Here is a 72,089-nt window from a genome sequence, read left to right on the forward strand (position 1 = left end):
GGCCACACTAGTGGAAGCCCATGAACTGTGGACTGATGGCTGTGGAGCCCCCATGGGACTGGAATAAGCCCTCTGGATATGGAAGACGGTTGTTTGGCTCGAAATGTTTTGAGGGGCACCCAGGCAGGGGGATTGGGATCTGTCCCTGGTCTACGGGCAGGCTTCTGGAATCTGGTGCCTGTGGTGTGACGCATAGCACAGCCTTGGTGCACTGGGAAGGGGCTTGGACCTGCCTAGGCTCAGTGTGCTGGTATCTGCTGACTCCCCATTGGAGATCTCGATTTGGGCAATGTGGGGATGTAGGGTGGCTTGGGAAAGAGGGCTGGGGGTGGGAGGAGGGAAGAAGGGGAATCTGGTGATGGTATGTGGAGTGAGTAGAAAATTTCTTAATAAAGAAAAATGAAAAAGAAAAATAAAGAAAAATGAAAAGCGTGGCACATTTATACCATGGAATATTACTCAGCTGTAAAAAAAAAAACAATGACATGATGAAATTTGCAGGCAAAGGAATGGGACAATAAAAAAATCATTCTGAGTGAGATAATCCAGACGCAGAAAGATAAACATGGTATGTACTCACTCATGATATAGTTAGTGTAAAGTAAAGGATAACCAGGCTACAATCCACAGTCCCAGAGAGGCTAGGTAACAAGGAAGACCTAAAGAGGGATTCATGGATTTCCCTGGGAACAAGAAATGTAAGAGATGGCTGGGGCAGTGGTGGTGCACAACTTTAATTCTAGCATTTGGGAAACAGAGGCAGGTGGAACTCTGAGTTCGAGGACAGCCTGGGCTACAGAGTGAGTTCCAGGAAAGGTGCCAAAGCTACACAGAGAAACCCTGTCTTGAAAAACCAAAAAAAAAAGAAAAACCAAAATCAAAAATCAAAAAAAAAGATCTCCTGGGTAAACTGGGGATACACAAGGTGGAGGGGTGGGTATGGGAAGGATGTGTATGAGAAATTGAGATTGAGGTGGACAGATTAGGAGTGGGATGGAGGGGGGAAATAATAAAAGAGATGTCTTGATAGGGGAGGGACATTTCAGGTTTAGAGAAAAACCTAGGTCAGGGAAACTCTCAGGAATCCATAAGGATGACCTCAACCAAGACTCCTAGCAACAGTGGAGAGGGTACCTGAACTGGCTGTCTCCTGTAATCAGATTGGTGACTGCCCAATTTGTCATCAGAGATCCTTTATCTAGTAACTTATGGAAACGGTTGCAGAGATACAAAACCAAGTACTGGGTCAAGCTCCTGGAGTCTTGCTGAAGAGAGGAAAGAGGGATTGTATGAGCCAGCGGGTCAAGATCATGATGGGGGACCTACAGAGACAGCTGATTTCAGGTCATGTGCTGCAAGCTGCAGGAAAACATAGTGGAATTCAGCTATTATCACAAAAGCTACTACTTGGAAAAGTCAAGGACTTCTCAAAAGATCAAGCCATGGCTTAAGAAGTCTTGTGATATTTTAGCTTTTATATATATATTAGCTGGTTCCTAAAATGATTTTCTTGCATACTTCCAAGAACTCCTAACAGTGTATTTATCTAAAATGCCTATCAAGCATCCAAGGCCAAATGAAACAACACCTGTCTCCTAGGTCAGGTGGATAGCTTTATTTCTTGTGCAATGTAGGGTGAGACCCTCCTTTCTTCATTTCTCCGAATGTCGACTGAGCACACAGATCCCCTTTTTGATGTAATAACCAGACATTAACACTCAGTTGATGTCTTTTATCACTCCCATTTTGAATTGTAAAAGAAAGCCTGATGGTCACTGCCTGAGGACACTTCTTATGACCCCGTAGAATTCAAGCCTGGTGACCTTGCTCAGCCAGAGGATGGCTATTGCTTGGGTTTATAAGTGGATTCCAGGGAGATTTAGAGGAACATAGAGAACTGAGAGAATAAGGAGACAGAGAAGAGAAAAGAGAATGGAAGAACTAGATGGGTAACAACTTGAGAAGAACAAACTGAGATGGGGAAGAACTAGATTGAAGGGCTAGAAGAGAAGACTAGAGGAATGAGATGGAAGATGAGGAAGAGCCAGATGGGGAAGAACAAATGAGAGAGAAGGAGATGGAAGAGGAGCTGAGATGGGAAAGAACTAGGTGGATGAGAACCTAGAAGGGGCACAACTAAGATGGAGAAATTTAGATAGAACCTAGAGGGGACAGCAGATAAATGTAGAGAGAAATCGGGGAAGAAAGGAGCTAAAAATGAGAGCAGAACAGAAGCTGTGTAGAGAGAGAACTGACACAGAATAATAAAGTGTATGGACTAAGGAGTTTCGTGTACATAGATCCATGTCTTTTCATCAAAGATTAATTATCAGCTGCTTGTAGATTCTTCCCAGGAACCATCGAGAGGCTGGACCCACAGAGTCCTCAATACTCATGGCAGCTCAGGAACTCTCGACTGACAGTTAGGGAGCCAGCATGAGACCAAACTAGGCCCTCTGCATGTGTGTGACACTTGTATAGATTAATCTTTTTGTGGGGCTCCTACCAATGGAACTAGGACCTGTCCTTGGTGCATGAGCTGGCTTTGGGGAACCCATTCCCCATGCTGGGTTGCCTTGCCCAGCCTTGATGCAGGGTGAGAAGCTTGGTCCTGCCTCAGCATGATATGCCACACTTTGTTCACACCCATGGGAGGCCTGCCCCTTTCTGAATAGAGACTGAAGAGGAGTGGATAGGGGTGTAGAGTGGAGATGGGTGTGGGACAAGAGGGGAGAGAAAGGGGAAACTTTAGTCAGGATGGAAAATAAGTGGAAAATTAATAATTTTCAAAAAAAGAGTCTGCCATTTCATACAATTTCATCCTTCAATACTCACACAAAATTTCCCAAAGAAAAGGCATAAGGAAGCCCCCATAACACATCAGGAGAACCACTGAAAATGAACCTTGAAAGGTGCTGGAGAATTGTGATCACAAGGTCAGAGTGCTGCAGCTTTGCACAGCCTCGGTGACAGCCATGTGGACAAATGCCAAGACAAGGGAATGGATGTGCTGTTTGAATAAAAACAGTCAGCATGGGGGGCTGAAAAAATAGCTCAGCGGTTAAGGGCACTGACTGCTTTCCCAAATGACCCGGGTTCAAATCCCAGCACCCACATGGCAGCCAACAACTGTCTGTAACTCCAACCTCTGACACTGTCACACAGACTACATGCCGGCAAAAAAATTTAAAAATTTAAAAAAAAAGTCAGCATAGGCTCATCAGTTTGAAAGCTCAGTCACCAGGAAGTAGCATTGTTTGAAAAGATAAGGAGCTATGGCCTTGTGGGAGGAAGTATGGAGTAGGCTTTGAGGTTTCAAAAGCCCAGGCCAAGCCCAGAGTCTCCCTCTCTGCATACAGATGAGGATCTAGTGCTCAGCTGCTGCTCCCACGCCTCCCTGGGTAGCACCATGCTTCTGTGCCAGGAGGACAATGGACCAAAACCCTGAAACTGTAAGTAAGTCACCAATGAAAAGCGCCCCTTCAGAAGAGTTCCTTTGGTCATGTTGTGCCTTCACAGCGATAAAACAGTGACTAAACACAGATACCTCCAGACGATGGGATTTCACTCAGCTGCAACTCAGAAAAATGCAGTTTGCAAGTGTGCGGTAGAAGGCGGTAAACATTGTACTGAGTGAAGCAGGGCAGACCCGAAAAGACAAATGTTGCATGTTCTCCCTCACAGGTGGATCTCAGTGCTGAGTATTTAAATTTGTGTGTATTTATTTTGAAGAACCTGAAGAATCCAGAAAACAAAAAAGAAGCTATTGGTAGAGTGAAGAAGAAAAATCTTAAGGGAGACAGCATAGTAGAACACAGGTGATATTACAGATTTGGTAAGTCATAACATATCAGATATTTTAAAGGAAACTATTAAAAGAGAATTTTTTTCCACATTTAAAAAAAAAATGGGTTTTATGTGTACATTGGAAGATTGGGTTTTGTTTGAAATTTTAGGCAGTCTGACAATGGAACAACTATATGAGAAGATTAATGTTGATCGAATTATGCAGTTTATTACCATGCTTATCCTCATTTTACTATTTAAAAAGATAGTCAATTTAAGTGCCAGGATGACAGCTTTAGAACAACTTGTTAAACCTGTAAAAATTCAGACAGAAGAAATTAACAGCGAAGTTGTTTCAAGTTTGGATCATAAGGTTATAGAAAGAAAGCCTGTTTTCACACAGTCACCCTTAATTTATCCTGTAACCATACAGCAGATGCGTGATCAAATGGCTACACAAAATATTTGGGCTCCAATTGAAATGTTGGATTTAAAAAGGTTTAAGGAGGCAATAGTATCTTATGGCATGCATTCCCCATATGTAAAGCAAATGTTAAACTCTTGGTCAACATATAATAGGATTGTACCACAGGACTGGCGGGACCTTGCACAAGGTGTTCTGGAACCCAGCCAGAGACTTCAATTTCTGACTTGGTTTAAGGAGGAGGCTAAAAACATAGAAAAACAATGGAGGGATAAAGTTTGCCAGGATCAGCTTATTGGAGAAGGCCAATATGCTTCAGTACAAACACAATGTTTATATGATGTCCAAACCCTAATTTTATGTCGAACAGCAGCCTTGAATGCATGGGACAGAGTTGAGGAACCAGGAAAAAAATCTGAGTCATTTACAAAGGTGATGCAAGGCCCAAAAGAGTCTTTTACAGATTTTTTACAAAGACTGGCTTCAGCAGTAAAGAGAATGGTCTCGGATTCAGAAGCTAGTAAGGCAATAATTGAATCTTTGACCTTTGAGAATGCGAATGCAGCATGCAAAAGAATAATCAGGCTGTTAAGGGCAAGATCTGCACCTTTGGAAGATTGGATTAGAGACACAGTTAATGTTGAAGCTGATGAGCATGATGATATGTGGGTAGGAGAAGCAATTTCAAAAGGTTTGAGAAATGTTAGATGTTTTGGATGTGGAAAGCAAGGCCATTTGAAAAGGGACTGTAAACAGGTCATTCCTAGAAACAATGTTTCTTCAAGGAACAATGGCAACAGAATGCCCCTTCCTTCTGGAATATGCAGAAGGTGTGGTAAGGGAAAACACTGGACCAATGAATGTAGATCAACAAAGGACAGGCAGGGTAATCCTTTGCCTCAGTCTTCCGGAAACTCCCAGAGGGGCCTCACGCAGGCCCCCATTGCAAATCTAGTTCAAACCTTTCCTGCAGCCATAGAGGAAATCCCTGCTCTGAGCGATTAAATAACCAAATGCCTATTGGAATAAATCATGCTGGTCAGGATGATGAAACAGAGAGAATAGAAAATTCAGGAGAAAACATAAAGAAAATTTTTTGGCAAACTTTTATTAATGAACAAAGACCAAAATTAACAATAAAAATAAATGGTGTTTTGTTGTCTGGCCTGGTAGACACAGGTGCGGACATTACCATAATTTCACCAGAATTTTGGCATCCAACTTGGCCTCTTCAGGAGGTAAACGTTCAACTGTTAGGAATTGGGACATTGTCTCAGGTGAAACAGAGTGCAAGATGGCTTGAATGTATAGGTCCAGAAGGACAGAGAGGAAAATTAAAACCATATGTGGCTAACATAACTATGAACCTGTGGGGTCGAGACTTGTTGCAACAATGGAATACTCAGATTAACATCCCTCCAATCTCAGAAACAAATCATAAACTAGCACATGTTACTGAGAGAAATATTAGAAGATATTGTTCTAATGAGTGGTCACCAGCCATCCATATTATACAAGAACAGGGCATGATAACTGATGATCTTCCAAAGACACCAACAGCTCTACCTTTAAAATGGTTAACAGACAAGCCTGTATGGGTCCAGAAATGGCCTTTAACAACAGAGAAACTCCAGGCTTTAGAAGAGCTGGTAGAAGAACAGTTAAATGCTCAGCATATTGAAGAATCAACCAGCCCTTGGAATTCTCCTGTGTTTGTTATTAAAAAGAAATCTGGTAAATGGAGAATGGTAACAGACCTTAGGGCAATTAACAAAGTAATTCAGCCAATGGGTTCTCTACAATCTGGGATGCCTTTGCCTACTCTGTTACCAAAAGGATGGCCTCTCATAGTTATTGATTTAAAAGACTGTTTCTTTTCAATACCCTTACAAGAAAAAGACAGAGAAAGATTTGCTTTTACAGCAAATTATTACTTATAATAATTCTCAACAGGTTAAAAGATTTCAATGGAGGGTCCTCCCACAGGTAATGTTGAATAGCCCAACTCTGTGCCAATATTTTGTACAACAGCCATTGGAAGTGATATGTAAAAAATTTCCTAAATCTATAATTTATCATTATATGGATGATATTTTACTAGCTGACTCAAATGCAGATACTTTAGAAAGAATGTTTGAAGAAGTAAAGAAAATTTTGCCTTGCTGGGGATTACAAATTGCTCCTGAAAAAATACAAAGAGGAGATTCTATTAATTATTTAGGATATAAAATAGAGCTATAAAAAATTAGACCCCAAAAGGTGCAAATTAGGAAAGATAGACTACAGACTCTTAATGACTTTCAAATATTATTTGGAGATATTTCTCATCTACGAACTATTGTTGGAATAAAAAATGATGAACTGACTAATTTGTTCAAAACCTTAGAAGGTGACAGGGACTTAAATAGTCCAAGAGAATTATCACCTGAAGCTGAGAAAGAATTGGCCTTGGTAGAAAAGAAAGTGCATGAAGGACACGTGGATCGTATTGATCCAAAGCTGGATTGCATTTTGGTCATTTTACCTTCTAGGCGTTCTCCTACTGGAATATTAATGCAGAGGGAAGATATATTGAAATGGATATTTTTACCAAATAAACCAAATAAAAAATTAAAAACTTATGTGGAAAAAAATCTCTGACTTGATTTACAAAGGAAAATTGAGACTTCGTCAATTAGCAGGCATAGACCCAGCAGAAATTGTCGTACCATTAACTAAGGAGGACATTGAAAAATTATGGACAGAAAGTGAACCTTGGCAAAGAGCTTGCAGTAATTTTTTGGGAGAAATTAACAGCAAATATCCCAAAAGCAATAGAATTGATCTTATAAAGAGAGCTGATTGGATCTTGCCTCGAATTGTACGGCAAAAACCCATATCTGGAGTTTGTACATTTTATACAGATGCCAACAAAGAAGGAAAGGCAGGTTACAAATCACAAAATTTAAGTAAAGTGGTTCAAAGTCTGTATAATTCAGTTCAAAAATCAGAATTGTATGCTATTCTGTTGGTATTAATGGATTTTTCAGAACCTCTCAACATAGTAACTGACTCTCAGTATGCTGAAAGAGTGGTGTTACATATTGAGACTGCAGAATTTATCCCTGATGCTTCAGAATTAACTTCACTATTTATTCAATTACAAGATACAATCAGGAAAAGGAATCATCCTTTATATATAACTCACATTCGATCCCATATTGGTCTGCCAGGCCCTCTAGCACAAGGCAATCATGAGATTGATAAATTATTGATAGGAAATGTGCTGGAGGCCTCAGAATTTCATAAAAAATATCACGTCAATAGTAAAGGTTTAAAAAAGGATTTTTCCATAACCTGGCAACAAGCCAAAGAAATAGTAAAGAAATGTCCTACTTGTTCCTTCTACAATCAAACGCCATTACCAGCAGGATGTAACCCAAAGGGAACTCAGAGAAATGAAATCTGGCAGATGGACATGTTTCACTTTGCAGAATTTGGAAAACTGAAATATGTACACCACACCATCGATACTTATTCAGGATTTCAATGGGCAACTGCTTTGAGTTCTGAAAAAGCTGATTCTGTAATCACTCATTTGCTAGAAGTTATGGCCATCATGGGTATACCTGCACAAATCAAAACTGACAATGCTCCATCATATGTCTCTGTTAAAATGAAACAGTTTTTTGCTTATTACAAAATAAAGCATATTATAGGCATACCACATAATCCTACAGGTCAAGCAGTTATAGAAAGATCAAACAGAACTCTAAAGGATATGCTAAATAAACAGAAATGGGTAACAAAAACTCCCAGAAATAGACTGCATAATGCTCTTCTAACTTTGAATTTTCTGAATGCCAATGAGAAAGGAACAACAGCTGCAGAGAGACATTGGATAACAGAAAAAACTACAGAATTAAATCAGCCTATATACTTTAAGGATGTGCTGACCTCAGAATGGAAACCAGGGTATGTATTACATTGGGGACGAGGTTTTGCTTTTGTTTCTACAGGAGAAGATAAGCTGTGGGTACCATCAAAATTGATAAAGGTTCGATTTGAACAAGAGAGACCTCTTAATTGAGGAGGTGATAGTTCATGAACCAGCATGAACATCCAATTTAAACTAACTTGTACCAGTAACACATGCCTTTTCATTCAATCAGATAATAACTTGCCAAAAAGGAACATCCCCAAAATTAGTCTTGGGGAAAGGTTTTTGTTTTTGTCTTTTAGGAGAATGAAGGTTAAGGAATCTGAAGAACACTGGACAAATGAGACAACTGAAGAAAAGGGACAAATCATCTATCCCAAGAAACAGAGTGAAACGGCGTATGGGTATATATTATCTAAAAAATTTTATGTCTTCCTAAATGTTTGTTTCTGCTTTTCTCTAAAGATTTAACACTATTGGTTTTCTAATAGTCCCAGTTCAATTAAAATTTAAAGCTGACTTTGGAGTTGGAGAATGGCTCTCTCCTTCTTTAAACTCAAGCATGTTGTTAAAAGGAATATGCAAACTCCCTGTGTCATGCCAGAATAAGAGCCATCTTCTGCTATGGTACAGGACAAAAGCAAAATTAATTAAGGGACTATTCTATTACTAATCTCAACTCTTTGATTCTATTCTGATTCTTTAAACTTTTCTTAAAGTATGAATTTTATATCAAAATTTACAAGATTAACATATATAGATATATAGATATATATACATTTTAAACTTTGTTAAGATATGAATGGTCATATAGAGTACTAACCAATTCTAAAAAAAAAAAAAAAAGGCTTCAATTACCTGCATATATATGTCTTTGTGTTCGAGTCTCTTATCAGTTTTCTGCAGGAAATCACGGCCAGGCCTTACATCAACTGAAGTCTCCAGGAAGAAGATGGGGCCCCACAACAACAACAATTCCACGTGGACAATAATAATATCATTAAGCTGACAAACATCATCCACAGATCAGATTTGAACTACAAGGTGCTCAGAGCAATTTTGAGATGACTAGCTGAGATGATCCAGTCTCAAAGACTACTTGAATAAGGACTTAAGATAAACCCTGAACTTTGGCATTATACACAGACTGGATACTAAAGGATATAGTTACCTTTCCTAGAATTTGACAATTAACCTAAAATTTTTCTTTCAGGATAAAGAAAACTTTGCCCATACCCAGCAGGAAGCAATTTTAAGAATACAACGCCCACATTCCCAAAGAGGTGGTTTGGGGCAGGTGGTTTTTTGGTCTTTTTAATGGGTTTTGGGTCTGGGATAAATTTTCAGTGTTTAGGGGGGTTGGTTACAAGTTGTTGTCAAGGGTTAGGAAAAAGGCTAAGCAAAGGAGATTAGATTTACGGTTCTTGTTTAAAAAGAAGAGAAAAGAAAAGAAAAGAAAAGAAAAGAAAAGAAAAGAAAAGAAAAGAAAAGAAAAGAAAAGAAAAGAAAAGAAAAGAAAAGAAAGAAAGAAAGAAAAGAAAAAGACAATTACTAGTTTTAAATAATTTAATTTAATTCGATTGGATTGTTTCATATTGTATACAAATTTGAAACTGATATTGTTAGAAAATGCTATATGTATATTTCTAATTGTATTTATACCATTCATTTAACAATGTAATGCAATTTTCTGATCCTTGAATGTTATTATTACCAACTATTAGGATATAAAGAAATGAAAGTTAGTAGTTAGACATTACAATAGAACTTGTAGTCATATTAGATATGTTTTAAAAATTGAGCAGAGATGTTTTAGACAGGTCATCTTCAAACCCTTCAGAGATCTACAGAATATGGCATTTAAAATGTTTTAATAACTTAGAAAAATTTTCTTTTTTGAGACATGTCGGCTCCTGGCAGTACCAATCTACTTCAGAGAAAATATGGGCATTGAAGAAACTGTATACGGAGTCAACTTTCATTGTGGCAAAAGTTAGCCACTGGACAACAAAGTATCCTCAAATCAACAGGACAAAATGGACAGACAGAACACGGAACAAGGGACTACTGATTCTTGCCAAAACAAGTGTGGTTATGGCTTTATCAAAAGGCATCTTCTGAGGCCAGGACAATATGGCCCCATCCCTGAAGTGGCCTTCGCATTCCGGAAAAGGTACAGTGCCCTTTTCTTCGAAGGCAGCTTAACAGGCAAAGGGCCGATGGATTCTGTTGTACAATGGAACAGCAGCTGAAAGCTCACACCTCTCGATAGTAGACTGGCATTTAATAGAGGGATGTGGAGAAGAAGGGGATGTTGAGATGAAGTCATATATACACAGCCAAGAAGAATGGACAGCTGAATTAAAAAACTGTCAACAATTTCCAGAATTTAAAATCCTGAATCATGACAGGACACTAGTGGAATTCAGGTGTTTCTGGTATGTGGACTGCTCTCACCCAATGTGAGGTTGAACTATTGACCTTGTGTACATCCTACTTCACAAATGAGTCTGTCAGATACACTAAGCCTATAGGCTGAAGATGATGCCCCAACACTGCGGAGAAACCTCAGGTGACTGCCCAGGCAGCTGGCTGTTTCTGTCAACTCACAAAATTTTTGGAAGTTGCTTGCATGCACTTGCTGTTTTTATTTTTGTTAGCTAATATTATTCCCTTCTTGGGTCTCTGAGGGAGTTGAAGATTATTTAGTTATGGTTGAAGATTAGTTAGTTATAGTTGAAAATTAATTAGGATAGAAAGTGCATTAGATACATCTTGGATTTACCAAAATAGGATAGATAATGGAATTATTTTCTCTGATTTGTCAAATACCTGTTTAGGTATTTATTACTTGTATATATTGTATATAGTTATTGTACTTTTGTATATACTTTTTTTTTGTTAGTTATAACCGTTTGCTTTTTTTCTTTTTATTAAAATAGAAAAGGGGAAATGTGATGGTAATATAATTGTACTGAAATGTGATTTTGATTGTATGTTAATAAATAAAGTTGCCCGGGGGTCAGAGCTATTAGAGCCATAGCAAGAGTATAGTGGTGGTGTCACATGCCTTTAATCCCATAGATCTCTGTGTGTTCAGGGATACAGCCAGCATTGGAGACATATGCCTTTAAGACCTAGGGGGTTGTACATTAAGACAGTGACGAGGCAGTCACGTGTTTGGGTTTACAACCAATGAGAAGGCACAACAAAATACTATAAAAAGACGAACAGACAGGATATAGCTCTCTTTCGGGAAGCTGGGACACCACAGGAGGAAGGGTGAGATTTTAGCTCTGAGCTCTGACCTCTCGGCTTTCTCTTTTACATTGTTTCTGTGTTCCTTATTTAATAAGACTGTTGGTTACATCTACAGATGTCCTTAAAAGCCACATGGAAATCAGCTATTTATAAGCTTGCTAAATATTTTGTGTATATAGGCATGTGTATAGACATGTGTGCATGTATATGTACACATATCCATATAAAAATGTGTAAGTAGAATTATCCTACACATGGAATTATTCTAGTAGGAATTAAATGTGATCAAAATTGATTGTATGTAAATCTCAAAGATCTTAGGGGAGGGAGAAATAGGAGAGATGATGGAGGGTATGTCCTAAGATACCAGTGGAGGTAGGAAGAAAACTAGCTAGAGGAGCAAGGAGGTACAGGAAAGGCACCTGAAAAGGCATCAGTCTAAAGGCCAATGCCACAGATGTAATAGAATATCTCAATTAAACACATTTTCTGATCAAAAGATAAATCAAAAGAAAGAAGATAGGCACTGTGCTTGAGAAGGAAACACACACCGGAGCATGGATGTTGCTCACAGGGTCAGTGGTAGAGGAGCATTGTAAGAAAACAAGACAGAGTAGGGGACTCTATGCATGAGAGGGAGTAGAGATGCAGCACATGAAGTTGAGTTTGAGACTCTGACTAGGGAAAAAAGACATTACAAAAGAAAGACTCAAGTGAAATAATCAAAGCTGGGGTCAGGTGGATAGTTCATACTCTGTTGGAGGTGCACAAGCAGACTGGAAACTCACTGAGTTGCAGGTGTTATATATGGCAGGATGAGGGGATGGGTTAGCTTGTGCAATAGGGGTCTTAGAGAAGTCCAATGCTGCAGTCATCATGAATGTGGAAGCTGCAAATGATACTACCCTCACTATCAATATCTACACAAGGACCAGAGAAACGCTTTGGCATTCCCTTGTGTCTAGAATCATAGTCATCCATGGCATGACTTTGCTCAAGTCAAAAATTCAATTCAACTGCATTCCAAAGTACCATGTCCACAGGCTCACAGGGAAAATGAACAGGGTAGCAACCATATGCAGAGAAATAAGAAATGAGGGATGGGCACTACACAGAGATGTCCCACAGGAGACAGAAGAGAGAAATAGGAATCTACTACATGGGGACTATGCCTACAAAACCACAAAAAGAATTGGGAAATTCCAGTCACATCACAGATGTTGCACCACATCCCCAGGCACTGAATACTCAGCAGAGAGATCACAACTCCTTCTAGCCTCTTCATTGCCGGCATGTCCTGGCCAGTGGGATCTTCAGCAGAGACCCTAGAAGGGGGAATGGCGAATGAAAGGGACAAGAGACACAAAGAATTGACAGCAAGACAGTATTCTGATCAAGCTGCAAAATTTTATTTTGCTCAGGCAGGTTTTATAGTAAGCTGATCAGGGAGCTTTCTTTGGGAAAAGATCAGGGCACTGTTGAGTTGCCAAGCAACCCAAACAACAACCCAACCACAAAAACATTGTTACTAATGGTCACTGTAGCAGAAAGATAAGGAAGTGTAAAGTTATTTTCTAATAACTCAGGACTTGTCCAGGGATGTCAAAAGTTTCTGGTTAGTGGCTCAATTCTGGAGAACAGAAACTTAACTCAGGCAGGCAATATGGCATGGCTCTTGCAATGGTCCTAGGCATCTCCTCCCTTTATTTTATTTTATGGGGGAGTGTGCCCGCCTGAGGTGGTGGACCTTAACCAGCTGGGGGAGACATTGACCTGACTCCTCCTAGAGCTGCTGTGGGCTTGAGAAAAAGGGTACCTTTTGGGGAGGAGAGGGCTTAGGCATTTGGGTGCCTCTAGATACCAACCTCAATGCAAGTCAGGTTTGTCTCTCAGGGAATCCGAACCAAGGGCTATTCAATCAGCCTTCCCCTGCAGTGCTTGGCCTTGCACCCAGCGGTGTCCATATTGGCTGATAAGCATAGGTTCGGACTTTATGCTGCTCCTAAAGGAGAAGGGGACTGAGAAATATCACAGGGATCACATCCTCGATCCAGCATTTCAAGCCATTGGTAATGAACCTGTATAGGTTTTGATGCCAGGGAGTCTATTTGCTTTTGTTTTGTTTTGTTTTGTTTTGTTTTGTTTTGTTTTGTTTTGTTTTTTGTTTTTGTTTTGTTTTGATGAATTGGATTAGCCTGCCAATTATAAAGGGACCCAAAGTTACAAATAACAAAAGGCTGACTAATGGTCCTGTGAGATGCATTAAAAATGAGAACTTGTTGATTTCCACCAATCATCAGCTGCGGCAGAGAATTGCTGCTTATGTAGCTCTAGGCTGAGTTTATGTAACTTATTTATCTGGGTTTCTACCATTCCAGACTCATTAATAAAATAACAACATTCTTCCCTCAGAAAAAGGCATGTCCCACCCTTTTCTGCTGTCAGCAGGTCCAAGGCCCGTCGGTTTTGTAGGGCAACCTGTGCAAGGGAGGTTAACTGCCTCTGGAGAGAGGATGGGGTGGGGTGGGTGAAGGATGCAAGAGGGAAGGGAAACACTGGAAAAATCAAACTTGGAGCGGCCTGGGTCAAGTAACAAGGGTACTTAGGGATGGAGTGGAAGTCATGGGAATTATCAGTGGTGGTGCAATTAAGGGCTCGAAGCAGGGGTACTGCTATCAGGGGAGGATGTCCCAGGGCTACACTAGGAAGCATGATGAGAGATTCCCAATGCCAGTAACAGACCTTCTCAGAGGAGGGAAAGCCAAGAAAATAGACAGGAGGGGGTTGATAGTTGTGCCATTAAATTTTTTTCTTGTATAAGGATATTATGATGGACCATAGATTGTACTTGTACATAAGAGTTCCAAATGTAGAGTATGGAGCTAGGTCATATGGCTGTTCGGACCATATACATGGCTCCTTCTACTGGATTAGTCCATCGTGAGTCCCACGGGTCCCAAACCACTAGGGAATATCCTGTAGATGTCTTATAAAATTTAGAGCCATTCCATTCTCTCCCATTACCTGTCCCTTAGCATGAGGAATGGCATCATGAATTTTGCAATAAGAATAGGGGCATCCTACACTTTTCTCCTTCAAGTAAGGTTTCCAATTGTGGACAGTCTGATCATACAAAAAGCAGATAGCAGGAGCCACCTTGAAAGGGGAATTATGGAAATCAGTAAAGTTGAGTAAAATGGGATTCTGACATCCTTGCAAGGGGCAGTCAGAGGCAGCCAACAGGTGGCCAAAGGTCTGCTTTTTGGCATAATTAGTATAATTTTCGGTCAAATAAAAGTGCCATGCAAATGGGGATGTGTTGACTGGTTTCTGGTCCTGATAAGAAGGTACAGGCAGCTGCAAGATCCAGAATAGCCAGGGAAATTCTCCCAGTTTTTTCTTCATTAGCATCTGTAAAGGAGAGGGAAAGGGAAACAACCTCAGGTGCTATCCTTTTCCCTGGGTGATGGGTTAGAGTTGACTTGTTTAACTAATCTCTCGGAGAGCCAACCAGGGCCTCCCTCTGTTTGGTCATAGATGCATGCTGACCCTCGACCTTTTCAGGACCAAAGGTCTGAAAATCATTTAAACACTCACAAACCCACCTCCAGTGCTTTTTATCTATGGTCCCTTCTTGGGGTAACCAAGGACAGACATCTCCAATATAGTCAAGAAATTTTTTAAGTCTTTCTTTTTGACCCTAGTTCCTCGTGTCCTGAGAGACTGTTTCAGTCCTGAAATAAATGAACCCTGTTTACTAAATGCTTGTCCCGTGGTAAACTTACCTTGTGTCATTATGTTGCAATTCCTCCGCATCTGTCTCACGGCCGGGCATTTCTGTGGCGATCACTGACCGGACCTTCGCTCATGAAGCCGTTTTCCATGGTGCCCTGGTGTGTGACAACGTTCAGAGCTCCTCCAAATCCTTGAGCCTCACGCTGGGCGCCCGTTGTCCCGGCCAGCGAGATCTTCAGCAGAGACCCTAGAAGGGGGGATGGTGAATAAAAGGGACAAGAGACACAAAGAACTGACAGCAAGACAGTATTCTGATCAAGCAAAAATTTTTATTTTTCTTAGGCAGGTTTTATAGTAAGCAGACCAGGAAGCTTTCTTTGGGAAAAAATCAGGGGACTCTTGAGTTGCCAAGCAACCCAACCACAAAACCTTGTTACTAATGGTCAGTATAGCAGAAAGACAAGGAAATGTTATTTTCTAATAACTCAGGACTTGTCCAGGCATGTCAAAAGTTTCTGGCTAGTGGCTCAATGCTGGACAACAGAAACTTAACTCAGGCAGGCAATATGGCAAGGCTTACAATTGTCCCTGGCACCGGCATTAGATGAGATCTGGGAAGGGGTAGCTAGGCTCTCAGCTTAGGGCTCCTGAAGGCCCCATGGGCTCTCTTCTGCTCTTCCAAGCATGCAGCAATAGAGCGCCAAGGCCCAACAGGATGATGATAGCCATGATAAGCCGGATAAAATTCTCTAAACTGTTATGTAACTGTTCACGAGATTCTGTGGAGAAAAAAAGGCAAACTTTAAAGTGTTTATATCAACAAATATCAATTTTTGGCTGTTTTTTATAAGACCACGACATTTTGGTCTCAGAATCAAATACATCTCTACATGAATTATAGAAAGACCCCTTCTGACAAATACACAGAAATGTAAGGAAAGCGAAGGAGGCTTTTTGGTTGGATGAGCTATGGCCAAATAGATATCAAAATGCAGCTACTGCACTTTCTACAATGTCAGACTCATACAAAGATCATTTTTCTTTGAAACAAAGCACAAAAAGAGATGCATGCTGAAGCTGTACCTAAATCATTACAGACTATATAGATATATGTTTTGTCTCCTGTGTGGAATTAGTGTATACATATATGTGTGTCTGTCTGTCTTTGTATGTATGTGTCTGTGTGTGTCCGTGTCTGTGTGTGTCTGTGCTTGTGTTGTGTGTGTGTGTGTGTGTCTGTGCTTGTGTTGTGTGTGTGTGTGTGTGTATAATACACATATTCATCAGATAAAGAAGAAAGAGACTAGGTTAGAATTGAAGACTGGTGGGAGTGAGAACAGAGGCAAAAGAGTAACAGAGGTGAATATGGTCACAGTACAGGATGTACCTGAGGAACATGTCATTGTAAACTCATCACTTTGTGCAATGGATAGAAACTTACAAAAACGTTTGATGTGAATTTTCTGTGGGATGAACAGATATAAACTATCAGGTAGAAAGAAGAAAAATAATAAGAAGGCTGGGTGAAAGGTGATCTTGGGGTGACAGAGATGATGTAACAAAGAAGGAACAAGACTTGAAAAGTGTTTTCAGGACACAAATGAGAGTTTGATAATGAGCCATGTGAGAACTGAGGGCAAAAGAGGACCCTGAAGAACTCTGGTTCAAAGGGGACAGATGCACTCTCTGTTGATACAAGGAATTATGTGAGGAGAATGCAAGGATGCTTTCCAATGGGGCTTTGTTGAGATGTGTGATAAATGTGTGCAAAGATAAATTTCAAATATCCCATTGGATATATAGTTCTGAACATCATAGAGGATTTCTCAGGTGCAGCAGTAAAATTAAAATCCATCATCAAATGTTGCATAGAAGTGGATGTCTAAGTATGAGCAGACCCCACCAACACTCCTGTATGCCAACTGCTCACATAAAAGCTCATCATGGGCCATCCCATTTTCTACCCTAACGGGATTTCTTCCTCCTGCCTCCTCATGTCCATCTTCCCATCTTTAACCAATCGTACTTGATGTTTTCTATCCCAAGTTTTCTATCTCAACTATGTTCCCAACTGGAACTTCCACGGCCCTGTGCCCTTTGTTCCCCATAACTGAAACATGTCCCAACTTTTAACACCCCAAGATATCCCTAAGGACCAGAAGTTCTAAGATATAAAGAAATAAGTCCCCTCCACCAAGAAATCTGGCACTGCTGTTTCAGAGTTCTCTTCTGTTAATGTTTCCTGCATTCTCCACTGGACTGATGGCTGTTCAGAGGGGGCACTATGATGACAAAGGCTGGTGGGACAGACAAGAGTAGTACTCGTCCCTCACCAAGGAAACTTCATGACACAACAGATGAAGACCATTACATATCACATTACATCACATATGGCATTACGAAACAACAAACCAAAATGCAGACGTGTGAAAGTGGATGGGAGAAAGCCCACAAGGCCTCGACCCTACATAAATAACTACAGGGAACTAGGAATGCTGAGAGTGAGAGAAATGGTCTTCCCCAGGGAGGAGAATACCAGTTGGTTATCCAATGCCAAACGGTCAGCTCTGGAAACACACAACAACATTATACAGACTAAGGAGGGTATATTAGAAATATATACATGCATCTACATATACATAAATGCATGTAGCAACAATTCATGTAAAAGGAAGCTATGGATTTGAAAGAGAAAAAAAAGGGTACATGGGAGCATTTAGAGGAAGAAAAAGGAGGGATGAAATGACATATTATATCATAATCTAAATATCTTCATCCTATTAGAGTTACAAGGTGAGACCCTGTCTCAAAAAGTTTACAAAAAGACCCTTGTCTTAGTTAGGGCTTATGTTGCTGTGATGAGAGACCATTACCAAAAAGCAAGTTGGGGAGCAAATGTTTTATTTGGCTTCCCCTTCACCATTACTGTTCATCACCAAAGGAAGTCAGGACAGGAACTCAAACAGGGCAGGATCCTGGAGGTAGGAGCTGATACAGAAGCCATGGCGTGGTACTGCTTACTGACTTACTGGCTTCCCATGGCTTGCTTAGCCTGCATTCTCATAGAACCCAGGACCCAGGGTGCCTCCAGCCCAGGGATGGCACCACCCACCATGTGTGGTGATATTTTATTTGTACTGAAATGTTATTTTAATTTTATGTTAATAAATAAAGTTGCCCTGGGGTCAGAGCTATTAGAGCCATAGTAAGAGCGTGGTGGTTAGAAGAGCTAGGTAGATTTCTGTGTGTTCAGGCATACAGCCAGTATTGGAGACATACGCCTTTAAGACCTGGAGGGCGGTACTTACAGGCAGTGATGAGGCAGTCATGTGGTTGGGTTTACAACCAATGAGAAGGCAGAACAGAAAGATTATTTAAACAGGGACACAGGAAGTACCTCCCTCTCTCGGGGAAGCTAGGAGCACTGCAGGAGGTAAGATTTTATCTCTGAGCTCTGACCTCTCGGCTTTTCTCTTTTACCTTGGCTCTGTGTTTCTTATTTTAATAAGACGATTGGTTACATCTACAATCATGTACTAGGCCCTCCCCCATGTCCCCCAGACAGTGCAGCCCTGTTGTTTAAAACATGATGAAAGATAAGCCTACAACTCACAGAGTCTGACCAGAGAGAAGAAAAGATGAAGAGGAAAGGAGACTCATGCATTGCGATCTATACAGATCACAAAGTATGTTTGAATTATTCCATGAACAAAGACCATAGAGACCATCTATGTATGACAGGAGGCTGCTGTCAGTTTCAATGAACTCCAGCCCTTACGGGCTATAATCACCATTCTGGAGGGAGCCTAGAACAAGGTCAGCACAGAGGGAGGGTCATAAAGCAAAAACAGAGGGTCTGGGGATGAATCATAGATGGTGGAATTCTTCCCTAATATACACAGTTCCCTGTGCTCTATGCCCATCACCATATGAATGGTGTCATTGTTCAGGTCAACAGTGCTAGTACTAGGAGAGTAGAAGCAGAGGGAACATAAACTCAAGATTATGTTTGGATACACAGCAAGTTCAAGGCCGTACTGAAATGTTTGAGAACCTGTCACAAAAAAAAAATCAAGAAAAATGGAAATTGAAAAGGAAAGGATTAAATGAGAGAAGAGGAGGAGAGGAGGGGAGGGGAGAGAAGGGGAGGGGAGGGGAGCAGAGAGGAGAGGGAGAGAAAGAGAGGAAAGGAAGTGAGAGGAGAGGAGAAGAGAAGGCAGGGGAGGGGAGTAGAGGGGAGGGGAGGGGAGGAGAGGGAAGAGATGAATATATGGGAGCAGAGATACAGGGCAGGGCCTGTGATAGGGCAAACGTGGTTCAGTGAGGTAGGCATCAGAGACTGAGTCTGAAGGACAGTGTGCTTGGGCAGTTACTCACCTGTCACCACCAGCTCCAGTTTGTCATTATTTTGGGACCATTCACTTCCGTTGAAGTAGTCACAGTAGTAAAATCCAGCATTTCTGTGTGTCATATTCTTCAGACTGAATTCAAACACCTCCTGGGCTCCCTGTGGGGTGCAATCAAACCAATTTCCATCCGGTACATAATGGATTAGACATACTCTGATCACTCCTGGAGGAGCCCTGCAGAAGATGGTCACAGCACTGCCTGTGGAAATCACAGCTCCTGGAACTGCCCAGATGGAAGGCTGGGGTGGTGGCCCTGAAGAGACACAGGAAAAGAGAACTAGTCCTCTGATGTCAGGAGAGCCAGGTTCCCAAGGAGCTATAGAGTAGCTCCCACAACAATTACTAACCAAGAAAATGCCCCACAGACATGCCCACAGGCCAATATGGTGGGGACAATTCCTCAGCTGATGTTTCTTCTTCCCAGAGGACTCTAGCTTGTGCCAAGTTGAAAGAAAACTAACCAGCACACCTCCAGAGAGAAGTCTCACTGCTTTCACAATTGTTATTGTGCCACAGTTCCAATGGCCTAATCATCTTTACTGTCCCCCAACAATGTCAGAATAACTCACATACCTTAATGCTATCAGTGGCTTCATTCCTTGTTTCCTGCCAGCCCAGGAATGGAACCCTGTAGGTTGCCATTCTTATCACCAAATCTTTCCACTTCCTTGGGTCAATCAACATGAAATCCCATTAAATCATTGACCTATTTCTTAGTTTGTCTCTTATTTCCACGTAAAACCCAACCTCTTCACTCACTTCCAACACACACAGACTCGAAGCCTGTGAAAATAAATGAATCCCAACTGTGCTGCACCCACACAGACAGCATTTACTTGGACTCTGTCTCATGAATGATGTGTCTCCCCAAGGGCAGAACTCAGTAAGAAAGCCAGACACAGCCCAGGTGAGAAGAGATGGGAAGAAAAGGAAAACAAACTTGAAAGCAAATGTCTGTATCCTCAGGAGGAACCATGTGTGTGAATGTCACCCCCTCTGTGCCCTTGTTTCCAAATCCTTTGAGCCAGATCTCATGTGGGCATTACTGGAGCACAGTCAAGAATCCCCACCCCAAAGATGGACGAATCATTAAGTAAGTGTGTCAGGGGCTGCCAATGAAAATTCCATCTCAGAATCTGCTCAAGAGACTTCAAGCTCCTCCCATGTTATTCCCAGCCAAACTCAGTTTCCCATGGCTAAAACAGAAAACAGACTCACCATATTGTGCCCAAATCTTCTGTGCCATTAAAAACACTGAAAATAAAACAAAAAATCTGATAAGAGAAGTCTGTCCTGTTATACACTGATCCCAACCCCAGAGCTCAGATCAAAAGACCAAAGCCAGACAGACAGACTGAGGCCATGGAAAACTCCTCTGATGCCACCAGGCCAGGTCTTCAGAGAGGGAGAGTTCTATGAGAGGATCCTAGGTTAAAAATCTGGGATTCTGTATTCATTACCACTTTGACTAAAAATAATGACACCTGTCTCACTTACCAAGTCCAAGAAGAGCAGCGCCAAGGACCATGGCAGAGTCTCATGCCAGATCTCCACATAAACAGCAAACAGAACTGGTGATACAGTCTGCACAGCAGGACACACCCATGGGATAGACCACACTGCAACCCGGAACCCCTGTCAAGGATGAAGACATCCAGTACAAAACAGAAAGAGGATATGCTCTTGCTCAAGACTTGTCTCTGGCAACTCAATTCTATACCAAAGCTCTGGACAAGGCAATGCTTCCTCCATATACTTCCTGTAGTGGCTTTAAATTCTCAAAGATGTTGTGGGTAGGAGTGATGCTGTTTCCTGCTGAACCCAAATCCTATGTAAGAGACTTGTGGCTAGTGTTTCAGAGAAAACAGTGAGATGCACCCAGAAAACACTGAGCCCAGCAGAATCTCCTGGATCAGTTAGATTTTTTTGATGGACACAGGCTAACATCATACCTGACAACGTGGAAGATGGGAGAGGAGGACCAGGGAAGATGCTGGGAACCTGTAGTATGTGGATGGATGCTCTCAATAAATTCCCCTGACCATCTAACTACATAACCAAGTGCCTACAACTGACTGACAATACAAAAAAATGATTTAAAAGCAGGTTATACATAAGGTCTGTCCAGAATCTTCTGGCTTTCAGAGTCTATATTGAGAAGTTGGTTGTTATTCTGATGGATCTGCCTTTATAAGTTACTCAGCCATTTTCCCTTGAAGCGCATAATATTATTCTTTATTCTGTATGATTAGTGGTTTGATTATTATGTGTTGAGGAGATTTGGGGGGGGGTTCCAGTCTATTTGATGATCTGTAAGCTTCATGTATCTTCATAGGCATTTCCTTCTTTAGGTTGGGAAAGTTTTCTTCTATGGTTTTGTTTAATATATTTTCTGTGCCTTTTGAGCTGGTGTTCTACTCCTTCTATCCCTATTATTCTTAGGTTTGGTCTTTTCATGGTGTCCCATTACAGCCTATTTGAAGGCCAGCAGATTATTCCCTGGTATCCCCTTTTCTGATGGAGGAGACATGTGGCTGATGTTTAAGCAAAAACAGTGAAGTGCAGCCAGAAATCATGGAACATAAACTACTGGGACACTTAGACTGTTTTAAAAGGGACACAGCAGGCACCAAATCTGACAACACAGATGGGAGGGAGGACCACGGAAGATGCTGGGGAACCATGCTTCTGTAGTATGTGGGTGCTCTCAACAAATTCCCCCAACCAGACAACTACAAACCCAAATCCCTACCTCTGACTGACCAAGCAAAAACAAAAAAGTAAAAGCAGGCTGTGGAACTAAACACGGAGTCTCAGAAGAAGAAATACAAATGGCTATGGGATATTTTCAAAAGTGTGCACTATCTTGAGCCATCACAGAAATTCAAATTGAAACTACTTTGAAATTTCATTTTGAGCCAGGCAGTGGTGGCGAACACCTTTAATCCCAGCACTCAGGAGGCAGAGCCAGTCAGATCTCTGTAAATTCGAGCCCAGCCTGGGATACAGAGTGAGTTCCAGGAAAGGCACAAAACTACACAGAGAAATCCTGTCTCAAAAAAACAAAAAAAAATTCATTTTACTATAGTCAGAATGACTAATTAAGAAAACAAAAGTTGCCATCTAAGCCTCATGGAACATGTGCTAGGGACAGAGAAAGAACTGGAGATGATAGGTGAGAGACAAGGCTGAGGTCTACATACTGTCATTGTCAAGTAGGGTCAGCAAGATTGTATACAACACTCTGGAGCTTATGCACAGACTCAGCCCCCAAACCTGCAAGCCAGCCATGGGATCCCCCTGGCTCTGGGCAATGATGGAGGCCTGAAATGGGGAAAGGTTCACTTTCTGGATTGTACCTCCTTAAAGGTCCACCGTGGTCTGAGATGACTCAGGAGGCCATGTTGGTATTGGTTATCCATGCTTCTGCCCCAAGCTACAATAAAGCCTGAGATCTATGTGAGAACATTTGCAGTCTGTTCCATTGACTAGTGCCTTGGTCCTCCGGCTTTGCTGCCTCAGGGAGCCGTGCTGATGTGAGTGGTATGTGAAACCACCTTAGACCATGTTGAGGTTCGTGGTCTCTGCAGCCACTGAGAGTCATGACGGCTCAGTAATCCATGTTTATGGCTGTGGTCCATATTACCACCAAAGCTCAAACAGATGCCTCTGTTGAGGCTGGCCCCTGAAGCCACATTGATGCCTCTGGGTGAGGGAGAGCAGGTTCCAGCAGGACCCTTTTCAGTTGATGGCTTCTGGAGTAATGCAGGCAGAGACTTACCCTCCCTTGGGAAGTTTGCCATTAGAAATCTATGTTCCAGTGAATATATGGGCAACATAAAATGTATTTTCTTCCTTTTATTTGGGGGCAGAGATCACAGAGGAGGGGTCAAACGTGGGAAGACTGGGAGGTGAGCACAATCATGGCTTATTATATGAGATTCCCAAATTATCAATGAAAACATAATTTAAAAAAAAAAGAAAACAAAGGACATTCACTGGAAACACACCAGGCTAGCAGAACAAGAAAACAGCCCCCAACTCCAGCTGACAGCCCCAAGCTGACCCACAGGCCATGCTTGCCATAAAACTACATAGGCTACCCACAAAACTTCTCTCTCTGTTCCCCCAGATTGAATCCTCCAGTCTTATCCCCAGCTCTGGAGCAGAACACCCTTGGCAATGTTCCATTCCCAGCATGCTCCCATCTCCTGTGAATGCTACAAAGCTTCCCCTTCTAACCTCCCTCCACCAACTGATCATTCTAGACCAACCCACAACTCCAGCAGCCTCCCCCTGGTAACCTACAATCTATGCCTATCAAAAAAACCAGATAGGCTGTTTCCTCAGCTCCAATCCCCCAGGCTCATCCCCAACTCTGCAGCAGAACACCAGTGGCAGCTTTCCCTGCCAATCCCCCACCTGACTCCCATCTCCTGGGGATCCCACAGACTTCCTTTTCTATCATACCTCCCCCATTGCTTTTTACCAGACCCCAACACCAGCAGGCATTCCCTGCTAACTCACAGGCCACACATGACAGAAATTCAGGGAGGTTGCACTCAGAACTTATTCTCTCTCTCTCTCTCTCTCTCTCTCTCTCTCTCTCTCTCTCTCTCTCTCTTCTCTCTTCTCTCTTCTCTCTTCTCTCTTCTCTCTTCTCTCTTCTCTCTTCTCTCTTCTCTCTTCTCTCTTCTCTCTTCTCTCTTCTCTCTTCTCTTTCTCTCTCTCTCTCTCTCTCTCTCTCTCTCTCTCTCTCTCTCTCTTCCCCCAGTTCCAATCCCCCAGTCTCATCCCCAGCTCTACAGCAGAACACCCTTAGCAACCCAACCCATGCCTCCATCTCCCTTAGATCCCAAAGATCTCCCTCCTTATAATTACCCTCTTCCCACTCATTGCCTTGTCCAAGACCCAACCCAAATGGTGCCCCTGCTAATACAAGGGCATCTCTTCCCAGAGCAACAAGTAGACTGAAGGTAAACCCATACCTCTCCTACTTCTCCTGAGATCCCATTCCCCCAGTTTTATTTCAAGCCCAGTGGCAGGAAATCTACTACAGCCTCCCTTTCCTCTCTGACCTCATCCATAATGGATCACAAAGACCTTCTCCTCCAAACTACCTTCTCCTAACTAATCCCACTACCCAAGCCTTCTACATGAGCAGCAATTCCCTGTGAAGATACCAGCTGAGCAGGCCAGGAAAAGAAGCAAAGGAGCCATCACACTCTCCAAAATTCCAGACATGAGACAGAAACCAAGGAAGAAAACACTCACCAAAAAAAAGACAAATAGAAATTATCACCTAGAACTACCTCCCCAAATTCAAATGCCTAGATATGAATGTAAAAACACAATCAATAACAGCCAGGACAACATGTTACCACCAGAGCCTAGCTATACGACCACAGTAAGCCCTAAACATTCCAAGACAAACTATGAAGATGATAGAGCTCTTTAAAGAAGAAGTGAATCCATTCTGAAAAGCCAAGCAAAAAAACAAACAGTTGCAGGAAACAAATAAAACTGCTCAAGACCTGAAAATGGAAATAGAATCAAGAAAGAAAACTCAAATGGAGGGAATCCTAGAAATGAAAAACTTAGGAATATGAACAGGAACTAGAGAGGCAAACTTCACCATCAGAATGCAAAAGACGGAAGAGAAAAATTTGGGCATTGAAGATGCAAAAGAAGAAATGGATATATTGCTCAAATAAAATGTTATATCTAAAAAATTCCTGACATGAAACATCCTTGAAATCTGGGACACTATGAAAAGACCAAACCTAAAAAAAATAGGAATAGAAAGAAGGAGAAGAATCCAGCTCAAAGTCTCAGAAAATATTTTCAAAGAAATCACAGGAGAAAATTTCCATAACCTAAAGAAGATGCCTATGAAGGTACAAGAGACTTACAGAGGCCAAATAGATTGGACCAGGAAAGAAAGTCCCTTTTCTGTATAACAATCAAAACATTAAACATACAGAACAAAAAATATTAAAAAGGTACAGGGGGAATAAACCAAGTAACATATACAGGTAGGCCTATTGGAATTATACCCAACTTCACAAAGGAGAATCTAAAATCCAGAAGGGCTTGAACAGATGCTCTGCAGATACTAAGAGAAGATGGATACCAGCCCAGACTACCATATCCAGCAAAAATTTTAATCACTGTTGAGGGAAAAAACAAGATATTCCATGATAAAGTCAAATTTAAACAATATCTATATATAAAATCAGTCCTACAGAAGGTACTAGAAGGAAAACTCCAACTAAAAAAGGTTAACTACACCCAGTAAAACAGGAAATAACCTCACACCAGTGAAACAAGAGAAAGGAAACACGCACACGAACACACACCCATACATACACACGCAACACCATCAACAACAACAAAATAATAGGAATTAGCAATCATTGGTATTTGATATTGCTCAATATCAGTTTGACTCAGTTCACCAATAAAAACACATAGACTAACACAATGGATGCAAAAAACAGGATAAATACTTTGCTGCATGAAAGAAACACACCTCAACATCAAAGATAAAGATTATCTCAGAATAAAATAAGAAAAAGTATTTCCAAGCAAGTGAACCTAAGAAGCAAGCAGGTATAGCCATTCTAATATATAACAAAATAGACTTCAAACCAAAATTAATCTAGAGATAAAGAGACATTTCATACTTATCAAAGGAAAAATCCACCAAGATGGCATTTCAATTCTTAACATCTGTGCCTCAAATGCAAGAGTACACATTTGTAAAAGAAACAAAGTTTATTACACATTGATAGTGTAAGAGTTTATAATTACACTGTCCCCAACAGAAATGTCAACCAAGCAAAAGCTAAACAGAGAAGTACTGGAGCTAGCAGACTTATAAACCAAATGGACCTAACAGATATCTACAGAATATTTCACCCAAACAAAAAAAATAATATACCTTCTCAGAAACTCATGGAACCTTCTCCAAAACTGACCATATGCTCAGTCACAAAGCTAGTCTTAAGAGATATAAAAGAAAGCTGAAATAATACCCTGTATCCTATCAGACCACCATGGATTAAAGCTGGATTTCAACAACAACAGAAATACTGCAAACTCATGGAAACTGAACAACACTCTACTGAATCACCAATGGGTCAAGGAAGAAGTACAGAAAGAAATTAAAGACCTCCTAGAATTCAAGGAAAATGAATGCACAACATTCCCAAATTTATGGGACACAATGAAAGTGATGCTAAAAGGAAAAATCATAGCACGAAGTCCTGCATAAAGAAATTAGAGAATTCTCATACCCGTGACTTAACAACACACTTGAAAGCTCTAGAACAAAAAAAAAAAAAGCAGACATGCTAAAAAGTAGTAGAAGGCAGGAAATACTCAAATTCAGGGCTGAAATCAGTAAAATGGAGGAAACAAAGATAACAATACAAATAATCAATGAAACAGAGCTGGTTCTTTAAAAAATCAACAAGACAAACCCTTATCCAAAATACCTAAAAGGCAGAGAAAAAATACCCAAATTAAAAAGAAAATAGGAAATGAAAGGGAGAATATAACAACAGACACTGGGGAAATCCAGAGAATCATGAGGACATGCTCTAAAAACTTGTAATGCTCTTAATTGGAAAATCTAAAAGAAATGGATGATTTTCTCAATAAGTAACACTTAACAAGATAAATCAAGATAAGATAAATATTTTGATACATCTATAAGCCAAGGGACACATGGTTTCAGTGTAAAATTCTACCAGACTTTCAAATAAGAATGGACTAAACTTCTGAAACTGTAAGTAAGCTCCCAATGAAATACTTCACTTTGTCATGAGCTATTGTGGGCCGTAATGCAAATACAGCTTATAGCAAATGATAATTCAGATGTCAACCCAACAGATGAATGATTCTCTGATGGAGAATCCCATTCAGGAAGGCTAATGGAACCACTGACTCTGAACATTTTTGCTCCTGTCTGCAATGTGACATGTACAGAAACAGCTATGGTATCTCCTCTATATCTGCACTAATTTCATATAACATGTATATTAATCTCACAATTACATCTCAATTTAATGTGCACATACATTTGTGGATGATCAGGAAGGTGACTTCTCATCCAACTGTATAATTTTGATGAGCAGAAATATAATAAAATATGCTTCATAACTAGATCTGTTGTTCCATGTGGACTGTAAGACACTTAGTTAGCTTGCTGACAGGGCAACTTAGCCAGATGAAGAGACTCTGAGGATAGATCACAAGCAAGACTTTCACAGATTATACACAAGGACAAAATTATGAAGTGTCTGGCTTTGTTGAATTAAGGTCCTTCAGAGACTAAATTGCACTGAGCTTCCCCTGCCAGAAGCTGATAATGAGGCTCACAGAGTTCACCTGCTCTGACCCTTCACCAATTAACACTTTGTATGAACATTCTAACCTCAGTTCATGATACAAGCTTCAAGGCTCAGTTAACCAACTGTCTAGGTTGAAGTCTTGAAATTTATGTGACTAACAGGGGGAAAATGTTAACTAGCTAACCAAGTCCAGAGAGAAACAGTTTTTGTTCAGCTAACTGTGGATGCCACTGCCCAAGAAAGTGCCAAGCAGCATGTCCCCACCTGTGCCTTGCCGTGGTAAATGGCTTTGCTCCTTATCATCTCTCAAGGAAGGTGCTACTGACCTTGAGAGGGCTTTGTAACTTTCTGAGTATTGCAAAGAGGCTCCTATTAGAAGTGTGTATACAACCAGATAGAGAGGGGAGCTGAGAAGAATGAGAGCTGAGAAAAACTAGAGGGAAAAATTAGAACTTAGGTAAAATCAGAGCTAAAAACAAGCTGTAAAATTAGAGCTGAGAGCCGGGCGGTGGTGGTGCACGCCTTTAATCCCAGCACTCGGGAGGCAGAGGCAGGAGGATCTCTGTGAGTTGGAGTCCAGCCTGGTCTACAAAGAGAGTTCCAGGAAAGGTGCAAAGCTACACAGAGAAACCCTGTCTCGGAAAAAAAAATTAGAGCTGAGAAAAGAAGCTGCAGAATTAGAGCAGAAGAATAAATAAGAACAAGACCCAAACAGTTTGTATGTAAATTTATTTAGTTTCTGAAAATACCCTCAGATTAATAAAAAGGTTCTAAATTAGATTTCAATATGCTGTGCTTTATTCTATGAACCTTGTGTATAACCTTGGAGCTGGATTCCATGGCATACATTATTCCTTCATAAGAGTTCCACTGGTCATGGTATCTCTTCACAGCAATGGAACAGAGACTAAGACAGATGCCTATACACATGGGATTTTATTCAGCTGTAAAGAAAACTGCAAATTGCAGGTAATCAGTAGGAGTTGGAAAACTTTATACTGAGTGAGGTAATCAGACCCAGAAAGACAAAGGTTGCATGTCTCACTCATATATGGATCTCAGTGCTAAGTATTTAGGTGTGTGTGTGTGTGTGTGTGTGTGTGTGTGTGTGTGTGTGTGTGTGTGTGTTTAATTTGAAGCACCAGAAGAATCCAGAAAAGTAGAAAGGAACCATTGGTATAGTGAGGGAAGAAAGATCTTAAGGGAAGCAGAATAGTAGAACAGAGGTGATATTAAAGAGAAACATGGAATCATTGGGAGGAAGGTTGGATCACGGTGAAGGTGACATTGTAGGACAAAAGAAGAATAGTTATAGAGCATAGTTAAAAATAAAATGTGTGAAAGCTGCATAGAAACCTACTATTTGATAAAGCTTCCTAAATATTTCATATATGAATGAATGTACATGTGTATGCATATGTATGTACATGTATCCATACAAAAGAGTTTACTGGAGTTGCCCTACACAGGCGATTATGCTCTTCTGGCAGTAATTAAATGTGATCAAAATTCATTGTGTGTAATGCTCAAAGATGTTAGGGGAGGGAGTAACAGACAGGATGATATGTGCTAAGGTATCAGTGGGGGTAGGAGGAAATGAGCTGGAGGAGTGAGGAGGTATGGGAAAGGCTCTGGGAAAGGGATGAGTCTAAAGTCTCATGTCACCAATGTAGTAAAATATCTCAATTAAACACAGTTGCTGATCAAAAAATAAACCTAAAGAAAAAAGATATGAGCTCTGCTTGACAAGGAAACTCATGTTGAAGTACGGAAGTTGCTCACAGGGTCAGCGGTAGAGGAGCTTAGTGAGAGGACAAGACAGTGGGGGACTCCTTGCATGAGATGGGGTAGAGATGCAGCACATACAGCTGAGTTTGGAAATATGACTGGGGCAAAAAGACATTAAGAAAAAAGACTCAGGTGAAAGAAGCAAAGCTGGAATTAGATGGACAGTTCACACTCTGTTGGAGGTGCACAAGTGTAGCTAAAATTTTCCTGGCTTGCCCACAGTCAGGACAAATCTCTCTCACCTGCCAGTCCCACAGCCACTCATACCCAACCAAGTAAACACAGAGACTTATATTGCTTACAAACTGTATGGCTGTGGCAGGCTTCTTACTAACTGTTCTTATAGCTTAAATTAATCCATTTCCATTAAACTACACCTTGCCATGTGGCTCGTGGCTTACCAACATCTTCACATGCTGCTTGTCATGAAGGAAGCTGGCAGTGACTCCTTCTACCTTCCTGTTCTTTCTTTTCTCCTCTCTGTTAGTCCCGCCTATACTTCCTGCCTAGCCACTGGCAAATCAGTGTTTTATTTATTGACCAATCAGAGTAATTTGACATACAGACCATTCCACAGCATGCAAGCAAACTGGGAACTCACTGAGTTGCTGGTGGTATACATAGCAGGAATGAGGGGTTGGGTTAGCTCGTGTCATACAAGGTCTTGGAGAACAGTCTAAATGACAGGCTGCAGTCATTATGGCTGAGGATGCTGCAAATGATACGACACTCACTTTCAGTATCTACACAAGGACCAGGGAAGGCTTTGGCATTCCCTTGTTTCTAGAGTGTTGGCCTCCATGGCAGGGCTATACTCACATCAACAATGCAATTCAGTCACATTCCAAAATAGGATGTCCACAGGGCAGGAGGGAAAAACAAAGAAGAAAGAAATCATATGCAGAGAAATAAGAAATGAGGGATGGGTACCACACAGAGATGTCCCACAGGAGACAGAAGAGAGAAACAGGAATCTACTAAATGGGGATCTTGCCTACAAAACCACACAAAGAATTCTGAAATTCCAATCACATCAAATGTATTGTACCACAACTCCAGACACTGAGTACTCTGCAGAGAGATCACAACTCCTTTTAGACTCTTATTGCAAGCATTTTGATGAGGTATAGAAAGAGGTATCTAGGCTCTCAGTTTAAGATTCCATGAAGGCCCCATGGGCTCTCTTCTGCTCTTCCACGCATCCAGCAATAGAGCCCCAAGGCCTAACAGGAGGATGATTGCCAGGATAAGCCGAATGGAATTCTCTAATCTGTAATCTGATGTAAAAGACTCTGTGGAGGAAAAAAAAGCAACATTTAAAGTTTTTATGTCAATAAATATTAACTTTATTTTCAGCTATTTTTTCAATAACGACCACTGTATTTGGTCTTAGAATAAAATACATCTCTACATGGGTTATAGAAAGACCACTTCTGACAAACAGAACTGTATGAAAAGCTAAGGAAGCTTTTTGGTTTGATGAGCTAGGGACAAGTTATATTACAAAATGGGACTAATGCACTTTCTACAATGTGAGACTCATGCAAGGATCATATTTCTTTGGAACAAAGCATAAAAAGAGATGCATGTTCAAGCTGTACCAAAATCATTATAGACTAAATATATTTGAATTGCTATTAGGATAATGTTTTGGTGGCTTTTCTGGTTCTAGTATATTCACTAGAATCAGTGGTACAACCCAAACAATTAACTACTTAGGACCCAGTTTGTATTTACAAAGTGAAAGTTCACACTTCTGCAAATATGTCTCTTGGCTTCAATTTCACAATACACATAGCAATAATTTAGTCAGTTTGATCAATATTAGATGTCTCTCTGTACTTGATTCTTGGACAATGCATTCTGATTATTCTGGCTTTCTATACTTCCCTATCACATTCCAACCTCTACCCACACTCATCCTCTCCATAAGTCCCTTTTCTATAATCATATGTTTGATTTTCTTTAGTTTTGAGATCCAATGTGTTTGACCAGGGACATCTGTGTGACCACGAGTGTGCAAATCTCCATGAAAGACTAGTGGGCTCACAAATGGTTACACAGTCAATGGCAGTGATGCCTCAATTTCCAGAATCAATCAGTGGTGACTAGCTCATCAGGGGAGTGTCAGGAACTCTTGAGCCCTTCTCCCAATCAGAGTTGGCTGTTGACAAGCTCAGTCTGAGGCAGCCTCAGTGGCCAGTGCAATTTCACTGAGTTCATAATGGAATGAATGTATCGTGTCCAAAAGTGGCATTCTGCACCCCTTCTTACCATCCCCAGCTTACTTTCTCTTCCCACCTGTTTTATCACACACAGCATGAGCATATGAGCATGGGTTGAATACAAGTCAAACTTCAGGATATGCTTGAAGGAAAACATCACTTTGTACGATGAATACACACTCATATAAAGTTCTATGTGCTAGACAAAGAGCCATAGGCAACTAGGGAAAAGGAGAGCAAGATAGGTGGTATTTCAGAGGGAAGAGCATATCAACTGATTGTCCAGTGGCAGGGAGTCAACCTGAAAACATACATACAAATAACATTCTACAGACTTACGGGTTATACTTAGACATATATACAACCATAATAAAAAAAATGGTGAAGATAGAGACCATGAATTTGAAGGAGGGCAGATATAAGAGGGTTTGGAGGGAAGAATGAACTTGCTGGGTGATAAATGGACATGAGAGGCCAGAAGAAAGTGGAGAGACAAGTAGTGACCATGATAGCAGGAGAAAGGTGATGTTGGCATGATGGGCAAAGAAGGGAAGGAGTCTGAGGGAAGTTTTTAAAAAAGGATGGGATATGGTGAAGAACCATGTAGAAATGGCACAAAAGACACCCAATAAATAATACATGTAAGAAGGCAAATGACATCTCCTGCAATGGGAACATAAGGATGAGAGGGATGCTTGGATATTAGTCAACCAGGAGCTCTACTGAAATGTTACCAGGTGTCTGAGCTGAGAGCTGTTGAATACTCCTTTAGCTACACAACCCAGGCTCATGCAGGTGTCTTCACTACAGCAGCACAATTAATGGTCATCAGAACATAGTGCACTTGAGCAAGTGTCTAAATACGTTTATCACTATTCTGGTTTCCTTTCTGTTGCTGTAATGACATGCTATGACCAATCCCAACTTGGAGAGAACTGTTGATTTATCTTAGACTTCTGGGTCACACTCTGTCTTTGAGGGAGGTTGGTCAGGAACACAAGCAGGAATCGGAAGCTGAACCGTGTATGGATGCTTTAGCTGCCTCCCTAACTGGAGTCTTGCTTAGCTAGTGTTAATGGGGGTACTGGCAGTCATACAGGGGACTGCTAAACTCATTCCACGATACTGACCAAGAACTGAATGACATCTAGGCATAGCAGTGCCCACACCTCTCATCACAGCACTTGGGAAACAGAAGCAGGTAGATCTCTATGAGTTTGGGGCCAGACTGGTCTACTTACAGGGTTCCAGGACAGCCAGAGCTGCACAGTGAGGTCATGTCTCAAAAAAACAATGTTGAAAGACAGATCAAGCATCAGATAAAGAGAAACTGACAGCTTTACCCATTCTGGATAAGAGAAATCTAATGCTGGAAGTCCCTTAAATGGACACTGGCTTGGGTATTTTATAAAGCCTCTGGGTCATCTCTTTACCTTTCCATCCTGTTTGGATACCCACGTATGCCTTCCCACCTTCTCTCCTCCTAATGCCTTTGGAGAATAAGAAGCCACCATCTAAGGGAGCCTGCTCTCATTTCCTTTTCTACCATTGTCCTTCTAACATTCATTAACATTCTGCCACCTGCTAATTAATGGCACTGAGGACAGTAAGCTGGGCTCTCCCACATCGGCTAATGATCAAGAGACTACCCCACAAACATACCTACAGACCAATCTGATCTAGACAATTCCTCACTCAGGACTTTCCTCTCAGATGACTCTAGGCTATGTCAAGTTGACGATCAAGCTAACTGGTGCAATCACCAGAGACTCCCATCTGATGACTGATTACACACAAGCTCATCACACACCGTCCCCTTCCTAGCTCTACCCGGGACCTTCACATTCAGTGTTCTGCTGTTGTATTTAGCTGCCTGACTTAGTGGAAGCAGGGTTGTGCACTTGGGTAAAGGAAGCATGCTATTAGTTTGGTTTGGCTTATTTCTTAAATGTTTTTTCTTTGAAGTCTCATAGATATATTCAATGTGCTTTGATTCTTTTCATATCTCATTTCCCACGCTCATCCCATGCCCAGCAATACCAACTCCCTCTTTATCCAACAAGTCTCGCTGTATCTTTCATGTGACATTTCTTCTTTCTGCCTCCTCAGGTCTACCCTTCCATCCCTAACCCATGAGCATCCACAATGTCCCCTAGTTCTTAAAGAACACATTTGTGGCCCTAGTCTCCTTACCTAGAAGATATCACCTCCACTGGAACTCTGAAACATACAAATAACTGAATGAGCTAAGGATACAAAACTGAATCTTAACCATCATGGAGGCTGGATTTGCTCTCTCCCTACATAATCCTACAAGGTCCTGATTAAAATTCCCCTTGTTCTCTTCTGAAAATGTCTTTATGCTTTCTCCACTAGTGTGATGGTGATTCAGACACAGCACTGCGCTCACAAAATACGGTGTGAGGCAAAAATCCAAGTCTTCCTGAAGGAAGAAACTCGCATAGATCCTTTTAATCTCCATCACTATTAGCTAGCAAGGGGTATGTGTGTTTATGCATGTGCAAGCATGCACACACTACAGTAGGTTACATGGCCAGAAACTGTGTGGAACACCACATATCATGATGGGTAATGACATCTCTTCTCCAAAAGAACACACCTGCATATGCCCTCATTTCACACAATTAGCGGATAGTGTTCAGATTCCAGAATGCAAATGAATCGACTCAAGACAGCAGAGTGATGCAGTGTGGAACAGCCAGCACACAGCTGACACACAGTGGAATTGCTGCATCCCACCTGACACATTTTTGAGGCTTCTCTGAGCATGGACTTAAAGACATAGTGTAAGACAGGAACTCACCTGTGGGCTCCAGAGGATCACTAGGCAGTGACCACAAGTAGGAATTCTGTTTGTAAGAACCAAAACATACGTAGGTCCTCCTGTGCCCTGGGCTCACGGAGATGAGGAATGTGTTGTGGTCCTGATGGGAGCAGTTCTGGTTCAAGGAAGTATTTCCACCTCTGCAGAGGATGAAGATGTCAAACAAATGATGTGTGTGACACAGGAGAGTCACTTTTCTTTCTAAGAATCCCTTGGGTCTTGAATCAACAGTAAGGGATGGCTTGATTTTGTAAACACCTAGAAGAGAAAATACCCTGTTATTATCTGGTTGTGGTGGCACTCAGGATCAGAGGGAGATGGATCTCTGTCAGTTTAAAACCATCCTTATACATACCTAGATTTCCAGGCCACAGAGGTAAATGATCAGAGTCTGTCTCTTAAAATATCACAGAAAAATGTTATTTAATATATTATTAGTGTACAATTCAGAGTCTGACCACAGAGTAGAAAATATAAAGGAAAGTAGAAATTCATCCATTGCTAATTGACAGGGATCACAAAACATGTTTGTATTATTTTCCATGAACCAGGACAATAGAGATGTTCTATGTGTGTACAGAAGGCTGCTGTCAGTTCTCATGAACTCCATCCCCTAGGGGCTATAGTCACATTTCCAAAGAGAGCCTAGAACATGGTCAGCACAGAGGGAAGGTCACAAACCGAAACAGAGGGTCTGGGGATGAATCTTAGTTGGGCAAGTTCCTACCTACTATACACAATGCCCTATGTCCTATGCCCATCACCATATGAACAGTGCTACCTTTCATGTCTATAATGATATTATTAGGATAGTACAAGCAGAATGATCAGAAGTTCAAGATTATGTTTGGATACACAGTAAGTTCAAGGCCAGACAGAGATATTTGAGAATCTGTCTCAAAAACAGTCAAGAAAAAAATGGGAATTGAAAAAAGGATGAGATGAGAGAATAGGAAAATAGTAGAAGAAAGGAGAGGAAAGGAGAGGAAAGGAGAGGAGAGGAGAGGAGAGGAGAGGAGAGGAGAGGAGAGGAGAGGAGAGGAGAGGAGAGGAGAGGAGAGGAGAGGAGAGGGGAGAGATACATATATGGGAGCAGAGACACAGGGCAGGGCCTGTGATGGAGCAAATGTGGTTCAGTGAGGTAGGCATCAGAGACTGAGTCTGAAGGACAGTGTGCTTGGGCAGTTACTCACCTGTCACCATAAGCTCCAGTGTGTCATTATTTTGTAACCATTCACTTCTGTTTAAGTAGTCACAGTGGTAAACCCCAGCACTGCCTTGTGTCATATTCTGCAGACTGAATTCAAACACCTCCTGGGCTCCCTGTGGGATGCAATCAAACCACTTTCCATCCTGCACATAATGGGTTAGACGCACATAAGTCACTCCTGGAGGAGCCCTGCAGAAGATGGTCACAGCACTGCCTGTGGAAATCACAGCTCCTGGAACTGCCCAGATGGAAGGCTGGGGTGATGGCCCTGAAGAGACACAGGAAAAGAGAACTAGTCCTCTGATGTCAGGAGAGCCAGGTTCCCAAAGAGCTATAGAGTAGCTCCCACAACAATTACTAACCAAGAAAATGCCCCACAGATATGCCCACAGGCCAATATGGTGGGGACAATTCCTCAGCTGATGTTTCTTCTTCCCAGATGACTCTGCTTGTATCATGTTGAAAGAAAACTAACCAGCACACCTCCAGAGAGAAGTCTCACTGTTTTCAGATGGAGCCTATGGCATAGTTCCAATGGCCTACTCATCTTTACTGTTCCCAAACAATGTCAGAATAACTTTTAAACCTTAATGCTATCAGTGGCTTCTCTCCTTGTCTCCTACCAGCACATGAGTGGACCCTGTGGGTTGCTAATTCTCATCACTAAACCTCCCCACTTCTCTGGGCCAATCAACATGAAATCCCCGTTAAATCACTGACCTACAACTTACTTTGTCTCTTGCTTCCATATAAAACCCGACCTCTATGCCCCCCTCCAATATCACACAAAGACTCGGAGCCTCCAAAAATAAATGAATCTTGTCTGTGCCACACCCACATTAAACAGCATTTACTTCAATTCTGTCTCCTGGATGATGTGTCTTCCCAAGGGCAGAACACAGTAAGAAAACCAGACACAGCCCAGGTGAGACGAAATGGGAAGAAAAGGAAAACAAATTCAAAATCAAATGTCTGTATTCTCAGAAGGAAACATGTGTCCAGGTGCCCCCTCCTCTATAACATTCATTTCAGTGTTCTTCTAAGCCAGATACCATGTGGGCATTACTTGCTCTTGGTGGAGAATCCCCATCCCAAAGATGGCTGCAATAGTAAGGACGAATCATTAAGTAAGTGTGCTAGTGGCTGCCAATGAAAATCCCATCTCAGAATCTGCTCAAGATGCCTCAATCTCCTCCCCTGCTACTCCCAGCCAAATATAGTTTCCCATGGCTAAAACAGAGGACAGACTCACCATGCTGTGCCCAGATCCTCTGTTCCATTAAACACACTGAAATAGAAAAGAAAAATAGTTGGTGAGAGAAGTCTGCCCTCTTTTACACTGATCCCAACCCCAGAGCTCAGATCAAAACCCAGGGGCCAAATGGACAGCCTGAGACCAGAGAGCACTCCTCTGATACCACTAGGCCAGGTCTTCATAGAGGGAGAGTTCTGTGAGTGGAGCCCAGATTATAAATCTTGGATTCTGTATTCATTACCACTCTGTAATGATCACTATCTCACTTACCAAGTGCAAGAAGAGCAGCTCCAAGGACCATGGCAGTGCCTCATGCCAGACCATCGCATAAACAGCAAACAGAACTAGTGATACAGTCCACACAGTGGGACCCACCCATGGGATAGAGCAGGGTAGAGGCCAGGATGATGACATCCCATACAAAAGAGGAAGAAGATATGTTTTTGCACAAGACCTATCTCTGACTCCATTCTACCACACAGCTCTAGGCTTGGCAACAGTTCCTCTATGCACTTACTATTCTTGTTTTAAATTTTCACAGATGTCACGGGGTTGGGATGATGCTGTTCCCTGGAATCCCAATGGCTAACGTAAGAGATGTATGGACAATGTTTCACAGGAAACAGTAAGATGCAGCTAGAAATCATGAAGCACAAATTCATAATTGACTGGAACAGTTAGACTATTCTTGATGTGACACAGGCAAACAACAAATATGCCAACATAGATGGGAGCAGATAACCAGAGAAGATGCTGGTAACCAAGGCTTCTGTAGCATGTGGATGCTCTCAATAAATTCCCCTGACCATCTAACTACACAACCAACTCCCTAAAACTGACTGACAACACAAAAAAAATTGAATTAAAAGCAGGTTATGGAATAAACACAGAGTTCTCAGAAGAAGAAATACAAATGGTGAATACAGCAGTGGTGGCACACGCCTTTAATCCCAGTACTCAGGAGGTAGAGCCAGTTGGATCTCTAAGTTCAAGGCCAGCCTGGTCTATGGAGTGAGATCCAGGATAGGCACTAAAAACAACACAGAAAAACCCTGTCTCAAAAAAAGAAAAGGAAATACAAATGGTGAGTTTTATTGGTTGTTTACTTATTCATTTGTTCTTTGGGGTCCACTACCAGGTTCCAAATAAACCACACAGAGGTTTATTCTTTCTTACGAATGCCTGGCCTTAGCTTAGCTTGTTTGTATCCAGCTTTTCTTTTCACTTTATTTTATTTTATTTAAATAACATTGTTTTCATTGATTTTATATATCGACCACAGTTTCCCCTGATATTGAAGAAGATATCAGAAAATGGAAAGATCTCCCATGCTCATAGATAGGTAGAATCAACATAGTAAAAATGGCAACCAAAAGCAATATACAGATTCAGTGCAATCCCCATCCAAATCCCAACACAATTCTTCACAGACTTGGAAAGAACAATACTTAACTTTCTATGGAAAAACAGAAAACCTAGGATAGCTAAAAGAATCCTGTATAATAAAGCAACCTCTGGGGCCATCACGATCCCTGACCTCAAGCTCTACTATAGAGCTATAGTAATAAAAACAGCTTGGTACTGGCATAAAAACTGACACATGGACCAGTGGAATCAAATTGAAGACCCTGATATTAATCCACACACCTATGAACATATGATTTTAGACAAAGAAGCCAAAACTGTACCATGGAAAAAAGAAATAATCTTCAACAAATGGGGCTGGCATAACTGGATGTCAACATGCAGAAGATTGCAAACAGATCCATATCTGTCACCATGCACAAAACTCAAGTCCAAGTGGATCAAAGACCTCAACATAAGTCCAGTTACACTGAACTTGATAGAAGAGAAAGTAGGAAGTAGTCTGGAACACTTTGGCACAGGAGATTGCTTCCTAAATATAACTCCAGTAGCACAGACACTGAGAACAACAATTAATAAATGGGACCTCCTGAAACTGAGAAGTTTTTTTAAAGCAAAGTACATACTCAATAAGACAAAGCAACAGCCTACAGAATGGGAAAATATCTTCACCAACCCACATCTGACTGAGGGCTGATCTCCAAAATATATAAAGAACTCAAAAAGCTAGACTTAAAAATGCTGAACAACCCAATTAAAAAATGGGCTACAGAGCTTAACAGAGAATTCTCAACAGAAGAATCTCAAATGGCCAATTTAAGGAATTGCTCAGCATCCTTAGTCATCAGGGAAATGCAAATCAAAACAGCTCTGAGATACCATCTTACACCTGTCAGAATGGCTAAGATCAAAAACACTGAAGACAGCTTGTGTTGGAGAGGATGTGGAGCAAGGGGAACACTCCTACACTGTTGGTGGGAGTACAAACTTGTACAGCCACTTTGGAAATCAGTATGACAGTTTTTCAGAAAATTGGGAATCAATCTACCTCAACACCCATCTATACCCCTCTTGGGCATACACCCAAGGAATGTTCAATCTTACCACAAAGACACATGCTCAACTATGTTCAAATCAGCATTATTCATAATAGCAAGAACCTGGAAACAACCTAGATGCCCCTCAACTGAAGAATGGATAAAGAAAATGTGGCACATATACACAATGGAGTACTACTCAGCAGTAAAAAACAATGATATCATGAAATTTGCAGGCAAATGGATAGAACTAGAAAATATCATTTTGAGTAAGGTAACCCAGACTCAGAAGGACAAACATGGTATGTACTCACTCATAAGTGGATACTAGATGTGAGGGAAGGGATGGCCAGAATGCAACCCACAACTCCAGAGAGGCTAGCTAACAGGGAAAGACCCTAGGAGGGACACATGGATGACCCTGCGAAGGAGAAGTGGATGAGATCTACAGGAGTGGACTGGGTGTTGGGTGAGGAGTGGGGAATGAGAACATAGAGAAATGGGAGGGTCAAGCTGGAACAGGGACAGAGTGGGGGAGCAGGGAGGGCAATACCATGATAGATGAGGATATCATGGGAATAGAAAGAGGCAGGGTGCTGGGGAGGCTCTCAGGAATCGACAAGAATGACCCCACCTTGGTCTTCTGGCAGTAGTCCAGAGGGTGCCTGGACTGGTCTACTCTGGTGACTGGTCTAGTGAATACCTAACTGTCATCATAGAGCCTTTGTCCAGTGACTGATGGAGGCAGATGCAGAGATCCACGGCATGGCACCAGGCTGAGCTCTGGGAATCTAATTGATGAGAGAGAGGAGGGATTCTGCAGGTGAGGGATGTTGAGATCATGATGGGAGGATATGCAGAGATGTCGGGCCACACTAATGGAAGCCCATGAACTGTAGACTGGTAGCTGTGGAGCCACCATGGGACTGGACTAGGCCCTCTGGATATAGAAGATGGTTGTTTGGCTCAAAATGTTTGAGGGGCACCCAAGCAGGGGGATCAGGATATGTCCCTGGTGGATGGGCAGGTTTCTGGGAATCTGGTGCCTGTGGTGTGACACCTTGCACAGCCTTGGTGCAGTGGGAAGGGGCTTGGACCTGCCTAGGCTCAGTGTGCCAGGCTCTGCTGACTCACCATCGGAGACCTTGATTTGGGGGATGTGGGGATGTAGGGTGGCTTGGGAGAGAGGGGTGGGATGAGAGGAAGGAGGAGGGGGATCTGTGGGTGGTATGTGGAGTGAGTAGAAAATTTCTTAATAGAGAAAAATGAAAAAAATAAAATAGAATAAAAATGAATAAATAAAAAGCTCAAACAAAAGAAATCTGGAAAATGGAGAATGGTAACTGATTTAAGAGCTGTTAATAAAGTGAATCAGCAAATGGGCTCTCTACAGTTTGGAATTCCTTTGCCTCCTCTATTACATAAAGGATGGCCTCTTATAGTTATTGATTTAAAAGACTGTTTCTTCACTATACCTTTACAAGAAAAAGACAGAGAAAAATCTGCCTTCATGGTGCCTACTTATAATAATTCTCAGCCTGTTAAGAGTTATCAATGGAAGGTTCTCCCACAGGGAATGTTAAATAGCCCTATCCTGTGCCATATTTTGTATGTCAATCATTGGAAATGATACATAAGCAGTTCTTTTATCTATAGTTAACCATTACATGGATGACATCTTACTAGCTGATTCAAATGTAGATACTTTAGAGAAAATGTTTGAAGAAGTAAAGAAAATTTTGCCTTGTTGGGGATTACAAATTTCTCCTGAAAAACTACAAAGAGAAGATTCTATTAATTATTTAGGATATAAAATAGGTCTAAAAAATTAGATCCCAAAAGGTGCAAATTAGAACAAATCAGTTGTGAACTCTAAATGACTTTCAAATATTGCTAGGAGACATTTCCAATCTATGGCCCATTATTAGGGTAAAAAATGATGAACTGAGGAATTTGTTCAAAACTATAAATGGTAACAAGGACTTAAATAGTCCAAGAGAATTATCAGCTGTGGCTGAGAAAGAATTGGCTTTGGTGGAAAAGAAAGTACAGGATGAATATGTGGACTATTTGGATCCAGAGCTTGATTTCATTCTGGTTATTTTACCTTCTATGCATTCGTCTACAGGAATAGTAATGCAGAGGGAAGATATTAATTTAGAATGGATCTTTTGACCACATAAACAGGGTAAAAAATTAAATACTTATCTAGAAAAGGTCTCTGAGTTGATTCTAAAAGAAAAGTTGACAGTTCATCAATTAGCAGGAATACACCCAGCAGAAACTGTAGTACCTTTCACAAATGATGAAATTGACTCATTATGGGCAGAAAATAAACATTGGCAAAGAGCTTGCAGTGATTTTTTGGGAGAGATTAACAACAAAAATCCCAAAAGCAATATGATTAAATTTATAAATAGAACTAACTGGGTTCTTCTAAATATTGTATGGGAAACACCAATTTCTGGAGCCCCTACATTTTAAACTGATGCAGACAAATCAAGAAAGGCAGGTTATACATCAGGAAATTTAAGTAAAATGTCTCAAAGCCCTTATGATTCTGTCCAAAAGTCAGAATTATATGGTATTCTGATGGTATTAATGGATTTTATAGAACCTCTTAACATAGTTACTGACTCTCAGTATGCTGAAAAATTATTTTACACATTAAAACTGCTGAATTTATTCCTGATAAGTCAGAATAAACTTTGTTATTTAGTTACAAGAAATAATCAGGAATAGGAATCATCCCTTATCTATAACACATATCCAATCCCATATGGGTCTGCCAGGCCTCTAGTACAAGGTAGTGATGAAATTGATAAACTATTGATAGGAAATGTGCTGGAGGCCTCAGAGTTTCATTTTTAAAAAAGCATCATGTCAATAGCAAGGGTTTGAAAAAGGATTTTTTCACCAATTGGCAACAAGCCAAGGAAATTGAAAGGAAATGTCCTACTTGTTCTTTATACAACCAAACCCCACTATCTGTAGGAAGTAACCCAAAGAGTACTCAGAGGAATAAAAATCTAGCAGCTGGATGTGTTTCATTTTGTAGAATTTGGAAAATTAAAATATGTACACCACACCATTGATACCTATGCAGGATTTCAATGGGCAACTGCTTTGAGTTCTTAAAAGACTGATTTTGTAATCACTCATTTGCTAGAAGTTATGGCCATCATGGGTATACCTGCACAAATCAAGACTGACAGTGCTCCATCATATGTCTCTGGTAAAATGAAACAGTGTTTTGCTTATTACAATATAAAGCATATTATAGGTGTATCACACAATCCTACGGGGCAAGCAGCTATAGAAAGATCAAATCAAACTGTAGGCTAAATAAACAGAAAGGGGTAATCAAGACCCCCAAAGAGAGATTTCATAATCCTTTATTAACTTTGAATTTTCTAAATGCTGGGGAGAAAGGGACAACAGCTGCAGAAAGACATTGGATAATAGAAAAAACTACAGAATTAAATCAGCCTATATACTTTAAAGATGTGTTGACCTCAAAATAGAAACCAGGATATGTGTTACCTTGGGGAAGAGGTTTTGCTTTTGTTTCCACAGGAGAAGAAAGGCTATGGATACCATCAAAATTGATAAAGGTGCCATTTGAACAAGAGAGGGCTCTTAATTACAAGAGATGATAGTTCACCAAACAGCATGACCATTCAATCTAAACTAACCTATAAAACTAACAAATATTCTTAACTGATCAGATATAACTTGCCAAAAGGGAACCTCCCCAAAATTAGGGTTGGGGAAGGGTTCTGTTTTTGTCTTTTCAGGAGAATGAAAGCATCCAGATAAGGAATCTGAAGACCACTGGACAAATGAGACATGTGAAGAAAAAGGATAGATCATCCAGAAAAAATTAATTTACAATTAAACTTGTAGTCATGTTAGGTTTGTTTTCAAGGTCAAACATATATTTTAGGTAGATAGATGGTCTTCAAACACTTCAGAGATCTACAGAATATGGAATTTAAGATGTTTTAATAACATAGGTTCTTTTTTTATGACAATGAGACATGTCTGCTCCTAGCAGCACCAATCTACTTCAGAGAAGATCATGGGCATCCGTATGGAGTTCACTTTCTTTATAGCAAAAGTTAGCCACTGGGCAAGAAAATGCCCTTGCCTCAACTGCTGACAGTATGTTGTCCAAATGGGACAAGGAGGACACAAAAGAAAGGACTGCCAAACTTTGCCAAGACAAAGTAGGACAAAAAATCCTGCTTCACAGATAAGTCTGTCAGATATGCTAGGCCTGTGGGCCAAAGATGGATGCTCCGATGTTGCAAAGGAACACTGGGTACAGGCAGCCGGCTGTTTCTGTCATTTCTCACAACTTTCGGAAGTCGCTTGCTTGCACTTCCTCCACCCAGGTAATATTGTTTCCTTCCTGAGTCTCTGGTGGAGTTGAAGACTTTATAGTTATAGTTTTCCTTGTGGTGGCACACACCTTTAATCCCAGCACTTGGAGGAGGAAGCAGGAATATCAGTTCAAAGCCACCTTGGGCTACACGAAATTGATCTAGTCTAAAAGAAAAACAGCCAGGCAATGGAGGCTCACACCTTTAAACCCAGCACTTAGGATCTCATGCTTTTAATCCCAGTACTTGGGAGGCACAAACCTTTAATCCCAGAACTAGGGAGCTGGAGACAGGAAGTGATAAATCTGGAGGAAGAGAGGAATATATAAGGTAGGAGGAGGTAAGAGCTAAGGCCCTTTTTGGCTGAGGCGTTGTCAAGGTAAGAGGTGGCTGTGGCTTGCTTCTCTGTCTCTCTGATCTTTCAGCATTGACCCCGATATCTGACTCCAGGTTTTTATTGTTAAGACTAATTTGAAATCATGCTACACCCCCACCCACTCCTCCTCTGTCTCCATTCAGAAAGGGCAGGCCTCCTGTGGGCTTGAACAAAGCATGGCCCATCAAGTTGAGGCAGAACTGAGCTCCTCCCCTTGTGTCAAGACTGGGCAAGATAATCCATCATGGGGGCCAGGTTCCCAAAAGCCAGCCAAGCACCAGGTACAGGTCCTGGTCTCACTGCTAGGAGCCTTGCAAACAGACTAAGCTACACAACTGTCACACACACAAGCAGAAGGCCTAGGCTGGTCCCATGCAAGCTCCCTAACTGTTGGTCTTGAGTCCATTAGCTCCCATGAGCTCAGGTCAGCTGTCTCTGTGGGTTCCCTTGTCATGACCCCCTTGGCTCATACAATCCCTCCTCCCTTTCTTCAGCAAGATTCCTGGAGCTCAGACCAGTGCTTGTCTGTGGATCTCTGCATCTGCTTCCATTAGTTACTGGGTAGAATATCTCTAATGACAATTGTGGTAGTCACCAATCTGACTACAGTAGTTGGCCAATTCAGGAACCCTCTCCACTATTTAGCCAACTTTTCTTTTTTGTTTACTTACTTTTTTTATTATTAAGAAATTTTCTATTCATTTTACATACCAACCTCTCCTTCCTCTTCCCGCCACCCAGCCTTTCCGCCTAATCTATCCCCCATTCCCACCTCCTCCAAGGTCTCCCATGGGGAGTCAACAGAGCCTGGTACATTCAGTTGAGGCAAGTCCAAGCCCTCCCCCCCCACCCCCGCACCAAGGCTGCGCAAGGTGTTCCGCCATAGGCACTGGGCTCCAAAAAGCCTACTCATGCACCAGGGACAAATCCCTATCCCACTGCCTGGGGGCCCCTACACAGTTCAAGCTAAGCAAATGTCTCACCTATCCAGAGGGCCTAGTCTAGTACCATGGGGGTTCCTCATCTATTGGTCCACAGTTCATGCATTTCCACTAGTTTGGCTGGCTGTCTCTGAACATTTTCCCATCATGATCTTGATGTCCTTTGCTCATAGAATCCCTCCTCTCTCTCATCAACTGGACTCCTGGAGCTTGGCTTGGCACCCAGCCATGGATCTCTGCATCTGCTTCCATCAGTCACTGGATGAAGGTTCCATGATGACAGTTAGGGTATTCAGCCATCTGATCACCAGAGTAGGTCAGTTCATAGCCAACTTTTCTTAGCCTACATTATCCTGTCGGTCTTTCATCTCTGGGCTTTTACCTTTCTCTATTTCTGTCTGTATACGATATCTTTCCTTCTTATTCTGTGTGTGGCTGGTTGGCTGGCCCCTTCTTTTCTCACTCCTCAATCTTCCTTTCTCTTTTATTCTCCTTCTATTTATTCTCTCTAGCTGCCAGCCCCACCTATCCTTTCTCCTGCCTCAGCCATTCAGCTCTTTATTAGACCAACTAGGTGTTTTAGACAGGCAAAATAACTCAGCTTTACAGAGTTTAACAAATGCAACCTAAAAGAATGCAGCACATCTTTGCATCATAAAACAAATGTTCCATAGCATAAACAAATGTAACACATCTTAAAATAATATTCCACAACAAACTAAGAAACATTTTCAAAAGTGTTCTCCATTCTTAGTCATCACAGAAATTCAAATTAAAACTACTTTGAAATTTCATCTTACTGTGAGTTTGAGACCAGCCTGATCTACTTACAGAGTTCCAGGACAGCCAAGACTACACATTGAGGTTGTGTCTCAATAAAAAAGAAATGTTGAATGACAGAGAAAGACAGAAGATCAAGCCTCAGAGAAAGAGAAATTGACAGCTTTATCCATTCTGGATAAAAGAAATCTAATGCTGGAAGTCCCTTAGATGGACGATGGCTGGGATATTTTATAGAGCCTCTGGGTCGTCTCTTTGCTCTTCCATCCTGTTTGGATGCCCACCTATGCCTTCCCACCTTCTCTCCTCCCAATACACCATCTGGGGTAGCCTACCCTCATTTACTTTTCTACCACTGTCCCTCTAACTCTCCTTCATGAGCTTTCTTATACATCTCAGAACCACCTGCCAAATAATGGTACTGATGACAGAAGGCTGGGCTCTCCCACATCAGAGAGACTACCCCACAAACAGGCCTACAGGACAATCTGATCTAGACAATTCCTCACTCAGGGCTTTCCTCTCAGATGACTCTAAGCTATGTCAAGTTGGCAATTAAGCTAACTGGTGCAACCACCAGACACTCCCACCTGATGACTGATTACACACAAGCTCATCATACACCGTCCCGTTCTTAGCTCTACCTAGGATATTCACGTTCAGTGTTCTGTTGTCGCTGTATTTAGCTGCCTGACTTAGTGCAAGCCAGTTGTGCACTTGGGTAAAAGAAGCATTCTATTTGTTTTGGTTTGCTTTATTTCTTAATTGCTTTACACTTTGAAATTTCAGAGATGTATGAAATGTATCTTTTCATGTTCCATTTCCTACTCTCATCCCATGCCCAGCTACATCAAACTTCCTCTTTATCCAACAAGTCTCACTCCACCTTTCACAATGCTCTTACTTATAACATTGCTTCTTCCTACATTCTCAGGTCCACCCTTCCATCCTTAACCCATGAGCATTCACAATTTCCCATAGTTCTTAAAGAACACCTCTGCATCCCTAGTCTCCATACCGAGGAGATGTCACCTCCATGGAAACCCTGAAACATACCAACTAACTGGATGAGCTAAGGATACAGAACTGAATCTTAAACATCATGGAGGCCAGATCTGCTCCCTCCCTACAAGATCCTGACTGTTAGTCCTTCTTGAGTCCTCTTCAGCAAATGTCTATACTTTCTCCACAAGTGTGATGGCGATTCAGACACAGCACTGTGCTCACAGAATATGGTGTGAGACAAAGATTCAAGTCTTCCTAAAGGAAGAAAGTGACAAAGACCCTTTAACTTCTCCATCACTAATAGCTAGCAAGGATTGTCTGTGTGTGTTTCTGTGTGTGCAAATGTGCACACACTACAATTGGTTACACAGCCAATAAATAACTGGGTGGGATACCACATATCATGATGGGTAATGACATCTCTTCTCCAAAAGAGCACACCTGCATGTGCCCTAATTTCACACAATTAGCAGACAATGTTCCGATTCCAGAATGCAAATGAAGTGACTCAAGACAGGACAGTGGTGCAGTGTGCAACAGCCAGCACAGAGCTGACACACAGCTGTGTCCCCTCGACACATCTTGAGGTCTCTCTGAGTACAGAGATGAAGAGCTAGTGTAAGACGTGCACTCACATGTGGTTGACAGCACAAGGGGATCACTAGGCATGATCACAAGTAGGAATTGTGTTTGCAAGAGCCAAAGCACCTGTAGGCCTTCCTATGCCCTGGGCTCACATGGGAGATGAGGAATGTGTTGTGGTCCTGATGTGAGCAGTTCTGGGGAAAGGAAGCAATTCCATCTCTGCAGCTGATGAAGATAATTATGTGTGTGACAGAAGAGACATATAGTTCTTCCTATGGCCCCCTGGGGTCCTGAATGAACAGCCAGGAGTGGTTTGTCCCTGTAGAAACCTGGCAGTAAGTAGAGTATGCTGTTTAAACCATTAATGAAACAATCCCACAATTCACAGTCTGACCAGAGAGAAGAAAGGATGAAAACAAAAAGATGTCCACCCACTGCCAATCTTTGCAGATCACAAAACATGTTCGCAACAATTGCCATAAACCAGGACCATCAAGAGGCTCTATATAGGTACAGAAGGCTGGTGTCAGGTCCCATGGGCTGCATCCCCTTGTGAATTTCATTCACCATTGTCAAGGGAGCTGAGACCACTGTTAACACAGAGGGAGGGTCACAAAGCATCAAGACAGCCTGGGGATGTTGCTCAGTGGTAGAGTGTTTTTGCCTGGTATGTATATGAAGCCCTAAGTTTAAGTCTCAGCACAACATAGTGTGGTGGTTCATGCCCACAATGTCAGCAACTTGAGGGTACAGGCAGGAGGACCAGAAGTCCAAGGTCATACTCCATTACAAAGCAAGGTAAAGACCACCCTGAGCTGTATGAGAGTCCGTTTCAAAAAAGTAAACAAGGAAAGGGAGAGAAGACAAAAGAGTAAAGAAAGGAAAGGAAGAGATAAAAAGGGGAAGAGAAGGGAGGGGAGGAGAGGGAAAGAAAGAGACGAGAAAGAGGAGAGGGGAGGGGCCAATATATGGGTGCATAAGTATAATTCAGTGTTGTGAGATATTATTTTAACTAGGCAAGATGTGTTACATTTGCTTATGCTACAGAACGTGACTTTAACTGTGTAAAGGTGTGTTACTGTTGTTTATGCTGCACTCACTGAATTGCATAAAAATGTATTGCACTTGCCTCACCTTGCCTGCCTGAGGCACCTAAAGCTGAAGACCAATAGCTAGGCAGGACAAAGGACAGGCAGGGCTGGCAGGCCAAGGGAGAAGGAATCTAGAGGAACAAGAGGAGAAGAGAAGAGAGACTGAGGGAGAAGGAGAGGGGCATGCCCGGGGCAAGAAGCCAGGCAGCTGCCGGCCAGCAAGACACGAGAAAGAGTGAAAGTAAGATATTCAGAAAGAAAAAGTAAAAATCCCCACAGCAAGAGGTAGATGAGGAGAAACAAGTTAATTTAAGTTAAAAGAGCTAGCCAGAAATGAGCCTAAGCTAAGGCCGAGAATTCAAAACTAATAATGTCGCCATGATTTGGGAGCTGGTTGGTGGCCCAAAAGAAAAGGGCTGGTACAATGCAGGGCCTGTGATGAGGCGTATGTGGTGTAGTGAGGTAGAGAGCAGATGTTAAGGCTAAAGTTCATAGGCAGTTACTCACCTGTCACCCCCAGCTCCAAGTTGCCACTAAGTCATGACCATTGGTCTTCCTTGTAGTATCCACAGTAGTAAACCCCCGCATTGGTGTGTGTCGTATTCTGCAGACTGAACTTAAACACTTCCTGGGATCCTTGTGGGATTCACTCATACCACTTTGCACACATACTGGGTATATAATGGGTTAGGTGCACACTGGTCACTCCCAGAGGGGTCCTGCAGAAGATGGCCACATCACTGCTCATGGAAGTCACAGCTCCTGGAACTGTGCAGATGGAAGGCTGGGTAATGGTCCTGGAGATACAGAAAAAAAAAGAGCTTGAGTTAGCTGATGTCAGAAAAGCCAGGTTCCCAAGGAGCTATGGGGAGTTCATCACGTGGTGATTTAGACCACAGGATTTGCGCTATAACCCTATAGCAGTGGATCTGGGCTACACTTCATCAGGATTGGTGGCTTTGGGTAGCATAGGGATGTTAGTCCTTCACCCAGATATTTAGGTCATGTATTGTACCTCAATATACCAGCAATATGTGACACCACCCAGCCTGGACCACAATGACCTCTGTTTTTCCAGAGGTCACACTCAGTGTCGGCCCTGAAAATGCTGTCTTAGTTTCATTGGAGGTTCTCTGTCATCTTTAAACTACACTACACCTTGGAGAGTCTCTGAGCTCAAGCCTTTCCTCTATTTCTCTTTTCTACAAATACCTTATCTGGAGTCATCTCAATAAACTCAATACTACCATCTATCTGTCATTTACCTATCAATGTGCATAATCTACATAGTTGGCTGTGTGTATCTACATATAATTCATTGATCTGTCTATGTGAACACACACATGCATACACACATGCACACACACAATCTCAATCTCTCTCTCTCTCTCTCTCTCTCTCTCTCTCTCTCTCTCTCTCTCTCTCTCTCCTAACTGAATCTCAGGACAAGTTTATCCATACATAAATAAGTCACTTTGAATGTAAAGATCCAACTGATCACATTCTCAATTGAGCTCACAGTATATTCAAATGACCTGACTCACACTCTGTATTTCCTAACAATGTAATAATAACTTGCATTCTTCACACTGAGTGGCTGGAAGTCAACCCTGTGGGTCATCATTCTTAACACCTAAACTGTCCTCATTTATCTGGGCCAATCAGTCTTGTACCTAATTAAATCATCTACCAATGCCCTTCTTTATCTCCTTCTTTCATGTAAGTTCCAACCACTATGCCCACCTCCAATATCATATGACTCCTGAAGTCCTTTTAAAAGAAATGAATCACTTCTGTACTGTCCCCATAGCCTCCAGTTACTCTGCTCCCATTGCTATGATACATGAGCACTATACCTGGTCTACAAGGCTTAGTGAGGCTTAATTGTTACTCCTCTGACTGCATTCTCACCTACCACCATCACTGCACACACAATGAGCAAAGTCAAGACCATGTCAATCTCACTGGTATCTCTACCATGCAAGCAAATACCATGCTCCCACTGATGGCTCCAGCTTCCTCCTTCAGGATGTCTCACACAACTGGAGCATTCTCCTCTATCACAATTTTTACACCCTAAACTGTTTGCAGCACACATGCTTTGTACCCTTTCTCCTTTACATGCCTTAGAACTCACCACTTCCTAACACCCCACATGTTGAGACTGAGGCATCTGGTTAACATTGATGTCATTAGACATCATACTCTCTGCCTGTCTCCCACCAGCCTGGGAATAAATCCCATGGGTCACCATTATTATCACATAAACTGCCCCCTCTTCTCTAGGACAATCAGCATCATATCTAATCAACTCATTGGCTAACATTGGCTTTGTCTCCTTTTCATCTGTAGCACACACAACAATGTGGGTTTCATAGCCAGGCCCATAAAGATCGATTAAGAACAAATTAAGCTTTTTTTGGTTGGTGGCCATCAAGACAAACCAGCAGATAATCATAGTGTAAAAGATAAGTTAATGTAGAGTTCTCAGCCCTAAATAAGACATCTAATGTGCTCCCTTCCCACATGGCTCAAGGAACAATGTGATGGGGCAGGTGGAAAGATTTTAAGGGCAAAAAGTTAGGGAGGATGGCTGCAAGAAGGTGTCTTCTGGACATGTAGGTTCAATGGACTCACAGAAGCTGTGGTTGCCTGATAAGACCTGTACAAGCCCAAGCCAGTCAAAATTCCTGAGTAGTGAGGAGATAAACTCATGAAGTCCCATCTTTAGGTGAAGAACTTTGATAGTTGAAGGCTGAAGAAAAGGAGAGAGAAATTTCTTGTCAGGGAAGTGTCGTCTGTTGAGATAGATGCTCATGCTCTACTGGCTGTCCCTAAACCCACATAAGGACAGTACTGATTAGACTCAGTGGGCTATGGAAAGAGGAGATGAAGTTGAGAAGACGATATGATGGAAGGTTCTGGTAGGAGCTGGGGGAGGGAAGGGAGGGATTGATAGAACCAAAGTATAAAAAATGAAAAAAAATAATTCCGAGTGTTGTGTGATATTTTGATTGTGTTCTGACAAATAAAGCTTGCTTGGAGTCAGAGGGCAGAGCTAGCCACTAGCTGACCAAAATTAACCATAGAGGTTTGGAGGACTGTAGACAGATGGGAGACAGGAAGTAGTAAGGCAGGGCTGAGAGGGGATCTTGGCCCTTCTGAAGGAAGGAACAGAAGTGGAAGGAAGTCACTGGTGCCTGCTTCCCTGCTTCTCTGATCTTTCAAGTTCTTACCCCAATATCTGACTCCCGATTTCCCATTGATAAAGAATAATTAGTTAAGGCTTCATCCGAGCATTGTGGATCACATCTGTAAACACAGCACTCAGATATCTAAGACAAAATAATTGCAAGTTCAATGCCAGCCTAGACTATATAGCAGAACCCTATCTTGAAAATAAGGTTTTGGGGTGAAATCATAGATTAGATGATTCTACCTGTAAGCCAGTGAACAAGATAGTCAGAATTAGGGGGAAGTAGACTCTGTTCCAAAAGAAAAAAAGAGGAAGGGCTTCGATAACTCACAAAGTAAATGAAATATACAGGGCCAGGTTGGGGGGAGCAGGACAAAGATGCACAACACAGAGAGACCAAATACTGCCTCATCTGGGCAGCTCCCTAGTGGCAGGATAATCAGCAAACGCTGCTTCTAAATGGTAAAACAGGTGGAAGATAAGGAATCCTATTTTCCAGATAGACCCACAGCTGTCATAAACCTCCAACCCAGTTTCAGGATTTGGTGAGACTGTGACTCCTTCAGAAACCCAGAGTCCTGTCAGCTGCCTGACTGGGACCCTCTAGTTGCTCTGTTTAATCTTGAGATATGGGACCCACCCACACAACCAGGGACAAATTGTTCCAAGCTACTTGACCAAACTTCTGAGGGTACCAGACATCAGCAGAGAGAGAATATACCAGCAATATGTGACACCACCCAGCCTGGACCACAATGACCTCTGTTTTTCCAGAGGTCACACTCAGTATCGGCCCTGAAAATGCTGTCTTAGTTTCATTGGAGGTTCTCTGTCATCTTTAAACTACACTACACCTTGGAGAGTCTCTGAGCTCAAGCCTTTCCTCTATTTCTCTTTTCTACAAATACCTTCTCTGGAGTCATCTCAATAAACTCAATACTACCATCTATCTGTCATTTACCTATCGATGTGCATAATCTACGTAGTTGGCTGTGTGTATCTGGATAGAAATATTCTCAAATACCAGAAAAACAGAAGAAATCAAGATCACAACCTTGCTATGTATTGGCCCCATCCTGAACATATAAACACCTCTGAACCAAAAAGAGAGGGGGGAGGGAGGGGGAGGGAGAGAGGGGGGGAGGGAGGGAGGGAGGGAGGGAGGGAGGGAGGGAGGGAGGGAGGAAGAAAAAGACATTCACCAACGAATTAATTCCAGGTGTGTAAATCCCAATGAAGAAATATAAATAAGAAAAATCAAAATAATATTTCATCTCTAAAACATGCAAATCCCATAATAATGGCTCCTAGTGAAAAATGACCTGGAAGAACTCTCGAAGAATTCAAAGGAAGATTATAAATATGGCCAAACAACTCAAAGAATACAAAAAAAAAAAATAAAATAAAATAAGGAAGTCAATGCAAGAATGAAAATAGAGTTGAATTTCTGACAAAATCTAAACTATAGCAATACTGGGAAAGAAAAAAATCAATGAGCTGATTAAAAACCTCAATGGAGGGGCTGGAGAGATGACTCGATGGTTAATGTTATGGACTCTCCGACCCCTGGGAAAAGACCATAGACTCAGTCCAATTACAACTGAAGGATTTATTGATTAGCTGCTAGAAGAACAACAGCCTTAAAGCCAAATCTCAGGCATGTTGTGAAGGAGGGGTATGAGGAATAGTTCTTAAAGAAGAAAACCACAGGAAAACCTTCAATATCTAGGCAAGCAAGCAAAAACTTGTCTGTTCTGCCAAGTTAAGTGGTTAAGGAAACTCAAAACCATCTGTGGATATCTGTTTAAGCAAGTTACAGAAGCAAAAAGAAAAGCAGTCATATCATAACAACTGGACAGTCACAGCTGTACATTTATGGGATGGGGGTCACTGAGTCAGGGTTACTGAGAACTTATCTTCCAGGGACTGGAGTCAGAGACAAATGACTAGTGGGTACCAAGATGGATGCCTAGCATTAAATGGAGTTCCTTTAGCCATCGCAGTTAAGAGCATTGACTATTCTTCCAGAGGACCCAGGTTCAATTCCCAGCACCCACACGGTGGCTCACAACTATCTGTAACTCCAGTTCCAGGGTAACCAGTGCCTTTATTCTGGCCTCCATGGGTTCCAGCAGTGCAAGTGGTTCACAAACATACATGCAGGCAAGACATCCATACAAATAAAATGTATTAAGAAGAAAAGAAAAAAGTTCAATGTAAAACCTAACCAATAAAATGGATCAAGACAAAAAAAGAGGGTCAGAAGCTGAAGAAAAACAGAAATTAGATCATTCAGTACAGATTGATGAGAATTTTTTTTAGTTTTCTTAGATTTATTTATTTTATTTTCTGTATATGAATGCTTTGCCTGCATGTGTGGGTGTGCACCAGGTGAATGTCTGGTGCCCTCAGAAGACAGAAGAGGGTGTTAGATTCTCTGGAACTAGAATTTACAGATGGTTGTGAGCTACCATGTGGGTCCTGGGAATATAACCTGGGTCCTTTGCAATAGCAGCCAGTGCTCTAAATCACTGAGCCATCTCTCCAGCCCAATGAGACAATATTTAAAAATATAAACAGAACATGAGAGAGTTTGGGGACACCATGAAAAGACCTAACCTATGAGTTATGAGCATAGAAGAATACCATGGCAAACACACAGAGAATATTTTCAATAAAACATAAAGAAAATTTCCCAAACCTGGAGAAATAGATACCCATGAAGATACAAGAGGTCCACAAAACATCAAATACACAAGCCCAAAAAAGAAACTCCTCATGATATCCTACACTTAAAACATTAAAAACACGAGAAATAATTTAAAAAAATAAATATTATCAAAACCAACAAGGGAGAAAAGTTAAGTCACTTTTAAAGGCAGGTCCATTAGAATAACATCTGATTTTTTGACAGAAACATTTAAAACTCAAGAGGTCCATAAATGTGTATTCCAAGTTCTAAAAGACCACAACTGTCAACCCTAAAAAGCTATCCATTAAAACTAAAGGAGATTTAGGTGTAGTGGTGCACACCGTCATTCTCAGCTCTTGGGAGGCAAAAGCAGGCCCATCTCTATGAGTTTGAGGCCAGCCTGGTCTACATAGTGAGTTCCAGGTCAGCCAGGACCACATACTGAGACCATGTCTCACAAAAACAAAATTAGTAATAGTAATAGTAATAATAATAATAATAATAATGGAGAAATAAAATATTTCTAGGATACCAACATTAGGTATGATCACTAAGACAGTCTTTACAGATAAAACTGGGGAAAATACTTATGTCTGAAGAAATGAATAGATACCCTTAAGAGGGCACAAGCAATAAATAAACAATGCCAGACTAGTTAGTCAAAGGTGATCTAAGACACTTCAAAATCAACAAAATTACTGGAATTAATACCTTTCTTTTAAAAATAACTCTTAATATTAATGGTCTCAACTCCCCCAGTAGAGATACAGACTAAGGGCTGGAAAAATGGCTCAGCCGTTAAGATCACTTGGTCATGCAGAGGACCCAGGTTCCATCCCCAGCACCTACAATGTAGCTCCCAACCACCCATAACTCCAGTTCCAGGGGATCTGATGCTGTCTTCCAGCCTCTTTGGGCACCAAGTATGCATTTGGTGCACAGACACACATGCAAGCAAAACATTCATATGAAATAAAATATTAAAATCTTTTTAAAAAAACTAAGAACACACACTTCTCTTAGCAGCCCCTTGTGATTGGATGCAATGGGTGACTGGGAGCTTGCTCACAGGTGTGGGGAGGGCACCTTGCTAAAGTGAGCAGCTGGAGCAAAGGGTCCCAGATGAGGTGGGGAGGGTCAGAAGGAAGCCTATGGCTCTCTGATATGGGGTGCTCAGTTCCTCAGAAATGAGTGGAGTTGGGGGCCAGCATTGAAAAAGTGGAATGATCCACATAAAAAACTCTGTTTAGCTTCTCTGGGAAAGGAGTAAATGATGGTAAGTAGTCCTTCATGGCCTCAGTGACTGGGACAGAACAGCAGCCAACATCTTGAGATAGAGCGTGTGTCCATCCTCAAAGTTGGGAATGACTGGCCACACTCTACCTTCTGGGCTCTGCTCAGTCTACTGGTGTCACAAGAGTGAACTCACACAGGCCACAGGCCAGTGATCTACAGGAGGGAGGGTAGCCATCAGGGAAACGAAAATTCAAACTGCTTGGAGTTTCCACCTCAACCTGGTCAGAATGACTATCATCAAAAAAAATAAATAAATAAAAAGACAATGTTGGTAATGATGGCGGGCGGGGGGGATGACCTTTATTTACTTCCTATGGCAATGTAAACTTGTGCCAGCAATATATAAATCAGTGTGGAGATACCTTAAAGGTTAAAAATAGAATTACCACTAATATTATCAATCAATTATAAACTGTGTATGACAGTATCCACAGGAGCCAAGGACTTCTTTTTCCTTTACATGTGTTCTGACCCCACCGACCAACACCCTACTACTTCCCCATTCAAGGAGAAGGAACTGGGTTCAGAGGCAAAACATAGTTTACAGGATGAGGTAACATGAGCAAAAGCTTGGGACTGCATTTACCTCAGTTCTGTCTCATGGATGATGTACGGTCAAGGAGCCCAGTAAGACAGCCCAGGTGAAGACAGATGGGAAAAAAAGAAAGCCAATCCAAAACCTCGTCCATGTCCTCAGGAGGAAATGTGTGTGAGTGTCCCCATCCTCTGTGTTGATGGTTGCAGTGTCCTTCTGAGCCAGCTGTCTGTCCTGTTAGCATTAACACACTGGATAATCCCTAGCTTAATCATGGCTACAATAGCAAGGAGTAAATGGGAAGTGGGTGTGATCTCATTTCAGGATCACACTCCCCACCCCCATGCTAATCCCAGCCAAACTCGGACCTCCCAGGGCGAAAATGGAAGACACCAGTGTGCCCAGATCCTCTGCTTCTGAATAAAACACTGAAATAGAAAAGGACCTAGTGAGAAGTGTCCATCCTGTAACACAGTGACTCCAACCGCAGAACTCCAGGCCAGAGATTAGGTTCAGATAGAGAGGCAGGTGCCAGGAATGATACCTATGCAGCCACCTAACAAGACTTCACAATGAAAGAACATCCTGAGAGAAGCCCAGCTTATGAATCTAGGCTGTCCTATTCATTATTCATTACCCTTCTGTCTAATAATGATGGCCCCCTGTAGCACTTACCGAGTCCAAACACCAGATTAACCACAGGGGCCGTGGAGGTTCATCGTGCCAGATCTCCACACACACACAGCACCGAGAATGGGTGGCACAGTCTGCACAGGGGACACACCCATGGGATGGAGCAGACTGGGGTCCAGAACCCCCATAAAGATGGTGACGTCCACTGCAAAACAAGAAGGAGTTTCTCTTTGCATGAGACCTGGCTCTGCCCTCTCAATTCTCCAATACATTTCTAGGGGTGACCAGAAGTTCCTCTCTTACACTTCCTCTTCTGACTTTCAGCCACAAAGACATGCTCACATGTGATGCTGCCCCCGGGTGTCTGTATATTTGATGTAGGAAACTTACGGAAGATGCGATAATGAGATGCAGCTGGTCAGCATGGAAGGCAAATGTGGAGTCCACCACACAGACTATTCTGGGTAGAGCGCAGGAAGACACCAAATCTGAGAACGTGGAGGATGAGAAGAGAGAACCAGGGAAGGTGCAGAGGACCAACACTTCTGTAGTACACAGATGCAATGCAGAGACATTCCTGTGGCCATCTAACTACACAGCCAAGTCCAAAGAGCTGACAATACTATACTGTATATTTAAATTTCCCTCAGAGAGCTCTTAAGTGTTCTTTCTATTTTGTGTGTGTGTGTTGAGCAGAGACTAGAAGGTATCTGGAACAACAGGCAGTTATGAGTGCCTGGAACTGAATTCAGGTTTTCTGAATGAGCAGCAAAGTGCTCTTCACATGAGATGTATATCAACGCTTCCTCTTTCATGTAATTTATGGTGAGGTGAACATAACCCACAAGTTTTCAGTTCAGTGACATCAAATACAGTCACTCTATGAATGAGAACTCCTGGGAAGAAGCTAGACTGTGCCTTAGTTAAGGTTTCCATTGCTACAATGAAACATCATAACCAAAAGCAAGTTGGGAAGGAAATGGTTTGCTTGGCTTACACTTCCACATTGTAGTCCATCACTAAAGGGAACAAGGAATTATGCTTGCTGGCTTGTGAGCTCATGCTTATTCAGATTTATTATACATCCCAAGAGGTCCTGTCCAGGGAATGGTACCACCCATCGTGGGCTGAATCTTTCCACATCAATTAATCAAGACAATCTCTCACAGACATGCCTGTAGGCTGACCTGATCCGGGCAACCCTTCTATTAGAATTCGTTTCTTGGATAATGCTAAGCTGTGGTAAGCTGACAGATCTAAGACTGTCCCTATTATGGTCTGAATGTGATATGCCCTGCATAGGCTCGTACATTTGAATACTTGGTTCCCAACTGGTATGCTTGTGTGAGAGGTTGTAGAACTCTTAAGATGCAGGTCCTAGCTGGCAGACAGGCTACTAGAGTAGGGCCTGAAGGTTTTGTCTTGACTCATGAACATAGTAATCTCTTCCCACCATGAAGCACTGATATCCCTTTGTATGCACCCCACATTGTACTTCTTTCTCTGTCCCTATAGAAGCTGGGTCATCCCTTCATCACCAGGGACACTGAGGTACATAAGATGATAGATGGGCATGTCCGAGATCCTACAAAGAACATCTCACTCCTCACCTTTCTTCTTGTAATGTCAGGGGCTCTCTAGGGTCTGACCATAGGAAAGGGAAGGAGCTTAGGGGCTGCAGCATTTGTAGGTGTTCCTGAGGGCCTCCACTCAGAGCCCGTGGTAAGGTTGGTCTGAAAGAGCCTGAGTCCGTAGTAAGATTCCAGACATCAGGTAAAGTTTGTGTTGGCCTCTGGGGACAGGAAAACCATTTCACACCCGATCTCGGACTGACATTGCAAGATGGTCTTCTTATGGGTGTCACAGAGCAGGTGATCAGAGCTGGAAGCTGTGGCTTTTCGTACACTCCTGGAGAAGGAGAAAGCCAAGGTAAGTGAAAAGGATGCAACCTCTCACTACACTTAGCCCCTACACACTCTCTGGAAAGGAGTTCTCAATACGGCCACCCTAAGACTGCCATTCCTCTGCTGTGACATCTACAATCTACCACATGCACACTCTGCTCCACCCACACTGCAATCCTTGTTCTTTGCTGAATACAGCAAGCATGTCTACCCTCCAGACTTTTGCATGCTCTGTTCCCACATCATGGTGTACTTCCCCCCCACCAACACTCAGTGACTGCCTGTAGCGATATTTTGTTTGTTCTCTGACAAATAAAGCTTGCTGAAAGATCAGAGAGACAAAGGAGCAAGCCACAGCTACCTCTTACCTCACCATCTCCTCAGCCTGAAGGGGGTCTGAGCTCCTGTCTCCTCCTGCCTTATATTCCTCTCTCCACCCAACCATATCACTTCCTGTTTCCACCTCCCCCAGTGCTGGGATTAAAGACATGTGTGCCTCCCAAGTACCAGGATCAAAGGCATGAGATCCCAAGTGCTGGGATTAAAGGTATGTGCCACCACTGCCTGGCTTCTATGGTTAACTAGTGGCTAGCTCCACACTCTGATCTCCAGGCAAGCTTTATTTGTTAAAACACAAACAAAATAACACCACAACTACCCTCTTGGTAGAGGGCTTTCCTTCCCATTGCATCAATAACGTTCCACCATCCCTCTCTACTTCATAACCTCACCCTGTTTTTCTTCAGTAACACTGACCACCATGTGACAACATATCCTCTATCCTATTTTTGGTTCAATTTGTTCTCTCCTTCCTCAGTAGAATAAGCATTCATTAAAATCTCTATATTGAGAATGAGAAGATGGCTCAGTTCATATGCATATACATATATATAATATGCATATATGTGCAAACATATATATATACATACAATGAGAATTAATCACTCAGTCAAGACAAATCTTGCCAATATGATATGACATGAAAAGAGTAAGACACAGAGGACAATGACCCCCAAGATGACCAGCTTATGAAGTCAAGGGCACTCAAAACTCTGTGTTGAGAGCCAGGCCAATTCAAGGCTTCTCAGAAGCCCTGATGAAAGGACAGAAGAAATCTAGTTATGTGTCGTTGTCTAGGGATGGGCTTGAAAAGGCCAGTCTGGGTTGGGGATAGGCTTCAAAGGAATTAAGATTTTGGTTCCTGGGAACTTGGCTTTTCCCCCTGAAGAGACGTTATCAGGCATGGAGTTATCGGTCACAAGGCCACTATGTGCTCAGGCTATAATGTTCTTGAGATATCCTGTGTTCCTTTTGTAAAACATTGCTTGGTTAGCCTACTGCTGACTTCGTCCCATTGTATAATAGTTTCTGCTGACTCCGTCCAACTTCTCCCCTGAAATATAAGATGCTGTACTTCTTAATAAGCTTGCTTGGCATAAGATATAGCCTGCACAAGACCTTCTGATCCCAAACTTTCTTGTCTTCTCTACCTTCTATCCTCGTTATCTTCTGATCTCCTGGTCCTCACACTCAGGACCCTGTCACTGAAGAATGACCCACTGGTCTGAGTCAACTATGTGTAATAGAGTCCCTGCAGATGTTATGAAGTGACCTAAAGGGGAAAGCATGTGAGTGCTGAATATGGGTCAGTCACACTAAGGGTTTCCCCTTGAGCTCCAAAGAGAAGCAAGTTCCTACACTGTTATGCTCATGGATTCTCATCCCAGTAATAAAGATGTGTGCAAGAAAAGCTCATTGTGAATGATGCTTTTCAAAGTCCTATTTGATTACTATTAAAAATATCAAACAAGACAGTGAGGACCAGCCCATTACCCTGTGCCTTTTACAATCCTGGTAGTGTCCTAGGACTTCACCGTGAGCAGTTAAACACTACCTCCCCCGCCCTCATGACAACCAACACGTCCCTAGATACGGGCATCTGACCCCTGTGCAGCAAATCATGCCCACCCCCACCCCAGCCCCAGGGCTGAAAAACTGCTAACACACTCTACCTAAGAGGAAGCGCCCAGCTGCAGACATGACTGCCCGCCCAACGGCGGACTCCTGACAACTTCCCAGTGCTGTTATCTTCCACCGCACGAGCCACCCTCCTGCCCGATGGCAGGCGAAATTGATGACCAGCGACTTCCTGACCCACATAAACCCACTCCACAAAGCCCTCCCACTTCCCGTTTCCTCCCGAAGCCCAGCAGTGTGGTTGCTCAGGTTCTGTTAATACTCAGTCTTCTCTTGGCTTGCTGTTTCTGTAGTGTGGACCTGAAGATCCCCCATTTGTCCCCCTGGCCACAAACTTCTACCCATCCTTCAAAACCCACCTCACCTAGGGACCCAGTTCAGATGGCCCCAAGATGTGTGTTCTGTGAAGGTGTAAACTCAGAGCCTGAGATCTCCCTCTCCCGCTCACTGGAGGCCCTGGAAGTCACTTCTGTGACCTCGGGAACTGACTGTTTTCTTTGTTCCTGTCATTCAGGAATATTGAATCCTAACTAGCCCTCTGGAGAATTCCCGTCTTGGAGCTAGCTGAATCATAGATGGAGCAACCATTATACTATTCATGCCCAAACCCACCAAACCAGAGTCCACATTCTCACACACCTCCACTCAAGTCGAAAAGGACCACAGCTTCCTCACCTGTAACAATCACTTCCAGGAGGTCACTGGAATCTGACCACTTGAACTATTGACAGAACCAAAGCATCTGTAGGTCCCCACATGAGCCTGGGAGACAAAGGACATATTGAATTCTTTCTGGCCTTCTTGGATAAAGTTTGGAAATAAGTGTGGTGATATTGTGTTCCCCAATATATTATGCACCCTAATAAACTTATCTGGGGTCAGAGAACAGAACAGCCACTAGATAGACATAGAGGGCAGAAAATGGTGGCACTCACACCTTTAATCCTATCACTTGGGAGGCAGAGATGTGTGAATCTCTGTGAGTTCAAGGCCACACTAGGAACAGAGCCAGGTATGGTGGCACACACCTTTAATCCCAGCACTTGAGATCTCATGTCTTTGCTTGGGAAAGACACATGCCTTTAATCCCAGAAAGTGAGCCTTTAATCCCAGAAAGTGATGGCAGGGAGCAGAAGGGTATATAAGGTGTGAAGACCAGAAACTAGAAGCTTTTTAAACTTTTAGGATTTTAGCAGCAGTTCAGCTGAGATCCATTCAGATGAGGACTCAAAGGCTTCCAGTTTGAGGAAAGAGGATCAGCTGAGGAGCTGATGAAGTAAGGTTAGCTGTGGCTTATTCTGTTTCTCTGATCTTTCAGCATTCACCTCAATATCTGGCTCCTGAGTTTTTCATTAATAAGACCCTCTAAGAGTCATGTTACAAATAAGGTTACGTTTTCTTTTTCAGGCAAAGGAAATGTGTCACAGGTGTTTGGCAAGTGACAATGAAGGGTCACATTTTCTCCTAAAGGGACCACAGCACTTGGCTGGGCAGAGAGAATGGTTTTGTCCTCATAGACACCTGGAAAAACAAGGAAACCGATCGTCACAACAAGGCCATACAGGAGTAAAGTTTCTAAAAGCTTGGACTGGAAGGGCATTCTTCTCTTCCCCAATGAAAGAGAGCAGAGTTTTTCCTCCCCCATCCAGGCTGAGATGCTCCTGAAAGGGATCCTGTTAAACTACAAATATCTGGGGATGCTCCCAGAGTCTGTTCTAGGTCTGGAGGGGTAAAATCATTCTATCTCTTTTTCTTTTGTTTGTAAAGAGTTATTATTAATTATATGTGTAGGTGTATTTCTTTGTGTGGGATTGTGGACAAGACTGCAGTACCTGTGAAGGCCAGAAGAGGACGTTGGATCCCCTGGAAGCTAGAGTTACAGGCAGCTGTGAGCTGTCTTTTGTGGGTGCTGGGAACTAAACTTGGCTTTCCCGGAAAAGCATCAGCCACGCTTAGTCCACTAACTCTCCCTTCTTTCCCTTTAGGTGAAATGCCAAGAGCATAAGATTAATTGCTTGGCAGAAGTACTCATGAGGCCCCATCTCTCGCTAAGAAACTGTTGTCATAGTTGCTGGGGAAAGAGACGTCCCTCTCTTTACTGGTGTAGCCACTGGCAAGTTGCCCATGCCCCAGTAAATGATGCCCCCATATGTGTCCTTTCAAGAAGTCCTATTTAAGTCATTGGGATGGACACACACACACACACACACACACACGCACGCACGCACGCACGCACGCACGCGCACGCACACACACACACACACACACACACGCACGCACGCGCGCGCGCACACACACACGCACGCACACAAACACATACACACACAAATAATAATAATAATAATAATAATAATAATAATAATAATAATAAATTACTTTTAAAAATTAAAAATTGAGCCCAATGTGGTAGTGCACACCTTTAATCCCAGCACTCAAGGGGCAAAGGCAGGTGGATCTCTGAGTTTGGGGCCAGCCTGGTCTACAGGGGGAGTTCCAGGACAGCCAAGTCTACACAGAGAAACTCTGTCTCAAAAAAAAAAATAAAAATAAAATTAAAAATTAATAAAACTTGTAGAAATTTTAATTGTTGCTTAAGTTTTCAACCCCCAGTACTATCAAATCAAAATAATAATAGCCATTTTAAATACTAGCCATTTTAACACCAGTCACAGAGACTCACACCTCTAGTCTCAGCACTTACAGGGATGAGTCAAAAAGAGCATGCGTTTACGGACAGCTTGAGCTACATATGAAAGACTCTGCCTCTGAGATAAAGAGGAAAGAGTTAGAGAGTGACAAAGGTTAAAAAATAAAAGGTAAGGAGAGAGGAAGTAAAGGGAAGAGGGGAAAAATTAAACATTTAAAAGGAAGTAGTTCAGTCGTGTTTGCTACAGCCATGATAGTCTATAAACACCACCTTTTGCAGTCCAAATATTTTCATCAACCAAAAAGGAAACCCAGAGCCCACAAAGTGATCACTGTCAGCCACTAATCCGCTTCCTGTCTCTGTGATGTGTCTGCTCGGGGTGTTCCTGTGAATGGAATCACACGTGTCATCCTGAATCCGCCTTCCTTCACTTCCAGGTTCATCTGTTGTGGAATATTATTTTAAGATGTGTTACATCTGTTTATGCTGTGGAACGTTTGTGTTAATGATGCAAAGATGTATTGCATTCTTTTACATTGCATTTGCTTAACTCTGTGAAGCTGCGTTACTCTGCCTGTCTAAAACACCTGATTGGTCTAAAAAAGAGCTGAATGGCCAACAGCAAGGCAAGAGAAAGGATAGGTGGGTCTAGTGGGCAAAGAAAATAAATGGGAAGAGAAATCTGAGAGGAAATAGAAGCAAGAGAACAAGGAGAGGATGACACTAGGGGCCAGCCACAGAGTAAGAGTGAAAGTAAGATATACAGAAGTAAGAAAAGGAAAAGACCCAGAGGCGAAAGGTAGATGGAATAATTTAAGTTAAGGAAAGCTGGGTAGAAATAAGCCAAGCTAAAGTCAGGCATTCATAAGTAATAATAAGACTTCGTGTGTGATTTATTTGGGAGCTGAGTGCCCCCCCAAAGAGTAAAAACAACCAACAACATTCATCTATATTTGAGCACATGTCAATGCTTCATTCCTTTTTATGGCCGTAAAGTACATCACCACCTAGACTTTTTTGTCCATTTATTCAGTGATGGATACAGAAGTTGTTTCTACTTCGTAGAACCTTGCCTTGATGCCCACAAATGTATGAGCATTTGAGTGACTGAGTGAGCTTCTGCTTCCAATTCTTTGGGGCTTATAAAAAGCATTTTCATGTATTTACAAGCTCCCAATGATGATAATGATGGATGTGATGGTATTGGTAGTGATGATGGTGGTCCTCATGGTGATTATGGTAGAAATGGTGTGATGGCCGTGGTGATGGTGGTGATGGTGATGGTGATGGTGAGGATGACAATCATGGTGCCAATGATGACAGTGCTGATGGTGGTCATGATGATAGTGATGGTGATGATGATATGGTGACCATACTCCAGGAACCACTGCTCAAAAGGGCTAGAGTGGTCCAGGAAATTCCCTTGCTTGCCTTCATTTGTTCAAGACCCAGATTCTAGTCCTATCTCCAAGAAGCTGAAATTCAAATGATTACAGGCATGTGTCATGATGCTTAGATAAGCCAAAGAGATTGATATCAACATCCTTTTCTACTAGATTGCATTGTTCACGGGCACCAGAATTATGGCCATACTCTTCAGGAGCCACCATCCAACTGACCACAGAGACCCACCTGGGATGAAGTTGACCTTGTCAATGGACAAACAGACAGGGAGAGTCTCGAAGATATCACAGAACCAGTGTCGGCCCCACAGCTGAACTTCTACTGCCTTAAAGAAAGTTCCTTGCTACTTAAGCCTAGGGTGATTTCCAGCATTCTACTGTCCACATGAGGTGGGCCCTGCCCTGTCCAAGGAGATGATGGCCCAAGGACTAGATCAGTTTACCTGGTGCTGCTGGGAGTTAACTCCTCAGTTGCTGGATCCTGCAGTGCCTAGGAAGACCTGAGAAGGGATCCAATGGAGGAAGATGTTGGATACATCAGGAAAACAGCTATTTACCCACTCGCTCCCACTGTGTTTTGATGTTCTCACAATTGATGAGGCCGTGTGGGTACAGATTCATCTGACATTGTGTGTCAGCCCTACAGTGTTTGAAAACCTGTAATCCCACCAAGGGAGGTGGAGGCAGGAGGAGCCATAGCTGAAGGCCATCCTCTGCTACTTGAGTATGTTTGAGGCCAGCCTGGGCAACAAGAGCCTGTCTCAAAAAATAAGTATCAGCCCAGTTTGTACCCTTTCAGCATTCTATTACCGTGGGTCACCAAAGGCAACAGGACAAAATTCCCCAGCTCCAAAGAGCCGTACATACAATCCACCAAAAGTTCAATTCCTGCCATGTTGAGCCACCACACAAAGCAAATTTTTGTGGCTGTTTCTCTGGTCTAATTTTTTTTTTATTTTTATCTTTATTCATTGTGGTTTGACTTTCAGTTTTTGAGATAGAATCTCACTATTGTAGTCCAAACTAGACTCAAATTCAAGATCCTCCCATCTCAGTCTCCCCGAGGGTAGGATTACAGGTATATGCTGCCATGTCCAGCTTCTTTAGTTGACTTAATTATCTGCCCACAAATTCTTCTCTGGGCTGTTTTTTCAAGTAGATTTTGTCATCTTTCATATATCTTGGGGTCCTGATGTTTTTGAGCCATTTCAGCCCTCAGGATTAGTAGCATTTGTGGTACTTGAGGTGTCTTGATTTTGAAGAGGAAGTAGATGTTGGTTGTGAGGGTTTGTGGATAGAAGCAGCCACAACCATCTGTAAGAAAGACAAATCCCCCTAGCACAAAAAACATCCCCATTGAAAATGTACAGAGATGACCAGCCGAACCAGTGGAAACCCATGAACTGTGGACCAATAGCTGTGGAGCCCTCATGGTACTGGACCAGGCTCTTTGGATACTCAAGACAGTTGTTTAGCTTGAACTGTTTGGGGGGTCCCCAGGCAGGGGGATCAGGATCCATCCCTAGTGCACGAGCCGGCTTTTTGGAGCCTAGTGTCTATGGTGGGACACCTTGTGCAGCCTTGGTGCAGGAGGGAGGGGCTTGGACCTGCCTCAACTCAATGTACCAGGCTCTGCTGACTCCCCATGGGAGACCTTGCCTTGGAGGAGATGGGAATGGGGGGTGTGTGTTGCGGGGAAAGGCTGGGAGGCAGGAAGAGGGAGGAGGGGGAATCTGTGGTTGGTATATAAAATGAATAAAAAAATTAATAATAAAAAAAAAGAAAAAGAAAAATATCCTCATTGATCAGCCACCTTGGTAGCCTGGGCTCCACATACATTTAGACTTTTGATTCCTTCAGGATGAATTCCACCTCCCAAGAAAACACGCTGAGGTGGTTCATATTGCCAACTTGGCAGTATCTAGTGTCACCTAAGGGACAAACCTCTGGACACATCTGTGCGGGGTTTTCTAGGTTGAGTGCACTGCAATGGGAAGACCGACAATGAGTGTGGGCAGCGCTGCACTATGGGTTGGGGCCCGAGACTGAGTAAAAAGAACACGGAGGCTGGCGAGAGGGCTCAGCGGGGAAAAGCCCTCACCACAAAAGCCTGACAACTGGAGTTCGATCCCCAGAACCCATGTAATGGTGGCAGGAAAGAACTGGTTCCATGGAAGGTGTTCTTTCACCGACACACACGGTGTGGTATTCATCCACCGCCGCCACCACCATACACTAACAATAATAGTCAAGAAGGGAGCTGGCAAGGGAGCGTATTGAGTAAGAGGAGAGCTTGTCACCAAACATCCCACAAGTTTTCCTCTGGCTTCCACAAGTACACCATGATGCATGCACAACACACACACACACACACACACACACACACACACACGCACGCACGCACGCACGCACGCACGTGCACGAACACACACGCCCCAGCATTCCTTCCTCCATCTCCCTGCTGAAGATGCGGTGTGGATGAGCTGCCCCGAGCTCCCGCCATCATGCCTTCCCCAGTATGAGGGATCACTCCCTGGAGCTGCATCCAGACTAGACCCTTCCTTCCTTAAGTGGCTTTGTCCCAGCAAGAGAATTTTATCACAGCAAGAGAAGTGCACACGCCAAATAACACACAAGGACAATGACGAATTAGTGACAGAAGTGTGTATTTCCGTTTATTTGGTTACAAACATTGGGAGTTGGCAGGGTGTGGTGGACCTGTAATTTCTGGGCTCAGGACCTAGGGTTCAAGTTTAGCCTAAAGTACATAATGAAACTGTCAAAAAGAAAAAGAAAAGCCAGGCGGTGGTGGCGCACACCCTTAATCCCAGCACTCGGGAGGCAGAGGCAGGTGGATCTCTGTGAGTCTGAGGCCAGCCTGGTCTACAGAGCAAGATCCAGGATAGCTCCAAAACTACACAGAGAAACCCTGTCTCGGAAAAAAAGAAAGAAAGAAGGAAGGGAGGGAGGGAGGGAGGAAGGAAGGAAGGAAGGAAGGAAGGAAGGAAGGAAGGAAAAAAAGGTGAGGTGAGATCCAGACTAATTTAAGAGGAACAGAATATATGAGAAATATGTGGGAGTCATTGGAAAATCTTAAGAGCCAGATTTTACGAAGGGGAATATAGTTAGCAGAGCAACAGCCTTGCCCAACAAAGCCAGATCCCATCACCAGAACCCGGGACACCAGAACGCAGGACCAGATAACAGACAGAGTTAAGTCTACCTTACTGATTTTAAAACTGTAAAGCATTGTTTTGGATTATGCTGATGGTCTTATATGGCCACGGGGGTCACAAAACGGGAAGAGGAAAGCAGGAGAATCTAACAGCCCAAGGATCCCAGCTCTAAAGATGAAGAGAGATGGCTCATCAGTTAAGAGCATCAGCTTGCTCCTCCAGAGGACCTGGGTTAAATTCCCAGCACCCACATAAAGGCTCACAATCATCTGTAACTCTAGTTCCAAGGGATTTGGAGTCCTCTTCATATGCATGAAATATAAATGAATAAATGAATAAATAAATGAATAAATAAAATGCTATCCATGTTGTGCATCCAAGGGCACCTTGATATATATGATTTGGTTGCAAAATATACTCTACTAGAACAGTGCTGTAAAGGCTGTGAAGGGGGGGGGCTACTTTCAGGGTGGATGTCAGAGTTTCCAGTTCTGACCTCTAGTGGCTGCCGTGTGCTCTGCACCACTTATGAAGGTACAGCTTGTGGATGTCAGAGCTTTCAGTTCTGACCTCTAGTGGCTGCAGTGTGCTCTGCACCACTTATGAAGGTACAGCTTGTGGATGTCAGAGCTTTCAGTTCTGACCTCTAGTGGCTGCAGTGTGCTCTGCACCACTTATGAAGGTACAGCTTGTGGATGTCAGAGCTTTCAGTTCTGACCTCTAGTGGCTGCAGTGTGCTCTGCACCACTTATGAAGGTACAGCTTGGTGTCTCTGTGCTGGCAGAGCAGGGTGGCTGGCTGGGCTCTGCAGTGACAATTCTAGGCCAGTCCTGCTGTAAGCACCCAGGGGTCTACTGAGCTTTGGAGGGGGTGGGAGGCGTTCTGAGACAGGCTTCTCTGTGTAGTCTTGGCTGTCCTGGAACTAGTTCTGTAGACCAGGCTGGCCTCGAACTCAGAGATCCGCCTGCCTCTGCCTCCCAAGTGCTGAGATTAAAGACGTGCACCACCACTGCCTGGCTCTCTACTGAGCTTTCTGAGGCGCCATCGATTCTGTCCCCGCTGAGTGTCACATTTCTGAAGTGAACATTTCCTAGGACTCCCCGACCTCTGAGATCGCTGCCATGGGGTGAGCTGTGCCTCCATCCCTACAAAGTCTGAAGCTGCTTGCCCCACTGCCTTGGTGACAAGTGAATGTCTTAGATTCTTAAAAGGAATAAATACACAACTTGCATGTGGAATAAATTCCACATACAACAGATAAAATAAAACCTATGGCTCAGGTTCCGGGTCATATGGCAATATGGTTCAGAAGGAAAAAGTCCTTGTCACCAAGCCTGACAAACTGAGTTGGATCCCCAGGACTCACAAGACTCGAGCAGATTCCCACATTGTCCTCTGAACTCCATCATGGAAGGCAGACACACAAAGGCACACCTGTGCACATGCACACACATACACACTAAGCAAAGGTTTGTTTTTATTTAAATCTATGACTCAGCTACATTTGGAGATGTCATTATTTTGACTTGTTTTCACGGGACCTTGTACAGCCCAGGCTGGTAGAGGATGACCTTGAACTCATGACCCTCCACCTCTTCCGTGCTGGTGTTACGGAGCTGTGCCACTACACTCAACAAGTTATTGTAATCAAACAACAAGCGTGAGAGTCTGAGGTACTGGAGAGATCATGATCCCAGGTCATGCTGGTCTTCAGTGGCAGCAGCCAGCAGCATTTCACTCCATTCCATCCTGAGCAATTCAGAGCTAACAAAAGCAAGGCCTACGCCAGGTTCTCCACAGAACCCCAGCACCTCAGCCAGGGCCCAGGACACAAGAGGACCACGGCGGCCCTTTACTGAGCCAGGCAAGAGCTTAATGCCCACACCATCCCGTGAGGTAGCAGTTATCCTTTGCAGTCTGCAATCGAGAGCTGTCCTGGTTTGTTCGGTTATCAACTTGACACACCTAGAAGGGGGTCGGATCCTCGACTGGAGAACTGCTTGGACCAGGTTGCCCTGGGGGAATGTCTGGATTGCTAACTGATGTAGAAGAGACAAGCCCACTGTGGGTGGTGCCAGCCCAGGGCTACCGGCTGGCACATGGCCCAAGCATGGTGACACATGTCTTTAATCCCAGCAGGCAGAGCTCTGTGAATTCAAGGCCAGCCTGGTTTTGAACTGAAACATAGCAAGTTCCAGGAAAGCCAGAGTTACAGAGTAAGAACCTCTCTGTAAAAAGATAATAATAAAAATAAAAGAAAGGTATCTGAACGTAGGCCTGGGAGCAAACCTCCACTGGTATCTGCTTCAAGCTCGTGCCTTGAGTTCCTGCCTCGGCTTCCCTCCTCCATGACGGACAATAACCTATAAGCCAAAATAAACCCTTTTCCTCCCCCCAGTTGCTTTCCTGAAACAACAGCCAAGTCTCGGAGAGGAATGAGAAGTTTGCAAAGGCCCACAAAGAGCTATGACTGGCCGTATCTGTCTGATTTCCCGATCTTTAACAGTAGACCCATCCGTCCACCACCACGGCTACCGCTGTCTTTGGACACTGCCCAAAACCATTCTCAAGGGAGACCCCTCATAGACCAGCTCCCCAGTAACCAATAGAGTACATTGTACCTGTCCTCCTCCCCAGTGCTCAGCTGTGGTCCAACTGAATGTGGCCGGCTAACAATAAACGCTAGGGCCAACACTGCCACCTACAGGAAGATGGGAGCATGGCAGCCAGATGGCCAGCAGTCATGGTCTTGAGAGTCTAACCGTGCCAACACTGCCCCTAGAGGATGATGAGGGCATGGCGGCCAGCAGTCATGGTCTTGAGAGTCTGACAGTGCCAACACTGCCCCTAGAGGATGATGAGGGCATGGCAGCCAGCGGCTATAGTGATGAAGCTCCGTCTGGATATTTGAAGGTTATCTGGGGAGGGAATGTCCCCTCCCAACGGACCCACGAGCCATGTCCAAGCCCACCAAGTGGGCACTTTCAGCCCAAAGCCTCCGGGCTACTTCCTCATCTTCTGCCTCGGGAGATGGAGCCTTCTCCCTGAGTCCATCAAAGTACTTCCCAGAAACACTCTCCAGTTCCTCTGCCACCGCCAAGTATGTGCTGGGCTGCGCCGCCAGCTGGGGAGTCTTGAACAGCAGCCAGAAGAAGGGCCCTACAATCAACCACAGAACACTCAGTCAAAAAATGAAAAGAATAAGAAAAATCCCTGTTCTATCCTCAGGAAACCCCAAACCCCTGAGGCTGGAACCTGCCCTGAAGTCCACCTCCAGGCTTTGTCCTTGCAGCTCCCTCTACCTAAAGGTCCCTTTCCTGGCAACATCCCCCCACAAACCCCTCCGAACAGAGGGATGAATCCAAAAGCTGCCTCCTACAGGAAGCCTCCCTGGAGGTTCCCAGAAAAATCAAAGTATGTTTTCCCCTATTCTATCCTTCCTGAAAATAATCTTCTTTCTTCTCAGATAGGAACACATTAGCCCAGGCTGGCCCTGAACTCACTATAGAGCCAAAGATGATCTTAAATTTCTTATCCTCCTGCCTCCACCTCCCAAGTACTGGATAGCATATACCATCATGCTTGATTTTATGTCATGCTGGGGATCAAACCCAGAGCTTCGTGGCATGCTAGCCAAGCAGTCTGCCAACTGAGCTACATCTCCAACCCTCAGTTTACCAAATGTATCTCGTGGTACTCTTATGTTAAAATTCTTGATACTTGCTCACTCCGTGATTCTCAGGGATTATAAATACCAGTTATAATGATCTACTGACTCAGATTACACTCTTTTTTTTTTAATTCTTCTCTCATACAATACATCCTGACCACAGTTCCCCTCCCTGCACTCC

The 72,089-nt window shown here is 42.7% G+C and overlaps 3 protein-coding genes across 8 annotated transcripts in view; all 3 read right to left on the bottom strand.

Annotated features, from left to right (window-relative positions):
• Positions 1-15,149: 15,149 nt before the first annotated feature.
• On the bottom strand, positions 15,150-23,368 carry LOC102917542 (leukocyte-associated immunoglobulin-like receptor 2). 2 transcript variants are annotated; one of them, XM_076569470.1, is made up of 4 exons: positions 21,032-23,360; positions 20,753-20,788; positions 19,503-19,787; positions 15,153-15,904 (listed from the first exon to the last, which is right to left on the bottom strand). In XM_076569470.1, exons 1-4 carry the CDS (start codon positions 21,060-21,062, stop codon positions 15,759-15,761), a joined length of 498 nt encoding a protein of 165 aa, XP_076425585.1. In that variant the 5' UTR covers positions 21,063-23,360; the 3' UTR covers positions 15,153-15,758. The 2 variants fall into 2 exon arrangements, with proteins under 2 accessions (XP_076425593.1, XP_076425585.1); XM_076569478.1 differs by lacking the exon at positions 20,753-20,788 and having other exon boundaries at positions 15,150-15,904; positions 21,032-23,368.
• An 867-nt stretch (positions 23,369-24,235) lies between these two features.
• LOC121826117 (leukocyte-associated immunoglobulin-like receptor 2) lies at positions 24,236-57,395 on the bottom strand. 3 transcript variants are annotated; one of them, XM_076569446.1, is made up of 6 exons: positions 57,174-57,395; positions 49,287-49,576; positions 37,212-37,247; positions 35,943-36,227; positions 34,729-35,007; positions 24,236-30,971 (listed from the first exon to the last, which is right to left on the bottom strand). In XM_076569446.1, the coding sequence occupies exons 3-6, from the start codon at positions 37,237-37,239 to the stop codon at positions 30,820-30,822; spliced, it is 744 nt and encodes a 247-aa protein (XP_076425561.1). In that variant the 5' UTR covers positions 37,240-37,247; positions 49,287-49,576; positions 57,174-57,395; the 3' UTR covers positions 24,236-30,819. The 3 variants fall into 3 exon arrangements, with proteins under 3 accessions (XP_076425561.1, XP_076425558.1, XP_076425571.1); XM_076569443.1 differs by lacking the exons at positions 49,287-49,576; positions 57,174-57,395 and adding an exon at positions 37,485-42,745; XM_076569456.1 differs by lacking the exons at positions 34,729-35,007; positions 49,287-49,576; positions 57,174-57,395 and adding an exon at positions 37,485-42,746.
• A 12,302-nt stretch (positions 57,396-69,697) lies between these two features.
• Rdh13 (retinol dehydrogenase 13) overlaps positions 69,698-72,089 on the bottom strand; it is a 21,688-nt gene continuing 19,296 nt past the window's right edge. For all 3 annotated transcript variants that reach the window (XM_006998167.4, XM_076569490.1, XM_042269911.2), the window contains one exon: positions 69,698-71,397. In XM_006998167.4, the coding sequence (XP_006998229.3) occupies positions 71,153-71,397 (245 nt within the window). In that variant the 3' untranslated portion in view covers positions 69,698-71,152. The remainder of the gene's footprint in view (positions 71,398-72,089) is intronic.

This window comes from Peromyscus maniculatus, chromosome 1 (assembly GCF_049852395.1).
Source record: "Peromyscus maniculatus bairdii isolate BWxNUB_F1_BW_parent chromosome 1, HU_Pman_BW_mat_3.1, whole genome shotgun sequence".
Lineage (NCBI taxonomy): Eukaryota > Metazoa > Chordata > Mammalia > Rodentia > Cricetidae > Peromyscus > Peromyscus maniculatus.

What these genes read in the sequence shown, in the direction of transcription:
- LOC102917542 (XM_076569470.1), bottom strand. Translation starts at nt 21,062, where the DNA reads ATGGTCCTTGGCGCTGCTCTTCTTGGACTTG. An exon ending in CGCTGCTCTTCTTGGACTTG is followed by an intron (nt 20,789 to 21,031) that starts GTAAGTGAGACA and finishes TTTTATTTTCAG; the next exon opens with TGTTTTTAATGGCACAGAAG. An exon ending in ACTGGAGCTGGTGGTGACAG is followed by an intron (nt 15,905 to 19,502) that starts GTGAGTAACTGC and finishes TTTTCTCCACAG; the next exon opens with AATCTCGTGAACAGTTACAT.
- LOC121826117 (XM_076569443.1), bottom strand. Translation starts at nt 37,515, where the DNA reads ATGGTCCTTGGAGCTGCTCTTCTTGCACTTG. An exon ending in AGCTGCTCTTCTTGCACTTG is followed by an intron (nt 37,248 to 37,484) that starts GTAAGTGAGATA and finishes TTTCTATTTCAG; the next exon opens with TGTGTTTAATGGAACAGAGG. An exon ending in TGATCCTCTGGAGCCCACAG is followed by an intron (nt 30,972 to 34,728) that starts GTGAGTTCCTGT and finishes TTTCCTCCACAG; the next exon opens with AGTCTTTTACATCAGATTAC.